The sequence below is a fragment of the Caloenas nicobarica genome, chromosome Z, assembly GCF_036013445.1.
Source record: "Caloenas nicobarica isolate bCalNic1 chromosome Z, bCalNic1.hap1, whole genome shotgun sequence".
Taxonomy (NCBI): Eukaryota; Metazoa; Chordata; class Aves; order Columbiformes; family Columbidae; genus Caloenas; species Caloenas nicobarica.
The window spans coordinates 49623315-49691847 of record NC_088284.1 but is presented as its reverse complement, the minus strand read 5'-3'; the positions used below and the strand labels follow the sequence as shown (position 1 = coordinate 49691847).

Sequence of the window (68533 nt, the reverse complement as noted above, 5' to 3'; positions counted from 1 at the left end):
ACTTAAACCTCTTCTGAACCCAGGTGAAAGGTAAACCAGGCTCCTTCCTGAAATAAATTTCTGTGGCAGCTGAATCAATTGTGTTGCACGCAGCTTGTGGAGAGGCTGGGGAGGGAAATCGTCTGGGCAGCTGCAAGGTTTTGGTTCTAAATGCATACATTTGACATTGCCAGAAGCAGCCTATATGGAGGTACACATATGTACGTGTTTGTATGTGTTTTTAGGTGTGTCTGAGAGAGAAGCACAGTGAAAAGGTGAAGAAACACCACAAAAGTGTTCAGAGAAAGAGAAACTAGTGAGTAAAATCTGAAAGTTTCGGGCATGATAGCAGCCAGAAAACACACTTGAGACTCTGAACAAAGAAACTGCTTTCTGTTTTTTGGATTTCTAGTGCCCTGAAATAAATTGTACATTTCATAGCTTCTTTTCAAATAAATAATGTTACAACCATACCTAATTCATCATCCAGTTCTCCTCCTTGTGGGATGAATTTGCAAAGTCTTGAACATCAAGAGCCTATGTCATGCATTCAGACATCAATGAACGTTTTGAGTGTATCTATTGATACAACAGTGAAAATTCAAAGACTGGATCAATTTAGTTGAGAAAGTTGATTACAAATCTTCTGGGAAAAGGCTTTCATGTGCAATTTCTCATAAATATTACAGCTGTTTATAATGACTTTACACGCAACTTTTTTCAAGGCTTTGCATTTTGAAACTTCCTATCTTTTAACAGAGAAAATAAAATTACATAAAGCAACGATATAATTTTTGTGTGTATGTGTGTGTGTTCTCCTTTCTGATCTTGTCCTTCACTCCTGAAAAAACTTCATTATGTTTTGAGGGTCTTGTAAGGTTAGTTGTTTCTTTTTATTCTTATAGTTGCTTTGTTCTATCTTACTTCATACAGTTCAAGCCTTCTGTTGTCCTCAGAGATGTAGATACCATATTCCAACATTGTGTTTGGTTTTGTAGGCACTGGAGATATTTTTAAAAGAGAGGGAAACATTTCAATAGGCATAATTTTCAGGGCATGCTGTTAATTGCCATCAGATTGCTAAAGTATTTTTTTTAACTACATAATGCTACCACTACAAATTAATGATTACATAGCATTTTCCATCAATGTGTTATCACTTAGAGACTTCATGATGCTCCTACAAGTTTGATTCCTGTGTCCCTATTTTAAAAGAAGATTGCTGTAGAGATTCATGCCAATTGTCCAGACATCCACTAGGTTTTCTGTTCTTACTTTTCAGATTCTTAACTACAGATGGCTAGAGTCTGATGTTTTAGAAGTGCTGAGAATCTGCACTTCAAAGAAAGGCAATGGATATTTAAGGACATTTACTACATCCCCATACACAAAGGACCAAGAATCTCTCATTTATTACTTTGGAGTCGAGTGACTTCACTTTATGTTATGGCTACAACCCTGATTTTGAGTTCAGTGTGTTCCCAACTACCTTTTCTCTGAGCAATTTGGCAGAAGGAAAATGCTTCAGTCTTTTTCCAGTTACAATTTTGTCAGATCTTATGTAACTATTGGTTCTTGTTCATGTGCAAGAACAGTTATGTTCTGTGCCTCCGTAAAATGTTGCATGCTAATCAGATAATCAAGTGGAAAATAATTTCAGTAAGTGAACCTCCAAGACAAATATTAAGATATAAAACTACCTTCAGAGTTAATCGGTCTTCATTTCTTAAGTTTCTGTTTTCCTTTCTCTGAGAGCCTTTGTGTGCTGGACTGATTACCCAGTAAAAAAGTATTTCATATTCAACAGTGTGATTGCAGGCAACATATTGTGAAGGTGAAATACACAAATCAATCAAGAGGAGAATTAACCCATATTGACAGTATATAAGTAGATTGTATGAGATCAGTGCCAATGATTTAAACACAATGGCATTTTCCAGCCTGCATGCCAAAGAAATACTTTGGAAGACTTGTACACAGTTTGTGTTTACAGTCTACAAAAGGTTAATGTTTCCTGATGCCTGTGAGTGCTGTGGGAAGGCTGGCTGAAGCTGTGCTCCAAAAGGCAGTCCCTACATGGGTAAAACAAAATGTTCTCATGGTCCGAAGTGAACTTTCTCCCTATGTTGGTGTGCTTCTAGGCGGAGAGCTCAATTAAGAGTCTGCTGCAAACCAACAGTGTGCTTTGTACGTGCACCAGTAATCTCACAGAGGCGTGTGTTAGCATCTTGAGCCAAACATGATGTCAGGGTCATAATCTGAAACCCTCACCTCAGCTTTAGTGAATGCTGAGATAATAGCAGCACATGATTTTACATGAAATGTGCTGTTGCCCTAGTGAATGAATAAGCTCTCAAGGCAATGTGATCTGCAGACAGTGTGAAGTTGAAGCACAATATTTTCATTCACTGCCTGCAAGGGAACTTGCCATTTATTATACATTGTAAACAGTTTTTCCTTAAACTGCCTAAAATATCTGTTGGAAACATTGGCGAAGATCTCCTGGACCTCAAGACTTGTTAATACTGTTAATGCTGTTAATGCTTGTTAATACATAAGGAGATAAAAATGAGTCATAGTGAACTGACTTTTCACAGGGAAATAAATAATGATTAATTTAACTTCCTAATTTAAAACTGATGTCAAATGCCACTGTTTTGTAAAATGTCCATCAGTCCATGTGATTGTGTTGAATTACCATTCTTTTTATAGGCTATGTGTACCATGATGTCAGAAAAAAAAGCAAAGCAAAGCAAAACAAAACAGATTTGTTCCTCTAGGACAATGTGATTGGTGTGTTTTAAGGTGTAGAAGACAGTTAGTGTAAAGAATATAAAGAATAAATACTATAGAATACCCAAATTTTGTATACACATATATGTATGCAATATGTATATGTACATATGATTACAAAGTGAACTAAAAAAGAAAAACAAAACTCTGTTGAACTAGAGTACCAAAATATTTGTGAAAATAGAGTGAAGAACTACACTGGTGACTAAAGGTAATAGCAATTTTCTGGGGTGAGGATTCACATGGGGTTCAAACTCCTTGAATACTTAAAATCTTCCCCTTGTTCACATGAACATTGATACTCAGCCATTTTCACAGATTTTCACATAAGAACTGGCTCAAGATTTCCAGCAATTTAAGCAAAATGAATCATGAAATGGTATCAGGGGGACAGCTAAGAGCGGCTTTAGGAGCTAAGGGTGCTCAGACAGGCAGTGAAAAGCTAAGAGGTGCATTTTGGGTCATTTATGATATTTCTAGTCTGGATTGGACCCACAGCTTGATTTTATATGAAATCTTAACAGATTGTGAGCCCTTGGAAAGGTTTCATGAGATCTGAAAAGGTTTTGAGCTTTTGGATGCTTACCTGCTTCGAATAGTCCAAAATCCAGAGTTTTCAGAGTGTATGATGCTCCATATCATACCTGTCAGAGTATGCTGTGCTGCTTGCTGAAGAGATATCTCTTGAGTGTTTCGTTAAAAAAAAAAGAAGAGTTAAGCTATAAGTAGTTATAATGCCTTTAAAAAAAACAAGCAATTTTGTCCCCAATTAAAATTTCATAGCCATATATATAGGGTCATACTGAACATGGGACAGATATCAGATTAGCAATTCAGTGGAGCCGTTTAGTTGATTTTTGTTTGTAACACAGCCTTCAAGCTCTCAAAGGTACTACCAATGCATGTTGCTCTTATGACATTTTCAACACAAGTTTTTTTGTTAAAGGATCTGTGTGTGCACTCTTCAAAATGTCCCTATAACAAGCTTCTCCTTGCATACATTGTTACATGAAATTTATGACAACAGAACCCACAAACTTTTCCACGGACTGAAACCTACGGTGCAGCAGGTATTCAGAAACTTCAGATCATATCAGGTAAGATGAGCAGAAAGTAGTATGAAAACCACAGTTCTTAGTGTACTTACCTTTTTTTTCCCCACTTCCTGCATACTGCAGATTGCTTTCCTTGAGTGCCTTAAATTCAAAAAAAAAAGAAAAACAAACTATAACTTACTGTCATTAAAAATGATGGGGATCTTCCTGCAGGTCAGAAACTATGATTTATCAGCCAAAATAGAAGGCACTCAAGGCTGATTTGAGGAAAAATGGATAAGTTACATTGTTCTTAAAGGAAACTCACAAGGGATCAAATAAACTTGTAGAAAGTAACAGGAAAAGAAAACTTCCTCTTTTATTGATGGTGACAGCTGCTCCAGTCTCCTGCAGGTAGCCTATTCGCTTTACTGTAATATCTGTGAACCTTGGCATGACGCATGAACTTCTCATATTTTATGCTATACAAACACAGAATAAAATGAAGGCTGCTGTGCCATAGACTTTGCAAACATTGAAAGGATTTACTGGGGTATGGAGAGAAGTGCGCTGTAGTTCAACTAGGAGTGTTACCTGGTGCAAGATGAGAGTTTGTGCATCACCTGAAAGGAGGTTGTAGCATAGAGGGTGTTGGTCTCTTCTCCCAAGTAGCAAGTGATAAGACAAGAGGAAACAGCCTCAAGTTGTGCCATGGGACGTTTAGATTGGACAACAGGAAAATATTCTTCACAGGAAGGGTGGTCAGGCATTGGAACAGGCTGCCCAGGGAAGCAGTGGAGTCACCACCCCTGGAAGGGTTTAAAAGGTGTATAGACGAGGTTCTTAGGGACATGGTTTAGTCCTAGAGTTAGGTCAGGTTATGGTTGGCATCGATGATGCTGAGAGTGTCTTCCACTTGCAATGATTCTATGATTCTATCATGGGATGTTCTCGGTTCTGCTCAGCTGGGGGCAGCTAAACTGCTGCAACTTATCTATTCAGATGGGAAATCAATGGTCATTTCTCAAACGAACTAAATCCAATAGGCATATAAAAAATATTTAGTACCCTAACTTTAAAAAACCATTACATAATAGAGCATGCAATACTATAGTAAAAAAGAGTGTGACCAGAAGATGTATTGTACACAACTGATCGGAGTCAGCTATTTTAACTGCTCCAAATGACCAGAGATGTAGCCACAGAGGCATAGTGAGAAAGGAATGTTGTACTTTGTGCTTGTCCTGGAAAGGGGCAATTGCCAGTGGGGTTGCTAGGACTGTTTTGACATCCCCTAAAATCTTAAAGGGCATTGTTGATTTTTATTCTTAAAGATTAAGCTTCTGATCATTTTGAAAGTATGGAAAGTCTTCTGTACATTGCTAACTGGTGAGATTCAGTGATAAGAAGTCCACCAGTGCTGGAATGTTATGTAGGAAATTGCTATTATTCATCCACTGTCCCCTGGATTGATTTAATAATGAGATGTTATGGGGGAAACAAAACCAAATGAACAGACAAAAACCAAAACCAAGCCAAAACCAACCAAACCAAACAAAAACCCCACACTAACAAGTAGTCCCCCTCATCAGTTCAGAGGAAATATTGCAATTATTTGGAACAGTGGAGTAGCATGTATACATGTAAAGATGGCCTTGCTTAATGTGTGGAAAAAAGCTCTTTTGAATGTAATTAAGCTTACAGAAAAAAAAAAAAAGTATTGTTGTTATCCAGGTTACTTCTTTTATCCTCCGCCAGGATACAGCACTTCGCATCTCACTGACATGGCTTTGAACTTGTTCATCATCTACATTTTAAACCAAAATCACTGAATGCTGTATTTTAAAAGGAGTGTTTCCTGTTCTTTTACAAAGCAACTTACAAAATCTAGCACTGTAATAATGCCCAGCCAAGTCTTTTTTAATATAATTAGTGTTTGGCTACATAATTATTTGTATTTAATTAGGATTCTTTGTATTTAATTAGGATTCCATTTGGTCAAACACTGAAGCATGGTAGCTATAGAAAAAAATAAATAAATTATGTATCTATTAGAAAACTACATATGGCAAGACTAAGAATAGACCTTGAATATTAATGAAAAATAAGTAATAGACTAGAAACCACACATACATACTACGTTAAATTAATTAGAAGAGACTTTTCATGTTTGTTAATTTGAATTTTCATTTGCATGTATTTCTGGAACGTGTTTTAATTTCCAAGGCAATAGTCATGCAGAAATGAGGTGACAAATATGGGCGTGTGGGTGTTCATGTGCTAGAGAGGAGGACAAAGGCTGGAGATCCCCTGGTGAGGGTAAGTGTGGATGGCTGGACATGCCTGCCCATGGAGGCATAGAGTCACTTGGGTCAGAAGTGACCTTGGGAGATCACAAAAGTCATCAAATGCCCTCCTTGCAGCACAGGATTCTGCAAACAGCAGTTTTGCATTAAGCTTTTTCGGTGCACTTATAGACTTGCAAAGCCTTAGCTTACCCCCTTTAGCCTTCTCATCCCCAGACTGCAAAGCCCCAGCCTTTTGAGTCTCTCCTTGCAGAGGAGATACTCTTCCTCTTTACATTGGCCAACAGCTTGCTACTTTGGCAAAACAACATTTTATATAGGGGACAAATGATGCTCTCTGTCTTTCCTCGGTACTGTTTCTAGTGATGCCTAATATTTTATCATCTGTTTTGATTGCCAGTGCATGCGGAGCTGGTCATTTCAGGGTACTGCCAACAGTGACCTCGTCACCTCCTTTCTGTGCCCTGATGGCTAGGTTAGGGTTCAACATGAGTTTGGGGTCAACACGACTTAGGTTATTTTTGCCTAGATGCTTTACTCTTATTCAGACCGAAGCTCATTTGACCTTGCTTTTGTACAGATTTGTGAAGTCTTTACAGACTGCCTTTCCAGTGGGACAGCATTTCACTATTCCAAAGAGTTTAGCAGCCTTTTTATTGCCTTTTCTAGGTCTTCACTGACGGTGTTGAATAACCTGGTCCTTGGTGGGATCCTGCTCCTGACATGTCTTCTCTGTGGCAGCAGGTTATCATTAAGCCCTTCCCTTTGCTGTTTGCCCTCTAGCTAGCCCAAAAGACCACTTCCTCCAAGCACCTGGAAACTGTCCCTCGATAACCCTTTTTTCTGTCTCTACAGAAATCTATTTTACCATTTGAGTAACTTGGACCTCTACAAACACATACTGTTCTGCTTTCACCCACCTTTCAACAGGCATGTGTGCTCTTCTTTGTATTTTCATTGCTATGATTTCCCTGGCTGCGCGAGTCACCCGAACATGGGGTAAAGCCAGGGCAGAGCTGTGTAGCCTGGATGTTGCTGGAATGTGTGGACTCTTATCTCTCCTTGGCAATTTATTGGCAGTGTGTCTTCGAATGCTCACAGTATTTGACTGTGCCAGCTAGTAAGTCTGACAGCATCTCAGGATTTAACAGTGCTGGAGGTGAAAGGGCTATGGTTATTATACTTTTAATAATTAGGTCCTCACAAAAATAAGTGGAGCAAACTCATATTCCATTTAATGTACAAAATTGTCTAGTTTCACCTAAGACTCTTTTTGGTTTGCTCTTTCGTTACCTGCTTTTAAGAATGAAGAAGCTGGACAGTTGAATCTTGATTCTTCTTTGTCCTGTAAAACTGTATGTAATATAAAGTAACCTTACCAAACAGTTGCCTTACAACCCACTTCTCCTCCCATGTTTCATAAGATGTTTTCTCTGTAAGGGAGATAGCACAGGACTGCAGAGAGAAAGAAACTTCGGTGATCAGCCAGTGTGGAGTCTGAGCAGAATTTAGGTATTTTGCATTGTAAGTGTATCTCTGAGGACCCCTGCACACTTTCCTGTGATACATCTGATAGGTTCTCCTCTGTAAATGAATGTCATGTATATATGCATGCTATTGGCACACCACTTGCAAGTCTGATGACTGATGGATACTGAATCAAATCATACTATTAAAGGAAAGGATTGTAAACGTCTGTTCTGGTGTGACCATCTGAGGTTGCTGGGATGCCTACTTCTTCTGTTTGACTAACATCTCAACCTTTAAAATGGCAGTGGGTTGCTCCAGGGCCCATCAAACACCTTTCCTCAGTAGTGGTTCCAGAAGACCTTGCAGCACTTGGGAAGGGTCAGGCGTGGCGAGATTAGGAGCAAGTCCTCCAAGGGCTCATTCAAGAGAAGTATGTTAGTTTATGTGCCTTATCTTACTCACTCACTGGCAAAACAATTACAGAATCTATGGCAGTGAGGGCTTTCCTTAGATGAAAGATGAACACTTGGATGGAGAACACAGAAATGCTCCAGTTGTAGATGACGTTGGAATAGATGGTCCTATACTGTTTCTCTGTTCATTGTATGTCTCTTTCCATGCCAGCTTCTAGAAATGGCTTAGTATTGTTTTGAAATTATTTTCAAAGATTATTTTATAGCAGAGTGTTGGTGAATGAAACATCCAGACGCCTTATCTTATTTTTGGCTTCCTTCCATTTCTGAGTGTGTTGCTGTTTTTACATTCTGTGTAAAATCTGCTCGCTTCTTTGGGTGAGTGTTGTACAAGACAGTGCTGAAACAGCAAAATAAAATTTGTCTGCTCTGAGTGAACAACTTTTTTCTGCATTTGTATTTTAATGGAATATTTTTCTTTGTTCATAAACAATAGACTCCATATTTATTTTCTCACTTTATTATGTAAATGACAAGACAAGTTCTTATATCGGTACTAATATATATATTTAATCAGCCATTTTTTAGTAATAGAAATGTTAACTAGCCTACCTACCTTTTTTGGTCTTCTTTTAGTTCCTAATGTTACGGTGTCTGAGTTCCCATTCACAACCTAATGGTTTCAAAGAATGTCCCTCTTTATTTGTTTCATTATCATCCATCAACTGCTAAAGAGATTGGTCCCTTCTAGTCTGCATTGCTGGTATTTCAATGGAAGATGATAAAAATTCTGGTCTTCAGCAGGTGAAAATTATATTTCAGGAATGGAAAGGCATGTATTTCTGCATAATTAACGACTTTTAAAATTACAGTAGGTAGAAAGAACAGTGCAGACAAACTTCAGTTCTGAATTTGCTTTTCAAGGTGTATGCTTTGGGTTAGACATTGACCAAAAAGAAGGGGATGTTCTTGACCATAGCACAAATCCTGCAACACTCAACACTTACGCACTGAAAGAAGGTACAAGAGTGCATTTACTTTGTCTGCAAACAAAAAAGTTGCGAAGAGTAAAATTTTCAGTCCCAGTGTGTGTTCTTCATGCAGATCCTATAGCTGCAGTGTATGTGAGTAGATCTTAAGCCTTACAGCTACAGTCTGGACTTGGCCGTTGCTATCAGACGGTTGAAGGGCTGTTAACCCATGATCCTTCTCCAACTCTTTTGTGTAGTAAATTTTGTGACAAGTGCTGAAGCTGTGAGTTGTATGGAGTTGTGGTAGTGAAGCAGGGAAGCGGAGGTCTGCAAGGCACATGGTTTAGTGGAGGTTCCAGGCATTAGTGTGGCCCATAGAATGGCTGCCAAAAACCTCTTTCTGGACTATTGAGGCAGAAGCTCATCCAGGCTCCAGCACAAAAGGATTAGCTAGCAGGCACTTTGGCCATCCTTCGCCCTAGACTGTGAGTATGTGGTAAGTCTCTAAGGACATTTGAGGTGTTTGAATACAAACACAAGCAGAAGAGGTGTGGGAAAGGAGGTGTAGGAGTACTTGAGATGATTTGCAAACAGCATAGTTTCTTTCATCAGTAGTAATTCTTTGAGAGATCAAATAGGGTATGATAGTTCAGTCATAATTTAGAAACTGAACTTGTAACTCCCAACTTGGGACGTTTAGAGTTGACAGCTTCCATTGCTCTGTTCAATCTCTCGTACTGCGTAAATTTTTCTCATGTCTGCCTTCTTCAGTTTAAGTGCTATCTCATATTATAGCAAAAGATTTATGCAGGCAAGGTACATTTGAGTTAATGCATTCTTATTTATCTTATTAGACATATCAGGTTAGTCTGGCATGGTGAAACTTTGGGAAATAATGTTTATCTTTTTCACAATTTTCCATGCATCTTCACTTATTTAACTTTATTCTCATGTCAAGATGTAGTATGTTGGTGAAGATGAGGTAATGGGCATATAGATTTTCAGGTTGCTTACCTCCTTTTCTGAGATATAGGTACCATATTTCATATTTTCAGGACATCTCACTGATAACACAAATATTTTTATAAATGCTTGCAATTTTATTTAAGTTAATTTTCCATTGAAGACTTCTAAACAAAGTTTCCTTCTTTGCAGTGACTATGAAAAATGCTCAAGCCTTTTATAGAGACCCATTTTGGAACAGATTTAAGATAGACATCTCTTTAATTATGGGCTTTATGTATAATTTCTACTGCTGTTTCAGTATATAAAGTCTGTTCATACATTACATACATACTGATTGTGTATGCATCCCTGCTTTTCATACTGGAGTCACAGCAATTTATCATTTTCTAAAATTGATTAGGCTTATTGCATGCTTTCCTTTCCTTTTAGCTTTAAGATAAATATGCCTGCTACCTTCACAGAAATTTATTGAAAGTGATGGAGACACTTAAGATGTTGGTGTACATTCACTAGACATAAGTAGAAAACATTCACCATAAAAAAGAGGCAATTAGATCATAAGTCGTATGTCAACCTATGCTGAATATACTTTGCCCAGCAGTTAGTTTTGCTGCCGATATAAATCTGCTCATTCTGCACAGTAACATTAGTGCATTCTTGACCCTATGAATTTTCCAGAAGTCCTTTAAAAACAGACATTCAAGTTAAAAATATTTTGAAGATTCTTTAGAAATAAAGATTATCCCATAAGAGTTTCTTACAAAGGTCAGTTTCTTATTGAATACTGCTCCACTTTGATGTGGAGTGCACTCTAATCATCTGTCTTTGCCCTACTTTCAAGTTGTGTCCGCTGAATAATAATAATAAAAAGATCAACACACATTGCAATGAATGGGAAGGGGAGGAAAAAGAAATGGGTTTGGTATTAGAACTAGTCACTTCCTCAGTCAGACCTCATCAGTGTTTCAGATGAGTCTGAATCAGAATAGTCATGTATTTCGGCTGTTGAAATCTGCAGGTCAATTTAGCCTGTCTGGTACATACAAATTATGAAAGGGGAAAATAAAAGAGCTGACTGATGGAAGAAGGCAGAGTGTGTGTTTGCATATGTGACAATCTTTAGCTATTTCAGGGAATAGTGCATTTCTGTATTTCTCACTGAATTTAAATCCCAGTTGTACTACAGAACTAAGACAAGATTATGGCTTGCCTTACCTCTCAGAGAATTAGGTGACCTCCTCTAGCTCCTGTATGCCCGTTTCACGTGGTACCACTACCACCATTGTTAGCATATCTTGCTCAGTCACTTGTGAGCTGCTATGGGTCACCTGTTGCTGTTGTAAGACCAGCAGGCCCAGAGCACACATCTGTAGGGCAAAAATGATTGAGTGCTTCTTAACTGTCCAGCTGTTTTCCCATTAAGTTAGAACAAGGTTTGATTTCCTCTTTGTCCATGATCCATGTTAACCATGCCATGGGTTGGCTATGCTGTAATTACCAAGGAGCACAGGATGTGTAGCTGCTGCAAGTATTTCTGTTAATCAGAAGGACACTCTTGTTCGAGCTGTAAGGTGACTCTGACAGTGTGTTTTTACACCTATTGCACGCAAAGCACCCCGTTACTGTCCATGGAAGATCTGCACATGGGTGAGCTCTCTCAGCTGTGTGTCTGGAAACATCTGAAAAGAGAATGTTGCGCTTTGCAGCTTTGGACATACAAGCCTTGCCGCATAGTCTTCCTTGTGACAACAAACAATAAAAAAAGTGCCATGTGGGATTATCTGTAAATGCAATTGCTTGATTTACTTACTTTTTTTTTTTTTTTTTTTTTTTTTTTTTTTTTGTAGTGGGATGCATAACTTGAGTTTCAAGGCCGCTTGGAGCCAGGGAGAAGTCTGCCCCTGTGTTTGGAATCATTCCTCTACTGCATTTTGGACCACACTTAGTGTATTAAAGACCTACAGCACATCTGGGCTGTCAAGGAGGGAGTGAGAGGAGAAACAAGAAGATAAGTACAGGCTAAACGACAGGAGAGCCTTCTGCACAGGCCGGCAAACAGCCTGAGGGGGATCAGGATGGGTGTCTGCAGCATGACAATGGTGACTGGAGACAGGTCTGCAAATAAGAGATTAACTCTGGAACCCAGATAACCTTATTGTCTCTGATACCAAAGATTAGATATTTCAGCCACTTCCTGCTATATACTGTCCAGCCTAGACAAAAGAAAGTATAATTCATGACATGAATAATCTTGACTTTTTTTCCTCCCAAAGCTATTTAAGCCAAAGCTGCATATAACAAGCAGCTCTTATTTGAGAAAAAAAGCACACCAATTAAAAAAGCCCATTCACCATATGACAAAATAGAATCCACTGCATCAACTTGAAATGTCAACGCATCACTGGCTACTGATTTTGGTACTATTATTGTTGTGATTGTTACGTGTGTTATGTTCCTTTGCGTGCACTGTAACTGCAAGAAAAAAGTTGGTGTCTCTATGTACCATCTAAAAGAATATGTTCATTTCTTTTTAGGCAAAATGTTGATAAACCAAACAGTGTAAAAGAAACACAGAAATAGTAAGCCCTAGTGTTTCGTGTTCACGTTGGTTGTATGCAGCTTTCTGCAGTCAGGATACTGTGGCTTACCTACTGTCAGAGGGATCAGGATTCCCACAATTTAATAATTGTCTGAAATTTTAATTCCTTTTTCAAACAAAAGGATGGAATTCTTGGAGTGTTTCAATCCAGAGACTGTGACCTAGTAATTTCAAATCATTCAAAGTGGCTTGTTGTGAAGCGGTAAAAGAATGATCCACCTTTTCACTGTTGCTGTTACTGGGCAATTTCCACCCTGCAAAAAGGAAATGAGTTACCAGGGCTGGAAGTCATTCAGTAGGGCAGAATGTATAAACACAAGATCAATTTAAGTTATATAGTATATGTTTTTCTCCTTTTCTATGTCTGTACCCTACTTCTCTGCTGTTCGGTAAGGGAAGTGGGGCAAGACATTCCCAGGACCCAACACTGCCCTACTTTGTTTTTTTCCTGTTACAGGTTGTTTCTCCAAAACATGCTTAAAACCAAACAAATGAACAACCATAGCAAAAAGCAGTCCAAACAAAAATCAATACTCATGTCTCTCATGTCTTCCTGTTAATGGTTAAGTTGAAATTCAGTACCAACTTAAAAAGTTAGCAGGGCAAGAACATGCTTCAAAAAGAGTTAAAGGCAACTATAGTGAAGGCAGAGCAGTGCTTGAATATGCAGCAGACCTGAATATATAACTGCATATAAAAGGACAGAGACCATCTTTCTCATGAGAATATCTGTTCCTATGTGCCAATATCAGTATTTCATGGGGCTATGAAACATACAGAAAGTATTGATTTCAGAAGGTGTTTTAAGATACCTTGATAGTGTCCTTCAAGAAAAAATTACTTGACATAATATTTCTGAAAGAATGATATATCATAGACTTTAATTAACAGATTGAAAGAAAATACAGACAGGAACTGTTCATCTATACTCACACACACGGAATCAGCCAAGCTTTGGCCTGAGCTGGAACTCGGACTGCCTGCAGAATGGCTGGGAAGCAAAGTGTTTCAATGGTCTGGTGAGGTGTGCTACAGAAAGGTCTGCCTTCGAGACTGTGCTTAGCTTTAGCAGTTCTACTGCACTTTCACGTTGAAAAGGCCAATCCCTGCTTAGAACGTGTATCTCTCTGTCTCTCAGCAGGTGTGCCTGTGGGAAAGTTGCTTTGAAGGTCGTGTGGTACCACTAGTATAGTGTGATTCTATATTTATTCTCCATTTACAAACTTAAAAACTGCATCTATTCAATTTTCTGGGTTTGAATGAATCTAATGAACGTTTATAGAGCACTTTGACTAAAACAAGAGGAAAGAGTTGAAAAATAAACAACCCTGCCTAACACAGATATACATAAGGACACAAAATACTGGATCAGATTTAGTTGAACAAGATGAGGAATACTTGAGTTTGTGTTGTATTTACATTTTGATTCACAGTAACTGTATCATTTTTCTTGCCTTATATACCCAAAGCTATTACACTTTTTTGGTATTTACCAAACCAAAGATGTAACACATGGGAAGATAAATGCATGATTAGTTCAGGAGGTGTTTGTCAGAACAACTCCCCTACTGTTTAAATTAGAAACCTCCTGTTTGGTGCCAGAGGTAGCGCTCAGCATCACTTCCTGAGGTGGAAAGCTAATTCTTGTGCCCTCAGAAAGGGCACTGATTTCCCCTGGGATGCCATGTGTGTTCATGGCAAGATTACTTGACAGAGAGACCAATGCAGCAAAACATACTTTATTGCAAAATGTCCTGCTTGGTGATTAATTGTTAGGGTCTATCTTTATTCAAAACACAAAACTTTGACTTTGGCCAGTTTTGGCAGATACAGGAGGAATTCGCCCTGAGTAGCCACAGAGGAAGCACAGTTGTTGCTATTCCTCATCAGTGATATTGGTATTCCAACAAACACATTCAACAGAAAAAAAATATATTGTTGGGAGATGAATAGTGCTGCACTACTTTCTGGTGAATCCAGGATCCTGATTATGAAGCAGACAATACATCAGGGAGGCAAAATGAAGGAGGACATGTTCAGCTTTTTGCCGCACCAAGGGGTTGCTCTCCTTCTGAAGTGCAGTGCAGCCCAGTGTACTGAGGACGTCAGCTCTGTTACTTCACTTTCTCATCTTCCTCTAGAACGTTAGGCCTCTCTGTATGGATTAAATTTCGTGAATTTATAAAATCTGCTATAACATGAAATGGGAAATGGCTTCAGATGGAAAGTGCATTACTGCCTTGAGCCCATTGAAGATATTCATATTATCTGCTGAAGCAGGTATTTTAACCAACATCCTCAAATGCCTTTTAATGTCTAATTTCCCATCACTTTGAGGATGTAATCAAGATAATATGTGTGATTCTGGATATTTCAGGCTTAGATCTACTTGGTGAAACTGCAAACAGAAAATAACTGTGTTAATAACTGTGTTAATTTGGCTTTAATACATAGGCTGTTAGAGAACAGTGTGTGTCTGAGAATGTTTTTCCAAGTTAACGTTTCTGCCTTTAACCATTATTTAACAAACCTCATAAAAAATAATAGGAGAGATTCCTATATAGAGTTAAACTGAAAATTGTCTAGACAAAATTAGTCTTCTAATTAGCTTTAATTGTAAGTAAGAGGGTTTTTTTTTAGAATGTGGAATATCTCTTATGATGTATTAGGAACAGCCTGAAAGGATATTATAGAAAAACTAGAGGCAGTGTAACACCTCAGGTATGAAACAATAACATCCTGCTAAGTGTCCTAGAAACACACATTGCCAATTTTGCCCTTTTGTAAAAAAAGGCTTTAAGAAAGCGTAGTGGTGAAAATGTGACAACACCTGACAGTACTCGGGAAAACAAAGTAGAAAGGTCACAGGCACTTGGCTTTTAATTATGTGTATATGTTATTCTTGCAAATGTTTAGTAGATTGTGTTTATCCATAAAGCTGGAAATGAAAAGGGGGGAGGATGAACATAACAGTGTGTGCATAGCAACAAAACAGGATAAAACATATGCTCTGTATCTCAGTCAAATACCTAAGAACATTGAACCAAATCTGTAAAATATTATGGGGAAGGAAGCAGGATAGCTGGCTGTTAATGCAGCAGAGGTGTCTCTTAAATATCAATTTTCATTGTGCTGACAGATAGCTATTGTTGCTTAGATTTAGTTTATTTTAGATAAATGTAAAGAACACAGAACAAATGTCTTTGAGAATAAGTGGGGTAAACTGGAGCATGTTTTCTCTCCCTCTTTCTGTAAGTCTTGGGTTGCAACAGATCACCTTTCTGCTGCAATAGGGCACTCAGATGAGAAGCTGCTATACAAGAAGTTGACAAAGAAGAAAAGAAAACACCTTTTCTTTGTGATACTGCAGTTGTTACCAAACTGATGGAAATATAACAAATACTTCCATTCCAGACTTGACTACTGACAAAAGCACCCAAGAGAAGGGCCCCAGGGAGGTCTGTGCCATCCCAAAGTCCACCCCAGTAACCTTGATGTGGCCACGAGGTCCAGGAGGTCAGCCAGACACCCCTGGAGCAGGGTCAACTCTGCCACTGGTGACTCAAGTTTTCCATTTACCTGTTATGGGTAAATGCTTACAAAATGCTGATGAGAACTGACGTTAAAGAACAGGAAACTTTTGTTTTAGGACTCTTGATTCTAAACATGTGGCAAAGACAAGATCCCTATAATAAGTTTCAAAGAAAATTTTATTGTTATTTGTTCATTCTTTGTATCAGTTGAGTTCTTTATATAGCTTACTTGCAAATGAAATACTCACTGAGCAGCAACCAAGTCCACAACAACTGGATGATAACGGCTGGGTAAATCATGTATCTCCAGAAGTGTTGGTGGAATCATTCCACTCTCATAACTGAAAGGGCAGCCTGTTTGTAGGCAAGGAGAGAAAGGGAAACATAACAGATCTAAAAATCTTGCTCTTAGAGCTTGACTTCCTGTTGGGTACAAAAAGTGCTGGGTGGGATGCCAAGATGTCAGGGGGGAGAGGCACACAGTGGCTGGCCCTGGGACAAGGCTTCCTAGCAATGCGGGCACAGCTGATTTTGGTTCCTGGGGAGCTGCACAGAGTAATTCCTGCCGTCAGCAGAGCAGCAAAGTTATCTTTGCACTGTCAGAAAGGAGGAGGCTGGCAGGGTCAGCAGGGGCTGGAGCAACTATGCTTAAGGGTAAGACAGTTGCTTGCTAATCATCCCAGGAAGATTTCTCCTCCAGCCCACATAGTTGCCCTTCCCATCCCCGCTGGAAATTGCTCTCCTCCTGCTTCTGCTTACCACCTTATTCCTCCCACAGGGGTACTGTGACCTTCTTACTCCCTGGGCCTCTTGGGGGCCGCTGTGAGTGCTAGCTGGGAGGAGGCTACCTCCAGATGTGCAACAGAAAAGGAAAGAGGCAGTGCTGGGCTGGCATGGGATGTGGCGCTCATGCTACAGCAGAAGAGAAAGAAAAAGTAGGGCAATAGCTGGGCTTCATGTGTGCTTTGTCATTCTGTGCCCCTGCACCCTTCCTTGGCCATGGGGCAGAGCCCTTGAAGTTGTGGGGGCAATCAAGGCTGGGTTCCCCAGTGCCACACGCACACTCACATTGCTCAGGCAGCTGCTCCCCACTCCTGCCCAGGCAGGCAAAACAGGCAGCTTTCTGCCTGAGGCGTTTCATCTGGCCCTCCTGAGGGGCTTTCTATAAGAAGTAGCAAACTTGGAGGGAAAGGGTAGTTAGGAAATGGAAGGCCCTTCAAAACTCCAGGATTAGTGTGGAAAACAGCATGGTCTGAAATACGCAGGAGATAAATAACATCTTGGGAGGACAGGAACTGCAGAAGTTGAGGAGTGAGAGGAACTTGCTCCAGGGTAATTCTCAAGCGGTACAAAAGGCAGGAAGATCTATAGAAAGAAAAATCTTACATAAATGGTCACTATAATGATCATTATGATTTTTTTCTTTCATGAAAGACAGCTGGTTTCTGAATGTACATAATGCTTCTTGGAGAAAGTGAATGCTTAGGACTTCTTTGTAGTGAACACAAAAGGGATTTTTTTGCCCCTAAATTTAATTTTTTGCAGGTTGCTGGACACAGACAGACCATGTCCTTCTCTCAATTTTTTCAGGCTAGCACAACCCAGACTATGCTGCTGAGTGTCACAATAAGTCTAAGGCTGTTTGACAGATGAGAGGTCTGAAATGAACAAGGAGGTCTCGGGTAGTGTGCCTGATGACTTTCCCCAACGCTTGACCATGGCACCTCTCTCGCCAGAGCTGGGTGCTTAGCTCTGTGTCTCACCCTGCCAGACCTCCCTCCTGTCTCTGCTGCGTGAGAAGGCTCCTTCTCTGGGGCACGACCCTAGGGACAGTGCTTACGCCCTGCCAAAATGCTAAGCTGGGGGCAAGAAGAAGTGCTAGCAGAGGGAGAACTTATTTTAACTGTCTGTTAGACTGATAATCATTTTGACAAGCTTTATCCAGGACTAGAGAACAAGCCTTTTCCAAATCTTCGCTTGAAAGATATAATGATATTATTTTAAAATGTTATGTCACCAGACGACAGGTCTCATGTTATAAATAATCATTTTATAAAATGTAAATAACCCAAGAGGCCATTTAAGCAGAAATACTGTGTGTTTGGAGAGGATAGTTGCTTACCAATAAAGTATTTTTTTCAGATATAAACTCTGAAACAAAAAAAATGTATGAGGATTAGAGTACTGTGTATTTGCTGCTCATATTCCTGTACTGTAGTCTGTCAATATAAAAACAAATTAAGACCTAATAGCTTTGAAACACTGTAAACCCAGTAAGATATGTGATGGAATTGTAATGCATGAAGAACACTTTTAGACAATAATACTTGTCCTTGCTGCATCCTTACCACACAGTTGACTTATAGACAATAAAATTCGAATGTGTTGGAACCAAACCTAAATACAGTTGCTCCACACAATTTTTTTCTCATTGTCATATCTCTCTCTCTTTTTAAACCTTTAAACACCAATCAAGAGAAACTGGCATATGTTACATATACTTGACATTATTGTCTGTTAGTATTCTCATCCTTAAAAAAATTCTCACTGTAACTGAGGTTGATAATATTTAAGTATAGTGCTTTTCTCTCTCCTAGATTGTGTACATAATCTAAATTCTGCCACTTGGCTGCCACTTCTACCTTTCTCTTCTGTAGATTCCTCTAACTCTCTCTAAAAGTGTGAAATGGTGACTTCTTTTTTAATAACACTGTATTAGCATCACTGCTGTTTGAATTTATTAACAGAGAAAATTTAATCCTAGAATTCTGCATACTCTAAGCAGAATTTCATAACATACAAAAAACTATTGTGAGTAGAGCAAATTTTAAAAATTATTTATTTAAAATAGGAACAGGGAAAAAGATGTTCTGTGGCCACTCCATAGCCTAAGGAATTAGAAGAATCCTTGTGCCATTTTCCAAGCTGGTGAATTGTTCAGTGTTTTCCATGATCATGAGATAAAACTCTCCTTGTCATAGCTGTGTAGTAGAAGACTGCTGCTGAGGCACTCTCCTCTAGTAGACCACTGTGACCAGGCAGATGATCTGTGCAATCTCATTTTCCTTCCCCTGAGGGAATTGCATCTCCTGCCATCTACACTTGAGGTAAATTGACACTGGCAGTTCCAATTAGACCTTAGCAGATTTCCTGGGGCAGGAGTGCTTAATTAAGACTACACGGAGGCAGTCTGCAGGGGACAATGTATGCAATCTAGAAAAAAACAATTGAAAAAAACTATTGCAAACTAGTTGTGTTCCTCTTTTTAATTCCCTCTCTTCTTCTCCTACAGGCACAATATGTGTAGCAGATGCCATTTCTCTCAGAATTTATGCCCATTAACACCATTTACATGGACACAGAACTTGACTATGTACACTTCGTGAAAAACACAGTTTCCGTGCATTTTGCTGCACAAATCCTATTATTGCACTTAGGGCTTTGTATTCTTAAGGCTTGTGACAGCTAAATTTCTATGGAGATCATAGATTTATTGAAAATCATGAGACTCTTTGGTTCGTGTAAGTCTTTGATCAACATTTAAGCTTACACGGGGAAATGGTAAGTGAAGAAAATGAAGCCATGTACACAATGTGAGGGTGATCTTTCCCCTCTGCTCAGCACTGGTAAGGCCACCACTGGAGCACTGTGCCCAGTTCTGGGCTCCCCACTACAAGAGATGATATGGGATGGCTGGAGAGAATGCAGCCAAGGGTTGCATTAATGTGACAAGAGGACCGCAGTGTCTCTCTTAGGAGGAAAGGTGGAGAGACCTCAGCCTGTTTAGCTTGGAGAAGAGAAAACTCCGGGTAGATCTCCTCAAGGTGTACAGATATGTGAAGGAAGGGTGCATAGACAATGGAGTCAGGCTACTTCCAGTAGTGCCAAGTGACAGGGCCAGTGACAATGGGAAACATGGGAGAGAGGTTCCTCCTCAACATCAGGAAAGATTTGCTTACTCTGAAACGTACTGGGAAGTGGCATAGGTTAACCAGGACTTTCCCCTTGTGAATCCGTGCTGGCTATGACCAGTGACTGCATTGTCTCTCAAGTGGTTTTCAGTAACTCCCAGACTAACCTTCTCTGTAATTTTACCAGGCACTGAAGTGAGACTGACAGGCCTGTAATAACCAGGGTCTTCTTTCTTACCCTTCTTGAAAATTGGGACAGCATTTGCCATCTTCCAGTCAACTGGGACCCCTCCAGGCTCCCAAGACTGTTGAAAAATAATGGAGGTCCCATAATGACATTGGCCAGCTTTTTCAGTACCCTGAGATGAATAGCATCAGGCCCTATGGACATAGGTGCATCCAGCTGGAGTAGTGAATCTGGAACAAGCTCTGAGTCAGCTGGGAGTCTAGAAACCCCTCAGTCACAGTCTTCCAACTCAAGGGCTCTAGGGGTCTAAGGGTCTGTCATCGGTGTTAAAGACAGAGGCAAGTAAGGCATTAAATGTCTCTGCTTTGTCCACTTCCCTACTTCTGAGGTGACTGACCTCATCAAGTAACAGACAAATGTTACCTCTGACCGTCCTTTTTCTGTTAGCCCATTTTTGTTGTCCTTCACAGTGCTTGCCAGCTTGAACACTAATGCAGCTTTGGGCACAGGAGTTTTCTCCCTAAATGATGAACAGCATCTTTGCAGTCCTCCTGTGTTGCCTGTCCTTGCTTCGAATGTCCATACACTTGTCTTTTGCCCCCTGAGTTCTTGAAGAAGATCCCTGCTCAGCCAAGCTGGCCTTCTGTCCTGCTTGCTTGACTTCGAACACTTTGGAATTGCCTGCTCCTGTGCTCTGAAGAGATGGCTCTTAAAAAGTGACCAGCATTCATAGACCCCAATACCTTGTAAAGCCAATTCCCAGGGTACCTTACAAGCTAGCTCCTTCAGCAGCCCAAAGTCTGCTCTCCCCATAATTAGGGTCAAAGTTTTGCTAGCAGTTTCTATCCTGCCGCCAATGATTTGAAACTCAAATACTCTGTGGTCTGTGAGACCAAGACAGCCACAAACCACCACTTCACCCACACATCCAGCTCTTTTTACAAGCAACAAACCTAGGAGGGCAACTTTCCTAGTTGGATCCCTTAATGCCTGCACCAAGAAGTTATCTTCAACATACTGCAGGAATTTTCCGAACCTGTTTGAGTCCAGGAATTTGCAGATGATATTTCCTGTTGATGCCTCGGAAGTTAAATATATATTTGTATATATTTCATCAGGATTATCATCCTGGCTTGCTGGTCAATAGTAGACTCCCCAAACAACATGTACTTTACTTGCTTTCCCCTTCATTCTTACCTGGAGGTTCTCAATCGTGTTGTCACCAAGTGTAAGTAATGTAAAATCCAACCCCTTACATAAAGAAACAACCTGCCTGCCTTGCCTGCCCTGCCTACCACTCCTGATGAGGCTGTAACTACCCATCAGGGTACACCAGTCACAGGACTTATCCAGCTACGTATTGCTTATCAGAAAGATATAATTGCTCTGGGATTGGACCAAAGCAGGCCTGGGAGAACAAATGAATATGTGCAAGCAGTGCACCTTGATAGCCTAGAGGGCAAACAGCATCCTGGGGTGCATCAAACACAACATGGCCAGCTAGTCAAGAGAGGTGATTATCCTGCTGCATTTTGTGTTAACACAGCTTCACCTCCTTCCTCTCCTCTCCTCTCCTCTCCTCTCCTCTCCTCTCCTCTCCTCTCCTCTCCTCTCCTCTCCTCTCCTCTCCTCTCCTCTCCTCTCCTGTCCTCTCCTGTCCTCTCCTGTCCTCTCCTCATCTCTTTTGCTGTTGTAGCATCCCATTGGCAATGGATGTAGATGTGCAGGCACTGACCCAGAAGTGAAAGCGGAAGCAAGGAGGGGCAAGGCACAGTTCTCCTCGGACTCTTGCTGGGTGGCTCCGCATGGGAGCTCAGCTGGGCCCTCCAAGTGTTGGAGTGCAGAACAAGCTGTTCCCATGCCTTGGTCTGGTCTAGAGACAGCCCAGCTCGTCTCGCTCTCGGAGCCGGGTGGGTACCAAAGGAGCTCTGCCGAAGGCATCTCAGAGCCCTGTTGGACACTGAGCTGTGCAGGACCACGTCCTGCAGCATGGTCCAAAGGCGTAACAATTCAGAGGGGAGCAAAGAGGTCTCTTTTCAAGACCAGGCTGGAGAAAGCAAGCCCTGAGCCACAGGCTCTGCCCTCCTGGCCAGTGCCGCTTGGAGCAAGAGGATGCACAAGCAGCCTCCTGGCATCCTTTCCAACCTGCCTTTCCCTATAAGCCCATCAATTTCCTTCTTTCATTCCATGTTGCTTCCTGCCCCGTCCAGATGGACCCATCCCCTTTCCCTGCCTCTGGATCTTCCCAGAGACATCGCGGGATGAGCCTCACGTGTTTCCTCAAGCCTCTGAACACCATGTGCCCAGAAAGTCTGGGCATGCCTCACCGCTCTTGCCCTGCATCCTGCAAGAACTCCTCCAGCACCGGAGGCAGTGACCCTCTTCAGCCTGCAAGGCCCCCACACACAGTTTCTGGTGCAGAAAAGGACACGGGGGACCTGGTGAACCGTGATCTGAACATCCGCCCAGCACCGTGCCCTTGTGGCAAAGCTGGTGGGTGAGTGGTGTGCTGGGCTGCAGCAGGATTCTTGCCATCTAAGCTTGCAAGTACCTGGAGCTGAATCTGGTGAGGGGTGCCAATGGCAACCAGCAGGGCTTCCCTAAATCCTGAAGTGGCAAAGAGAAGACTAGAGAAAATGTGGACACATTGCTTGATGATGCAGGAGACCTGGTGATGCAGCACCTGGAAAAGGCCGAGGTACTAATGCCACCTTTGTGTGGGCCTTTACGAGTAAAACCAGCTGTGAGATATCCCAGGTCCCAGGGAGAAAGTGTGGAGCAAGGAAGATGTACCCTTGGTGGAAGAGGATTGGCTCAGAGTCTACTTGAGCAAACTGGACATAAAGAAGTCCAGCGGCTCAGAGGGGATGCGCCCACAGGTGCTGAGGGAGATGGCTGATATCACGGTGAGGCCACTCTCAATAATCTTTAAATAATCGTGGCAATGGGGAGAGATGCCCGAAAGGCCGGTTGGCCCAATCCACAACATCAAGGCAGCCTAGGGGGCCACTGCATTGAGAGCAGCCTTGCGGAGAAGGACTTGGGATAGCGGTGGATGACAAAGTGCGTCCTGGGGTGCATCAAACGCAACACGACCAAAGTGCAAAGAGGTGATTATCCTGCTGTATTTTTGTTAATGCAGCTTCACCTGGAGTGCTGCGTGCAGTTCTGGGCAACACAATTTACGCAAGATGTTCAGGTACTAGAACGTGTCCAGGGGAGGGCAACAAAGCTGGCGGAAGGACTGGAAGGCATGTCCTGTGAGAAGCGGCTGAGCACATTGGGTTCTGATGTCAGCGAGTCCCTGAGCGATGGGCAGTGGTGTTACCGCGGGATGGACTGAGACATCTCCAGCCACGCACTGTGATGTCAGCTAGCGATGGATTGTGACCGGGGGTCCCTCACTGCCTGTATCCAGGCGCCCAGTCCCACCCGGCCAGTTCGTGCCCGTAGTCCAGCCGAGCGAGTTTGCGAGGTTTGGAGGGACGAGCGAGGCCTTGGTGCTGGTGCTGTGCTTGGGGAGTTGTTCCTTGCAGCTCTCCGTGCCCGACCCCAGAGCCATCCAAAGATTTTCCCCAGCCCTGCCAGGTTCAGGCAGCCGGGGCAGCCAGGAGACAGCTCGCAGCAGCAGAGGTGAGCTGGGCAGGGACAGCTCAGCCTGGGGAGCGGGGACGCTTTCCTTCTGGAGGCACCTGGGCATTTCTTCCAGCCCTCCCTGTGCCAGCCAACGACCGTGGCCTCTTTTCCTTTTCTAGTGACAGCGGCTGCTGCAGCACCGGTGCGAGGGAGCGGCTCCACATCCCCAGCTCCCCCCAGCCCACTGCAGCGCATGGAGAGCATGGCCACAGAGCTGGACAACCGCTGTCCCATCTGCCTGGACAGCTGGGAGGAGGCCAGCTACGTGATGCCGTGCCTCCACCAGTTCTGTTACCCGTGCATCCTGCGGTGGGCTGAGAGCAAGCCCGAGTGTCCTCTCTGCAAGAGGAGGATCCTCTCCGTCTTGCACTCAGTGCGGGCAGACGATGACTACGCGGAACACGTCATCACACCATCCGTGCCACCATCAGTCCTCGTCCGCCAGGCGGACGGTGCTCCCAGCCACCCAGACACCCCTGACCTCCCTCACCCTGGAGCACCCCAACCACAGGCTGTAGAAGAGGTGCCCAGGGCTACTGTGGGCGGCCTCCAGCCTGAGGAATGGGCGCTGCTTTTCCGACACCATCCAAGCCTCCTTGACATCCTGCTGCGCTGGCTGCAACCAAGGCTGAGGAACATCTTGAGGAACAACTGGATGGAGGCGGCCATGGCAGAGGACACTGTCATGACCATCCTGACCAGCTATGGGGTGGACGAAGAGCTGCTGGTCAGCATGCTGGAGAACTTCCTCCAGGACAGCACGACGACATTCGTGCAACGGTTCATCCGTGTCGCCGTGCAACGGTGCAGCAGGGAGGCCCGCCGTCTGCTGAGCCAGCAGGAGGGTCTCCCCAACCTGCCCGTGCCCCCTCCACCTCTGAGATACGGCACGGAGGAGCTCCCCGGCACCTCGTCTGCTGCTGTTGCTGGGGGTTCCGGCAGCTGCCCCTCTGCTCCCATTGCCAGCCCTGCGGAGCAAGAACAGCCCCAGGAGGAGGCAGGGGAGGCTGTGCCCAGGCCCTCCACTTCCAGCGGGGGCAGGGAACACTCCCATGGGAGGCCACGGAGACCTCCAAAGAGGAGGGCTGGCAGCTCCGAGGCCTCTCCAGCCAACAAGAGGCCAGCACGGCCTCGGTGATGCTGGAGGGTGCCTCGACTGATGGCCAAACCAGGACTGGGCTGTCAGCTGGGGCATGCGCCAGCCCTCAAGGGCTCCCAGCCTCCCATATTCAAATATCCAAGTAAAGTTAATCCGTGAAAACTACAGAAAATGTCCCAGTGTTACTAAGAGGGGCAACTGGCATTGCCCTTTTGGTTGTTTTGTTGTTGTTGTTGTTGTTGATGTTGTTGCTGTTGTTTTGTCTGGTTTGCTACCATTTGCTTCTGTTTTGTTTTGCCGGGAGGGGTGGGATGTGAACGCTGAGGGCTCCTTCTACACGTGCCGGGCACTATTTTGCTGCTCGCCCTGAAAATCCTGCAGGCCCCGCTCCAGGCCTGCATCTCTGCAGCTGGTCCTGGGGCAGATGTTTCCAGCTGGGGGGTCTCCAGGGCCAGCCTGTGCCCCACTGCTCGTCACCCCAGGCCTGTCCATCTCCTCACCGCAGCCTCTGCGCCCACATCCCGGGGCTCTGCTCTCCTACCAGCCTGCACTGACGGTGCAGCCTCGTTACGGCAGCGCCCAAATCCCTCCTCCTGCGCAGAGTCACAACTTGGTGCTGCTCTCTGCATCACCCTGGGGTCGTACCCTGCCAAGGCAGGAGCTCCGCCACGTTCAACAAGGGGAAGCGCAAAGTCCTGGCCCCGGGAGGGACCACCCCAGGCACCAGCACATGCGGCGAGCTCCCGGCTGGAAAGCAGCCAGGGAAAGGGGACCATGCTGCTGCCCTCGAGCACAGGCTTTCTTCCCGCTCTTCCAGATCCAGCCTTGATGCTGGTGTTTCTTCTCCTCCACCTGGAAAGGATCCATCTGTGGCACATGCTCATCAGAGGCATCCCAAGCAGCTGAGGACTTTGGGTTTGTCTAGTTTGGAGAAAAGGAGGCTGAGGGGCGACCTCACTGCTCTCTACAGCTTCCTGGGGAGGGGACGTGGAGAGGCCGGTGCTGAGCTCTTCTCCCTGGGATACAGCAGCAGGACATGTGGCATGGTTCAATCTGTGTCAGGGGAGGTTCAGACTAGCTATTAAGAACCATTTCATCACCAAGAGGGTGGTCAAACACTCAAATAGTTTCCCGAGAGATGTGGTTGCTACCCCATGCTTGTCAGTGCCTTAAAAGGTGGCATTTGGACTGTGCCCTTCATCATGTGCTTTAACTTGGGCCAGCCGGGAATTGGTCAGGCAGTTGGACTTGATAATTGGTGTAGGGTCCTCACAACTCATATTCTCTCCTCTCCTCTCCTGTCCTGTCCTGTCCTGTCCTGTCCTGTCCTGTCCTGTCCTGTCCTGTCCTGTCCTCTCCTCTCCTCTCCTCTCCTCTCCTCTCCTCTCCTCTCCTCTCCTCATCTCTTTTGCTGTTGTAGCATCCCATTGGCAATGGATGTAGATGTGCAGGCACTGACCCAGAAGTGAAAGCGGAAGCAAGGAGGGGCAAGGCACAGTTCTCCTCGGACTCTTGCTGGGTGGCTCCGCATGGGAGCTCAGCTGGGCCCTCCAAGTGTTGGAGTGCAGAACAAGCTGTTCCCATGCCTTGGTCTGGTCTAGAGACAGCCCAGCTTGTCTCGCTCTCAGAGCCGGGTGGGTACCAAAGGAGCTCTGCCGAAGGCGTCTCAGAGCACTGTTGGACACTGAGCTGTGCAGGACCACATCCTGCAGCATGGTCCAAAGGCGTAACAATTCAGAGGGGAGCAAAGAGGTCTCTTTTCAAGACCAGGCTGGAGAAAGCAAGCCCTGAGCCACAGGCTCTGCCCTCCTGGCCAGTGCCGCTTGGAGCAAGAGGATGCACAAGCAGCCTCCTGGCATCCTTTCCAACCTGCCTTTCCCTATAAGCCCATCAATTTCCTTCTTTCATTCCATGTTGCTTCCTGCCCCGTCCAGATGGACCCATCCCCTTTCCCTGCCTCTGGATCTTCCCAGAGACATCGCGGGATGAGCCTCACGTGTTTCCTCAAGCCTCTGAACACCATGTGCCCAGAAAGTCTGGGCATGCCTCACCGCTCTTGCCCTGCATCCTGCAAGAACTCCTCCAGCACCGGAGGCAGTGACCCTCTTCAGCCTGCAAGGCCCCCACACACAGTTTCTGGTGCAGAAAAGGACACGGGGGACCTGGTGAACCGTGATCTGAACATCCGCCCAGCACCGTGCCCTTGTGGCAAAGCTGGTGGGTGAGTGGTGTGCTGGGCTGCAGCAGGATTCTTGCCATCTAAGCTTGCAAGTACCTGGAGCTGAATCTGGTGAGGGGTGCCAATGGCAACCAGCAGGGCTTCCCTAAATCCTGAAGTGGCAAAGAGAAGACTAGAGAAAATGTGGACACATTGCTTGATGATGCAGGAGACCTGGTGATGCAGCACCTGGAAAAGGCCGAGGTACTAATGCCACCTTTGTGTGGGCCTTTACGAGTAAAACCAGCTGTGAGATATCCCAGGTCCCAGGGAGAAAGTGTGGAGCAAGGAAGATGTACCCTTGGTGGAAGAGGATTGGCTCAGAGTCTACTTGAGCAAACTGGACATAAAGAAGTCCAGCGGCTCAGAGGGGATGCGCCCACAGGTGCTGAGGGAGATGGCTGATATCACGGTGAGGCCACTCTCAATAATCTTTAAATAATCGTGGCAATGGGGAGAGATGCCCGAAAGGCCGGTTGGCCCAATCCACAACATCAAGGCAGCCTAGGGGGCCACTGCATTGAGAGCAGCCTTGCGGAGAAGGACTTGGGATAGCGGTGGATGACAAAGTGCGTCCTGGGGTGCATCAAACGCAACACGACCAAAGTGCAAAGAGGTGATTATCCTGCTGTATTTTTGTTAATGCAGCTTCACCTGGAGTGCTGCGTGCAGTTCTGGGCAACACAATTTACGCAAGATGTTCAGGTACTAGAACGTGTCCAGGGGAGGGCAACAAAGCTGGCGGAAGGACTGGAAGGCATGTCCTGTGAGAAGCGGCTGAGCACATTGGGTTCTGATGTCAGCGAGTCCCTGAGCGATGGGCAGTGGTGTTACCGCGGGATGGACTGAGACATCTCCAGCCACGCACTGTGATGTCAGCTAGCGATGGATTGTGACCGGGGGTCCCTCACTGCCTGTATCCAGGCGCCCAGTCCCACCCGGCCAGTTCGTGCCCGTAGTCCAGCCGAGCGAGTTTGCGAGGTTTGGAGGGACGAGCGAGGCCTTGGTGCTGGTGCTGTGCTTGGGGAGTTGTTCCTTGCAGCTCTCCGTGCCCGACCCCAGAGCCATCCAAAGATTTTCCCCAGCCCTGCCAGGTTCAGGCAGCCGGGGCAGCCAGGAGACAGCTCGCAGCAGCAGAGGTGAGCTGGGCAGGGACAGCTCAGCCTGGGGAGCGGGGACGCTTTCCTTCTGGAGGCACCTGGGCATTTCTTCCAGCCCTCCCTGTGCCAGCCAACGACCGTGGCCTCTTTTCCTTTTCTAGTGACAGCGGCTGCTGCAGCACCGGTGCGAGGGAGCGGCTCCACATCCCCAGCTCCCCCCAGCCCACTGCAGCGCATGGAGAGCATGGCCACAGAGCTGGACAACCGCTGTCCCATCTGCCTGGACAGCTGGGAGGAGGCCAGCTACGTGATGCCGTGCCTCCACCAGTTCTGTTACCCGTGCATCCTGCGGTGGGCTGAGAGCAAGCCCGAGTGTCCTCTCTGCAAGAGGAGGATCCTCTCCGTCTTGCACTCAGTGCGGGCAGACGATGACTACGCGGAACACGTCATCACACCATCCGTGCCACCATCAGTCCTCGTCCGCCAGGCGGACGGTGCTCCCAGCCACCCAGACACCCCTGACCTCCCTCACCCTGGAGCACCCCAACCACAGGCTGTAGAAGAGGTGCCCAGGGCTACTGTGGGCGGCCTCCAGCCTGAGGAATGGGCGCTGCTTTTCCGACACCATCCAAGCCTCCTTGACATCCTGCTGCGCTGGCTGCAACCAAGGCTGAGGAACATCTTGAGGAACAACTGGATGGAGGCGGCCATGGCAGAGGACACTGTCATGACCATCCTGACCAGCTATGGGGTGGACGAAGAGCTGCTGGTCAGCATGCTGGAGAACTTCCTCCAGGACAGCACGACGACATTCGTGCAACGGTTCATCCGTGTCGCCGTGCAACGGTGCAGCAGGGAGGCCCGCCGTCTGCTGAGCCAGCAGGAGGGTCTCCCCAACCTGCCCGTGCCCCCTCCACCTCTGAGATACGGCACGGAGGAGCTCCCCGGCACCTCGTCTGCTGCTGTTGCTGGGGGTTCCGGCAGCTGCCCCTCTGCTCCCATTGCCAGCCCTGCGGAGCAAGAACAGCCCCAGGAGGAGGCAGGGGAGGCTGTGCCCAGGCCCTCCACTTCCAGCGGGGGCAGGGAACACTCCCATGGGAGGCCACGGAGACCTCCAAAGAGGAGGGCTGGCAGCTCCGAGGCCTCTCCAGCCAACAAGAGGCCAGCACGGCCTCGGTGATGCTGGAGGGTGCCTCGACTGATGGCCAAACCAGGACTGGGCTGTCAGCTGGGGCATGCGCCAGCCCTCAAGGGCTCCCAGCCTCCCATATTCAAATATCCAAGTAAAGTTAATCCGTGAAAACTACAGAAAATGTCCCAGTGTTACTAAGAGGGGCAACTGGCATTGCCCTTTTGGTTGTTTTGTTGTTGTTGTTGTTGTTGATGTTGTTGCTGTTGTTTTGTCTGGTTTGCTACCATTTGCTTCTGTTTTGTTTTGCCGGGAGGGGTGGGATGTGAACGCTGAGGGCTCCTTCTACACGTGCCGGGCACTATTTTGCTGCTCGCCCTGAAAATCCTGCAGGCCCCGCTCCAGGCCTGCATCTCTGCAGCTGGTCCTGGGGCAGATGTTTCCAGCTGGGGGGTCTCCAGGGCCAGCCTGTGCCCCACTGCTCGTCACCCCAGGCCTGTCCATCTCCTCACCGCAGCCTCTGCGCCCACATCCCGGGGCTCTGCTCTCCTACCAGCCTGCACTGACGGTGCAGCCTCGTTACGGCAGCGCCCAAATCCCTCCTCCTGCGCAGAGTCACAACTTGGTGCTGCTCTCTGCATCACCCTGGGGTCGTACCCTGCCAAGGCAGGAGCTCCGCCACGTTCAACAAGGGGAAGCGCAAAGTCCTGGCCCCGGGAGGGACCACCCCAGGCACCAGCACATGCGGCGAGCTCCCGGCTGGAAAGCAGCCAGGGAAAGGGGACCATGCTGCTGCCCTCGAGCACAGGCTTTCTTCCCGCTCTTCCAGATCCAGCCTTGATGCTGGTGTTTCTTCTCCTCCACCTGGAAAGGATCCATCTGTGGCACATGCTCATCAGAGGCATCCCAAGCAGCTGAGGACTTTGGGTTTGTCTAGTTTGGAGAAAAGGAGGCTGAGGGGCGACCTCACTGCTCTCTACAGCTTCCTGGGGAGGGGACGTGGAGAGGCCGGTGCTGAGCTCTTCTCCCTGGGATACAGCAGCAGGACATGTGGCATGGTTCAAAGCTGTGTCAGGGGAGGTTCAGACTAGCTATTAAGAACCATTTCATCACCAAGAGGGTGGTCAAACACTCAAATAGTTTCCCGAGAGATGTGGTTGCTACCCCATGCTTGTCAGTGCCTTAAAAGGTGGCATTTGGACTGTGCCCTTCATCATGTGCTTTGACTTGGGCCAGCCGGGAATTGGTCAGGCAGTTGGACTTGATAATTGGTGTAGGGTCCTGACAACTCATATTCTCTCCTCTCCTCTCCTCTCCTCTCCTCTCCTCTCCTCTCCTCTCCTCTCCTCTCCTGTTCTCTCCTGTCCTGTCCTGTCCTGTCCTGTTCTGTCCTGTCCTGTCCTGTCCTGTCCTCTCCTCTCCTCTCCTCTCCTCTCCTCTCCTCTCCTCTCCTCTCCTCTCCTCTCCTCATCTCTTTTGCTGTTGTAGCATCCCATTGGCAATGGATGTAGATGTGCAGGCACTGACCCAGAAGTGAAAGCGGAAGCAAGGAGGGGCAAGGCACAGTTCTCCTCGGACTCTTGCTGGGTGGCTCCGCATGGGAGCTCAGCTGGGCCCTCCAAGTGTTGGAGTGCAGAACAAGCTGTTCCCATGCCTTGGTCTGGTCTAGAGACAGCCCAGCTCGTCTCGCTCTCGGAGCCGGGTGGGTACCAAAGGAGCTCTGCCGAAGGCATCTCAGAGCCCTGTTGGACACTGAGCTGTGCAGGACCACGTCCTGCAGCATGGTCCAAAGGCGTAACAATTCAGAGGGGAGCAAAGAGGTCTCTTTTCAAGACCAGGCTGGAGAAAGCAAGCCCTGAGCCACAGGCTCTGCCCTCCTGGCCAGTGCCGCTTGGAGCAAGAGGATGCACAAGCAGCCTCCTGGCATCCTTTCCAACCTGCCTTTCCCTATAAGCCCATCAATTTCCTTCTTTCATTCCATGTTGCTTCCTGCCCCGTCCAGATGGACCCATCCCCTTTCCCTGCCTCTGGATCTTCCCAGAGACATCGCGGGATGAGCCTCACGTGTTTCCTCAAGCCTCTGAACACCATGTGCCCAGAAAGTCTGGGCATGCCTCACCGCTCTTGCCCTGCATCCTGCAAGAACTCCTCCAGCACCGGAGGCAGTGACCCTCTTCAGCCTGCAAGGCCCCCACACACAGTTTCTGGTGCAGAAAAGGACACGGGGGACCTGGTGAACCGTGATCTGAACATCCGCCCAGCACCGTGCCCTTGTGGCAAAGCTGGTGGGTGAGTGGTGTGCTGGGCTGCAGCAGGATTCTTGCCATCTAAGCTTGCAAGTACCTGGAGCTGAATCTGGTGAGGGGTGCCAATGGCAACCAGCAGGGCTTCCCTAAATCCTGAAGTGGCAAAGAGAAGACTAGAGAAAATGTGGACACATTGCTTGATGATGCAGGAGACCTGGTGATGCAGCACCTGGAAAAGGCCGAGGTACTAATGCCACCTTTGTGTGGGCCTTTACGAGTAAAACCAGCTGTGAGATATCCCAGGTCCCAGGGAGAAAGTGTGGAGCAAGGAAGATGTACCCTTGGTGGAAGAGGATTGGCTCAGAGTCTACTTGAGCAAACTGGACATAAAGAAGTCCAGCGGCTCAGAGGGGATGCGCCCACAGGTGCTGAGGGAGATGGCTGATATCACGGTGAGGCCACTCTCAATAATCTTTAAATAATCGTGGCAATGGGGAGAGATGCCCGAAAGGCCGGTTGGCCCAATCCACAACATCAAGGCAGCCTAGGGGGCCACTGCATTGAGAGCAGCCTTGCGGAGAAGGACTTGGGATAGCGGTGGATGACAAAGTGCGTCCTGGGGTGCATCAAACGCAACACGACCAAAGTGCAAAGAGGTGATTATCCTGCTGTATTTTTGTTAATGCAGCTTCACCTGGAGTGCTGCGTGCAGTTCTGGGCAACACAATTTACGCAAGATGTTCAGGTACTAGAACGTGTCCAGGGGAGGGCAACAAAGCTGGCGGAAGGACTGGAAGGCATGTCCTGTGAGAAGCGGCTGAGCACATTGGGTTCTGATGTCAGCGAGTCCCTGAGCGATGGGCAGTGGTGTTACCGCGGGATGGACTGAGACATCTCCAGCCACGCACTGTGATGTCAGCTAGCGATGGATTGTGACCGGGGGTCCCTCACTGCCTGTATCCAGGCGCCCAGTCCCACCCGGCCAGTTCGTGCCCGTAGTCCAGCCGAGCGAGTTTGCGAGGTTTGGAGGGACGAGCGAGGCCTTGGTGCTGGTGCTGTGCTTGGGGAGTTGTTCCTTGCAGCTCTCCGTGCCCGACCCCAGAGCCATCCAAAGATTTTCCCCAGCCCTGCCAGGTTCAGGCAGCCGGGGCAGCCAGGAGACAGCTCGCAGCAGCAGAGGTGAGCTGGGCAGGGACAGCTCAACCTGGGGAGCGGGGACGCTTTCCTTCTGGAGGCACCTGGGCATTTCTTCCAGCCCTCCCTGTGCCAGCCAACGACCGTGGCCTCTTTTCCTTTTCTAGTGACAGCGGCTGCTGCAGCACCGGTGCGAGGGAGCGGCTCCACATCCCCAGCTCCCCCCAGCCCACTGCAGCGCATGGAGAGCATGGCCACAGAGCTGGACAACCGCTGTCCCATCTGCCTGGACAGCTGGGAGGAGGCCAGCTACGTGATGCCGTGCCTCCACCAGTTCTGTTACCCGTGCATCCTGCGGTGGGCTGAGAGCAAGCCCGAGTGTCCTCTCTGCAAGAGGAGGATCCTCTCCGTCTTGCACTCAGTGCGGGCAGACGATGACTACGCGGAACACGTCATCACACCATCCGTGCCACCATCAGTCCTCGTCCGCCAGGCGGATGGTGCTCCCAGCCACCCAGACACCCCTGACCTCCCTCACCCTGGAGCACCCCAACCACAGGCTGTAGAAGAGGTGCCCAGGGCTACTGTGGGCGGCCTCCAGCCTGAGGAATGGGCGCTGCTTTTCCGACACCATCCAAGACTCCTTGACATCCTGCTGCGCTGGCTGCAACCAAGGCTGAGGAACATCTTGAGGAACAACTGGATGGAGGCGGCCATGGCAGAGGACACTGTCATGACCATCCTGACCAGCTATGGGGTGGACGAAGAGCTGCTGGTCAGCATGCTGGAGAACTTCCTCCAGGACAGCACGACGACATTCGTGCAACGGTTCATCCGTGTCGCCGTGCAACGGTGCAGCAGGGAGGCCCGCCGTCTGCTGAGCCAGCAGGAGGGTCTCCCCAACCTGCCCGTGCCCCCTCCACCTCTGAGATACGGCACGGAGGAGCTCCCCGGCACCTCGTCTGCTGCTGTTGCTGGGGGTTCCGGCAGCTGCCCCTCTGCTCCCATTGCCAGCCCTGCGGAGCAAGAACAGCCCCAGGAGGAGGCAGGGGAGGCTGTGCCCAGGCCCTCCACTTCCAGCGGGGGCAGGGAACGCTCCCATGGGAGGACACGGAGACCTCCAAAGAGGAGGGCTGGCAGCTCCGAGGCCTCTCCAGCCAACAAGAGGCCAGCACGGCCTCGGTGATGCTGGAGGGTGCCTCGACTGATGGCCAAACCAGGACTGGGCTGTCAGCTGGGGCATGCGCCAGCCCTCAAGGGCTCCCAGCCTCCCATATTCAAATATCCAAGTAAAGTTAATCCGTGAAAACTACAGAAAATGTCTCAGTGTTTCTAGGAGGGCAACTGGCATTGCCCTTTTGGTTGTTTTGTTGTTGTTGTTGTTGTTGTTGATGTTGTTGCTGTTGTTTTGTCTGGTTTGCTATCATTTGGTTCTGTTTTGGTTTGCTATCATTTGCTTCTGTTTTGTTTTGCCGGGAGGGGTGGGATGTGAACGCTGAGGGCTCCTTCTACACGTGCCGGGCACTATTTTGCTGCTCGCCCTGAAAATCCTGCAGGCCCCGCTCCAGGCCTGCATCTCTGCAGCTGGTCCTGGGGCAGATGTTTCCAGCTGGGGGGTCTCCAGGGCCAGCCTGTGCCCCACTGCTCGTCACCCCAGGCCTGTCCATCTCCTCACCGCAGCCTCTGCGCCCACATCCCGGGGCTCTGCTCTCCTACCAGCCTGCACTGACGGTGCAGCCTCGTTACGGCAGCGCCCAAATCCCTCCTCCTGCGCAGAGTCACAACTTGGTGCTGCTCTCTGCATCACCCTGGGGTCGTACCCTGCCAAGGCAGGAGCTCCGCCACGTTCAACAAGGGGAAGCGCAAAGTCCTGGCCCCGGGAGGGACCACCCCAGGCACCAGCACATGCGGCGAGCTCCCGGCTGGAAAGCAGCCAGGGAAAGGGGACCATGCTGCTGCCCTCGAGCATAGGCTTTCTTCCCGCTCTTCCAGATCCAGCCTTGATGCTGGTGTTTCTTCTCCTCCACCTGGAAAGGATCCATCTGTGGCACATGCTCATCAGAGGCATCCCAAGCAGCTGAGGACTTTGGGTTTGTCTAGTTTGGAGAAAAGGAGGCTGAGGGGCGACCTCACTGCTCTCTACAGCTTCCTGGGGAGGGGACGTGGAGAGGCCGGTGCTGAGCTCTTCTCCCTGGGATACAGCAGCAGGACATGTGGCATGGTTCAAAGCTGTGTCAGGGGAGGTTCAGACTAGCTATTAAGAACCATTTCATCACCAAGAGGGTGGTCAAACACTCAAATAGTTTCCCGAGAGATGTGGTTGCTACCCCATGCTTGTCAGTGCCTTAAAAGGTGGCATTTGGACTGTGCCCTTCATCATGTGCTTTAACTTGGGCCAGCCGGGAATTGGTCAGGCAGTTGGACTTGATAATTGGTGTAGGGTCCTGACAACTCATATTCTCTCCTCTCCTCTCCTCTCCTCTCCTCTCCTCTCCTCTCCTGTTCTCTCCTGTCCTGTCCTGTCCTGTCCTGTTCTGTCCTGTCCTGTCCTGTCCTGTCCTCTCCTCTCCTCTCCTCTCCTCTCCTCTCCTCTCTTCTCCTCTCCTCTCCTCTCCTCTCCTCTCCTCATCTCTTTTGCTGTTGTAGCATCCCATTGGCAATGGATGTAGATGTGCAGGCACTGACCCAGAAGTGAAAGCGGAAGCAAGGAGGGGCAAGGCACAGTTCTCCTCGGACTCTTGCTGGGTGGCTCCGCATGGGAGCTCAGCTGGGCCCTCCAAGTGTTGGAGTGCAGAACAAGCTGTTCCCATGCCTTGGTCTGGTCTAGAGACAGCCCAGCTCGTCTCGCTCTCGGAGCCGGGTGGGTACCAAAGGAGCTCTGCCGAAGGCATCTCAGAGCCCTGTTGGACACTGAGCTGTGCAGGACCACGTCCTGCAGCATGGTCCAAAGGCGTAACAATTCAGAGGGGAGCAAAGAGGTCTCTTTTCAAGACCAGGCTGGAGAAAGCAAGCCCTGAGCCACAGGCTCTGCCCTCCTGGCCAGTGCCGCTTGGAGCAAGAGGATGCACAAGCAGCCTCCTGGCATCCTTTCCAACCTGCCTTTCCCTATAAGCCCATCAATTTCCTTCTTTCATTCCATGTTGCTTCCTGCCCCGTCCAGATGGACCCATCCCCTTTCCCTGCCTCTGGATCTTCCCAGAGACATCGCGGGATGAGCCTCACGTGTTTCCTCAAGCCTCTGAACACCATGTGCCCAGAAAGTCTGGGCATGCCTCACCGCTCTTGCCCTGCATCCTGCAAGAACTCCTCCAGCACCGGAGGCAGTGACCCTCTTCAGCCTGCAAGGCCCCCACACACAGTTTCTGGTGCAGAAAAGGACACGGGGGACCTGGTGAACCGTGATCTGAACATCCGCCCAGCACCGTGCCCTTGTGGCAAAGCTGGTGGGTGAGTGGTGTGCTGGGCTGCAGCAGGATTCTTGCCATCTAAGCTTGCAAGTACCTGGAGCTGAATCTGGTGAGGGGTGCCAATGGCAACCAGCAGGGCTTCCCTAAATCCTGAAGTGGCAAAGAGAAGACTAGAGAAAATGTGGACACATTGCTTGATGATGCAGGAGACCTGGTGATGCAGCACCTGGAAAAGGCCGAGGTACTAATGCCACCTTTGTGTGGGCCTTTACGAGTAAAACCAGCTGTGAGATATCCCAGGTCCCAGGGAGAAAGTGTGGAGCAAGGAAGATGTACCCTTGGTGGAAGAGGATTGGCTCAGAGTCTACTTGAGCAAACTGGACATAAAGAAGTCCAGCGGCTCAGAGGGGATGCGCCCACAGGTGCTGAGGGAGATGGCTGATATCACGGTGAGGCCACTCTCAATAATCTTTAAATAATCGTGGCAATGGGGAGAGATGCCCGAAAGGCCGGTTGGCCCAATCCACAACATCAAGGCAGCCTAGGGGGCCACTGCATTGAGAGCAGCCTTGCGGAGAAGGACTTGGGATAGCGGTGGATGACAAAGTGCGTCCTGGGGTGCATCAAACGCAACACGACCAAAGTGCAAAGAGGTGATTATCCTGCTGTATTTTTGTTAATGCAGCTTCACCTGGAGTGCTGCGTGCAGTTCTGGGCAACACAATTTACGCAAGATGTTCAGGTACTAGAACGTGTCCAGGGGAGGGCAACAAAGCTGGCGGAAGGACTGGAAGGCATGTCCTGTGAGAAGCGGCTGAGCACATTGGGTTCTGATGTCAGCGAGTCCCTGAGCGATGGGCAGTGGTGTTACCGCGGGATGGACTGAGACATCTCCAGCCACGCACTGTGATGTCAGCTAGCGATGGATTGTGACCGGGGGTCCCTCACTGCCTGTATCCAGGCGCCCAGTCCCACCCGGCCAGTTCGTGCCCGTAGTCCAGCCGAGCGAGTTTGCGAGGTTTGGAGGGACGAGCGAGGCCTTGGTGCTGGTGCTGTGCTTGGGGAGTTGTTCCTTGCAGCTCTCCGTGCCCGACCCCAGAGCCATCCAAAGATTTTCCCCAGCCCTGCCAGGTTCAGGCAGCCGGGGCAGCCAGGAGACAGCTCGCAGCAGCAGAGGTGAGCTGGGCAGGGACAGCTCAGCCTGGGGAGCGGGGACGCTTTCCTTCTGGAGGCACCTGGGCATTTCTTCCAGCCCTCCCTGTGCCAGCCAACGACCGTGGCCTCTTTTCCTTTTCTAGTGACAGCGGCTGCTGCAGCACCGGTGCGAGGGAGCGGCTCCACATCCCCAGCTCCCCCCAGCCCACTGCAGCGCATGGAGAGCATGGCCACAGAGCTGGACAACCGCTGTCCCATCTGCCTGGACAGCTGGGAGGAGGCCAGCTACGTGATGCCGTGCCTCCACCAGTTCTGTTACCCGTGCATCCTGCGGTGGGCTGAGAGCAAGCCCGAGTGTCCTCTCTGCAAGAGGAGGATCCTCTCCGTCTTGCACTCAGTGCGGGCAGACGATGACTACGCGGAACACGTCATCACACCATCCGTGCCACCATCAGTCCTCGTCCGCCAGGCGGATGGTGCTCCCAGCCACCCAGACACCCCTGACCTCCCTCACCCTGGAGCACCCCAACCACAGGCTGTAGAAGAGGTGCCCAGGGCTACTGTGGGCGGCCTCCAGCCTGAGGAATGGGCGCTGCTTTTCCGACACCATCCAAGACTCCTTGACATCCTGCTGCGCTGGCTGCAACCAAGGCTGAGGAACATCTTGAGGAACAACTGGATGGAGGCGGCCATGGCAGAGGACACTGTCATGACCATCCTGACCAGCTATGGGGTGGACGAAGAGCTGCTGGTCAGCATGCTGGAGAACTTCCTCCAGGACAGCACGACGACATTCGTGCAACGGTTCATCCGTGTCGCCGTGCAACGGTGCAGCAGGGAGGCCCGCCGTCTGCTGAGCCAGCAGGAGGGTCTCCCCAACCTGCCCGTGCCCCCTCCACCTCTGAGATACGGCACGGAGGAGCTCCCCGGCACCTCGTCTGCTGCTGTTGCTGGGGGTTCCGGCAGCTGCCCCTCTGCTCCCATTGCCAGCCCTGCGGAGCAAGAACAGCCCCAGGAGGAGGCAGGGGAGGCTGTGCCCAGGCCCTCCACTTCCAGCGGGGGCAGGGAACGCTCCCATGGGAGGCCACGGAGACCTCCAAAGAGGAGGGCTGGCAGCTCCGAGGCCTCTCCAGCCAACAAGAGGCCAGCACGGCCTCGGTGATGCTGGAGGGTGCCTCGACTGATGGCCAAACCAGGACTGGGCTGTCAGCTGGGGCATGCGCCAGCCCTCAAGGGCTCCCAGCCTCCCGTATTCAAATATCCAAGTAAAGTTAATCCGTGAAAACTACAGAAAATGTCTCAGTGTTTCTAGGAGGGCAACTGGCATTGCCCTTTTGGTTGTTGTGGTGATGTTGTTGCTGTTGTTTTGTCTGGTTTGCTATCATTTGGTTCTGTCCTGTTTTGCCGGGAGGGGTGGGATGTGAACGCTGAGGGGTCCTTCTACACGTGCCGGGCACTATTTTGCTGCTCGCCCTGAAAATCCTGCAGGCCCCGCTCCAGGCCGGCATCTCTGCAGCTGGTCCTGGGGCAGATGTTTCCAGCTGGGGGGTCTCCAGGGCCAGCCTGTGCCCCACTGCTCGTCACCCCAGGCCTGTCCATCTCCTCACCGCAGCCTCTGCGCCCACATCCCGGGGCTCTGCTCTCCTACCAGCCTGCACTGACGGTGCAGCCTCGTTACGGCAGCGCCCAAATCCCTCCTCCTGCGCAGAGTCACAACTTGGTGCTGCTCTCTGCATCACCCTGGGGTCGTACCCTGCCAAGGCAGGAGCTCCGCCACGTTCAACAAGGGGAAGCGCAAAGTCCTGGCCCCGGGAGGGACCACCCCAGGCACCAGCACATGCGGCGAGCTCCCGGCTGGAAAGCAGCCAGGGAAAGGGGACCATGCTGCTGCCCTCGAGCATAGGCTTTCTTCCCGCTCTTCCAGATCCAGCCTTGATGCTGGTGTTTCTTCTCCTCCACCTGGAAAGGATCCATCTGTGGCACATGCTCATCAGAGGCATCCCAAGCAGCTGAGGACTTTGGGTTTGTCTAGTTTGGAGAAAAGGAGGCTGAGGGGCGACCTCACTGCTCTCTACAGCTTCCTGGGGAGGGGACGTGGAGAGGCCGGTGCTGAGCTCTTCTCCCTGGGATACAGCAGCAGGACATGTGGCATGGTTCAAAGCTGTGTCAGGGGAGGTTCAGACTAGCTATTAAGAACCATTTCATCACCAAGAGGGTGGTCAAACACTCAAATAGTTTCCCGAGAGATGTGGTTGCTACCCCATGCTTGTCAGTGCCTTAAAAGGTGGCATTTGGACTGTGCCCTTCATCATGTGCTTTAACTTGGGCCAGCCGGGAATTGGTCAGGCAGTTGGACTTGATAATTGGTGTAGGGTCCTCACAACTCATATTCTCTCCTCTCCTCTCCTCTCCTCTCCTCTCCTCTCCTCTCCTCTCCTCTCCTCTCCTCTCCTCTCCTCTCCTCTCCTCTCCTCTCCTCTCCTCTCCTCTCCTCTCCTCTCCTCTCCTCATCTCTTTTGCTGTTGTAGCATCCCATTGGCAATGGATGTAGATGTGCAGGCACTGACCCAGAAGTGAAAGCGGAAGCAAGGAGGGGCAAGGCACAGTTCTCCTCGGACTCTTGCTGGGTGGCTCCGCATGGGAGCTCAGCTGGGCCCTCCAAGTGTTGGAGTGCAGAACAAGCTGTTCCCATGCCTTGGTCTGGTCTAGAGACAGCCCAGCTCGTCTCGCTCTCGGAGCCGGGTGGGTACCAAAGGAGCTCTGCCGAAGGCATCTCAGAGCCCTGTTGGACACTGAGCTGTGCAGGACCACGTCCTGCAGCATGGTCCAAAGGCGTAACAATTCAGAGGGGAGCAAAGAGGTCTCTTTTCAAGACCAGGCTGGAGAAAGCAAGCCCTGAGCCACAGGCTCTGCCCTCCTGGCCAGTGCCGCTTGGAGCAAGAGGATGCACAAGCAGCCTCCTGGCATCCTTTCCAACCTGCCTTTCCCTATAAGCCCATCAATTTCCTTCTTTCATTCCATGTTGCTTCCTGCCCCGTCCAGATGGACCCATCCCCTTTCCCTGCCTCTGGATCTTCCCAGAGACATCGCGGGATGAGCCTCACGTGTTTCCTCAAGCCTCTGAACACCATGTGCCCAGAAAGTCTGGGCATGCCTCACCGCTCTTGCCCTGCATCCTGCAAGAACTCCTCCAGCACCGGAGGCAGTGACCCTCTTCAGCCTGCAAGGCCCCCACACACAGTTTCTGGTGCAGAAAAGGACACGGGGGACCTGGTGAACCGTGATCTGAACATCCGCCCAGCACCGTGCCCTTGTGGCAAAGCTGGTGGGTGAGTGGTGTGCTGGGCTGCAGCAGGATTCTTGCCATCTAAGCTTGCAAGTACCTGGAGTTGGATCTGGTGAGGGGTGCCAATGGCAACCAGCAGGGCTTCCCTAAATCCTGAAGTGGCAAAGAGAAGACTAGAGAAAATGTGGACACATTGCTTGATGATGCAGGAGACCTGGTGATGCAGCACCTGGAAAAGGCCGAGGTACTAATGCCACCTTTGTGTGGGCCTTTACGAGTAAAACCAGCTGTGAGATATCCCAGGTCCCAGGGAGAAAGTGTGGAGCAAGGAAGATGTACCCTTGGTGGAAGAGGATTGGCTCAGAGTCTACTTGAGCAAACTGGACATAAAGAAGTCCAGCGGCTCAGAGGGGATGCGCCCACAGGTGCTGAGGGAGATGGCTGATATCACGGTGAGGCCACTCTCAATAATCTTTAAATAATCGTGGCAATGGGGAGAGATGCCCGAAAGGCCGGTTGGCCCAATCCACAACATCAAGGCAGCCTAGGGGGCCACTGCATTGAGAGCAGCCTTGCGGAGAAGGACTTGGGATAGCGGTGGATGACAAAGTGCGTCCTGGGGTGCATCAAACGCAACACGACCAAAGTGCAAAGAGGTGATTATCCTGCTGTATTTTTGTTAATGCAGCTTCACCTGGAGTGCTGCGTGCAGTTCTGGGCAACACAATTTACGCAAGATGTTCAGGTACTAGAACGTGTCCAGGGGAGGGCAACAAAGCTGGCGGAAGGACTGGAAGGCATGTCCTGTGAGAAGCGGCTGAGCACATTGGGTTCTGATGTCAGCGAGTCCCTGAGCGATGGGCAGTGGTGTTACCGCGGGATGGACTGAGACATCTCCAGCCACGCACTGTGATGTCAGCTAGCGATGGATTGTGACCGGGGGTCCCTCACTGCCTGTATCCAGGCGCCCAGTCCCACCCGGCCAGTTCGTGCCCGTAGTCCAGCCGAGCGAGTTTGCGAGGTTTGGAGGGACGAGCGAGGCCTTGGTGCTGGTGCTGTGCTTGGGGAGTTGTTCCTTGCAGCTCTCCGTGCCCGACCCCAGAGCCATCCAAAGATTTTCCCCAGCCCTGCCAGGTTCAGGCAGCCGGGGCAGCCAGGAGACAGCTCGCAGCAGCAGAGGTGAGCTGGGCAGGGACAGCTCAGCCTGGGGAGCGGGGACGCTTTCCTTCTGGAGGCACCTGGGCATTTCTTCCAGCCCTCCCTGTGCCAGCCAACGACCGTGGCCTCTTTTCCTTTTCTAGTGACAGCGGCTGCTGCAGCACCGGTGCGAGGGAGCGGCTCCACATCCCCAGCTCCCCCCAGCCCACTGCAGCGCATGGAGAGCATGGCCACAGAGCTGGACAACCGCTGTCCCATCTGCCTGGACAGCTGGGAGGAGGCCAGCTACGTGATGCCGTGCCTCCACCAGTTCTGTTACCCGTGCATCCTGCGGTGGGCTGAGAGCAAGCCCGAGTGTCCTCTCTGCAAGAGGAGGATCCTCTCCGTCTTGCACTCAGTGCGGGCAGACGATGACTACGCGGAACACGTCATCACACCATCCGTGCCACCATCAGTCCTCGTCCGCCAGGCGGACGGTGCTCCCAGCCACCCAGACACCCCTGACCTCCCTCACCCTGGAGCACCCCAACCACAGGCTGTAGAAGAGGTGCCCAGGGCTACTGTGGGCGGCCTCCAGCCTGAGGAATGGGCGCTGCTTTTCCGACACCATCCAAGCCTCCTTGACGTCCTGCTGCGCTGGCTGCAACCAAGGCTGAGGAACATCTTGAGGAACAACTGGATGGAGGCGGCCATGGCAGAGGACACTGTCATGACCATCCTGACCAGCTATGGGGTGGACGAAGAGCTGCTGCTCAGCATGCTGGAGAACTTCCTCCAGGACAGCACGACGACATTCGTGCAACGGTTCATCCGTGTCGCCGTGCAACGGTGCAGCAGGGAGGCCCGCCGTCTGCTGAGCCAGCAGGAGGGTCTCCCCAACCTGCCCGTGCCCCCTCCACCTCTGAGATACGGCACGGAGGAGCTCCCCGGCACCTCGTCTGCTGCTGTTGCTGGGGGTTCCGGCAGCTGCCCCTCTGCTCCCATTGCCAGCCCTGCGGAGCAAGAACAGCCCCAGGAGGAGGCAGGGGAGGCTGTGCCCAGGCCCTCCACTTCCAGCGGGGGCAGGGAACGCTCCCATGGGAGGCCACGGAGACCTCCAAAGAGGAGGGCTGGCAGCTCCGAGGCCTCTCCAGCCAACAAGAGGCCAGCACGGCCTCGGTGATGCTGGAGGGTGCCTCGACTGATGGCCAAACCAGGACTGGGCTGTCAGCTGGGGCATGCGCCAGCCCTCAAGGGCTCCCAGCCTCCCATATTCAAATATCCAAGTAAAGTTAATCCGTGAAAACTACAGAAAATGTCCCAGTGTTACTAAGAGGGGCAACTGGCATTGCCCTTTTGGTTGTTTTGTTGTTGTTGTTGTTGTTGTTGATGTTGTTGCTGTTGTTTTGTCTGGTTTGCTATCATTTGGTTCTGTTTTGGTTTGCTATCATTTGCTTCTGTTTTGTTTTGCCGGGAGGGGTGGGATGTGAACGCTGAGGGCTCCTTCTACACGTGCCGGGCACTATTTTGCTGCTCGCCCTGAAAATCCTGCAGGCCCCGCTCCAGGCCTGCATCTCTGCAGCTGGTCCTGGGGCAGATGTTTCCAGCTGGGGGGTCTCCAGGGCCAGCCTGTGCCCCACTGCTCGTCACCCCAGGCCTGTCCATCTCCTCACCGCAGCCTCTGCGCCCACATCCCGGGGCTCTGCTCTCCTACCAGCCTGCACTGACGGTGCAGCCTCGTTACGGCAGCGCCCAAATCCCTCCTCCTGCGCAGAGTCACAACTTGGTGCTGCTCTCTGCATCACCCTGGGGTCGTACCCTGCCAAGGCAGGAGCTCCGCCACGTTCAACAAGGGGAAGCGCAAAGTCCTGGCCCCGGGAGGGACCACCCCAGGCACCAGCACATGCGGCGAGCTCCCGGCTGGAAAGCAGCCAGGGAAAGGGGACCATGCTGCTGCCCTCGAGCATAGGCTTTCTTCCCGCTCTTCCAGATCCAGCCTTGATGCTGGTGTTTCTTCTCCTCCACCTGGAAAGGATCCATCTGTGGCACATGCTCATCAGAGGCATCCCAAGCAGCTGAGGACTTTGGGTTTGTCTAGTTTGGAGAAAAGGAGGCTGAGGGGCGACCTCACTGCTCTCTACAGCTTCCTGGGGAGGGGACGTGGAGAGGCCGGTGCTGAGCTCTTCTCCCTGGGATACAGCAGCAGGACATGTGGCATGGTTCAAAGCTGTGTCAGGGGAGGTTCAGACTAGCTATTAAGAACCATTTCATCACCAAGAGGGTGGTCAAACACTCAAATAGTTTCCCGAGAGATGTGGTTGCTACCCCATGCTTGTCAGTGCCTTAAAAGGTGGCATTTGGACTGTGCCCTTCATCATGTGCTTTAACTTGGGCCAGCCGGGAATTGGTCAGGCAGTTGGACTTGATAATTGGTGTAGGGTCCTGACAACTCATATTCTCTCCTCTCCTCTCCTCTCCTCTCCTCTCCTCTCCTCTCCTGTTCTCTCCTGTCCTGTCCTGTCCTGTCCTGTTCTGTCCTGTCCTGTCCTGTCCTGTCCTCTCCTCTCCTCTCCTCTCCTCTCCTCTCCTCTCCTCTCTTCTCCTCTCCTCTCCTCTCCTCTCCTCTCCTCATCTCTTTTGCTGTTGTAGCATCCCATTGGCAATGGATGTAGATGTGCAGGCACTGACCCAGAAGTGAAAGCGGAAGCAAGGAGGGGCAAGGCACAGTTCTCCTCGGACTCTTGCTGGGTGGCTCCGCATGGGAGCTCAGCTGGGCCCTCCAAGTGTTGGAGTGCAGAACAAGCTGTTCCCATGCCTTGGTCTGGTCTAGAGACAGCCCAGCTCGTCTCGCTCTCGGAGCCGGGTGGGTACCAAAGGAGCTCTGCCGAAGGCATCTCAGAGCCCTGTTGGACACTGAGCTGTGCAGGACCACGTCCTGCAGCATGGTCCAAAGGCGTAACAATTCAGAGGGGAGCAAAGAGGTCTCTTTTCAAGACCAGGCTGGAGAAAGCAAGCCCTGAGCCACAGGCTCTGCCCTCCTGGCCAGTGCCGCTTGGAGCAAGAGGATGCACAAGCAGCCTCCTGGCATCCTTTCCAACCTGCCTTTCCCTATAAGCCCATCAATTTCCTTCTTTCATTCCATGTTGCTTCCTGCCCCGTCCAGATGGACCCATCCCCTTTCCCTGCCTCTGGATCTTCCCAGAGACATCGCGGGATGAGCCTCACGTGTTTCCTCAAGCCTCTGAACACCATGTGCCCAGAAAGTCTGGGCATGCCTCACCGCTCTTGCCCTGCATCCTGCAAGAACTCCTCCAGCACCGGAGGCAGTGACCCTCTTCAGCCTGCAAGGCCCCCACACACAGTTTCTGGTGCAGAAAAGGACACGGGGGACCTGGTGAACCGTGATCTGAACATCCGCCCAGCACCGTGCCCTTGTGGCAAAGCTGGTGGGTGAGTGGTGTGCTGGGCTGCAGCAGGATTCTTGCCATCTAAGCTTGCAAGTACCTGGAGCTGAATCTGGTGAGGGGTGCCAATGGCAACCAGCAGGGCTTCCCTAAATCCTGAAGTGGCAAAGAGAAGACTAGAGAAAATGTGGACACATTGCTTGATGATGCAGGAGACCTGGTGATGCAGCACCTGGAAAAGGCCGAGGTACTAATGCCACCTTTGTGTGGGCCTTTACGAGTAAAACCAGCTGTGAGATATCCCAGGTCCCAGGGAGAAAGTGTGGAGCAAGGAAGATGTACCCTTGGTGGAAGAGGATTGGCTCAGAGTCTACTTGAGCAAACTGGACATAAAGAAGTCCAGCGGCTCAGAGGGGATGCGCCCACAGGTGCTGAGGGAGATGGCTGATATCACGGTGAGGCCACTCTCAATAATCTTTAAATAATCGTGGCAATGGGGAGAGATGCCCGAAAGGCCGGTTGGCCCAATCCACAACATCAAGGCAGCCTAGGGGGCCACTGCATTGAGAGCAGCCTTGCGGAGAAGGACTTGGGATAGCGGTGGATGACAAAGTGCGTCCTGGGGTGCATCAAACGCAACACGACCAAAGTGCAAAGAGGTGATTATCCTGCTGTATTTTTGTTAATGCAGCTTCACCTGGAGTGCTGCGTGCAGTTCTGGGCAACACAATTTACGCAAGATGTTCAGGTACTAGAACGTGTCCAGGGGAGGGCAACAAAGCTGGCGGAAGGACTGGAAGGCATGTCCTGTGAGAAGCGGCTGAGCACATTGGGTTCTGATGTCAGCGAGTCCCTGAGCGATGGGCAGTGGTGTTACCGCGGGATGGACTGAGACATCTCCAGCCACGCACTGTGATGTCAGCTAGCGATGGATTGTGACCGGGGGTCCCTCACTGCCTGTATCCAGGCGCCCAGTCCCACCCAGCCAGTTCGTGCCCGTAGTCCAGCCGAGCGAGTTTGCGAGGTTTGGAGGGACGAGCGAGGCCTTGGTGCTGGTGCTGTGCTTGGGGAGTTGTTCCTTGCAGCTCTCCGTGCCCGACCCCAGAGCCATCCAAAGATTTTCCCCAGCCCTGCCAGGTTCAGGCAGCCGGGGCAGCCAGGAGACAGCTCGCAGCAGCAGAGGTGAGCTGGGCAGGGACAGCTCAGCCTGGGGAGCGGGGACGCTTTCCTTCTGGAGGCACCTGGGCATTTCTTCCAGCCCTCCCTGTGCCAGCCAACGACCGTGGCCTCTTTTCCTTTTCTAGTGACAGCGGCTGCTGCAGCACCGGTGCGAGGGAGCGGCTCCACATCCCCAGCTCCCCCCAGCCCACTGCAGCGCATGGAGAGCATGGCCACAGAGCTGGACAACCGCTGTCCCATCTGCCTGGACAGCTGGGAGGAGGCCAGCTACGTGATGCCGTGCCTCCACCAGTTCTGTTACCCGTGCATCCTGCGGTGGGCTGAGAGCAAGCCCGAGTGTCCTCTCTGCAAGAGGAGGATCCTCTCCGTCTTGCACTCAGTGCGGGCAGACGATGACTACGCGGAACATGTCATCACACCATCCGTGCCACCATCAGTCCTCGTCCGCCAGGCGGACGGTGCTCCCAGCCACCCAGACACCCCTGACCTCCCTCACCCTGGAGCACCCCAACCACAGGCTGTAGAAGAGGTGCCCAGGGCTACTGTGGGCGGCCTCCAGCCTGAGGAATGGGCGCTGCTTTTCCGACACCATCCAAGCCTCCTTGACATCCTGCTGCGCTGGCTGCAACCAAGGCTGAGGAACATCTTGAGGAACAACTGGATGGAGGCGGCCATGGCAGAGGACACTGTCATGACCATCCTGACCAGCTATGGGGTGGACGAAGAGCTGCTGCTCAGCATGCTGGAGAACTTCCTCCAGGACAGCACGACGACATTCGTGCAACGGTTCATCCGTGTCGCCGTGCAACGGTGCAGCAGGGAGGCCCGCCGTCTGCTGAGCCAGCAGGAGGGTCTCCCCAACCTGCCCGTGCCCCCTCCACCTCTGAGATACGGCACGGAGGAGCTCCCCGGCACCTCGTCTGCTGCTGTTGCTGGGGGTTCCGGCAGCTGCCCCTCTGCTCCCATTGCCAGCCCTGCGGAGCAAGAACAGCCCCAGGAGGAGGCAGGGGAGGCTGTGCCCAGGCCCTCCACTTCCAGCGGGGGCAGGGAACGCTCCCATGGGAGGCCACGGAGACCTCCAAAGAGGAGGGCTGGCAGCTCCGAGGCCTCTCCAGCCAACAAGAGGCCAGCACGGCCTCGGTGATGCTGGAGGGTGCCTCGACTGATGGCCAAACCAGGACTGGGCTGTCAGCTGGGGCATGCGCCAGCCCTCAAGGGCTCCCAGCCTCCCATATTCAAATATCCAAGTAAAGTTAATCCGTGAAAACTACAGAAAATGTCCCAGTGTTACTAAGAGGGGCAACTGGCATTGCCCTTTTGGTTGTTTTGTTGTTGTTGTTGATGTTGTTGCTGTTGTTTTGTCTGGTTTGCTATCATTTGGTTCTGTTTTGTTTTGCCGGGAGGGGTGGGATGTGAACGCTGAGGGGTCCTTCTACACGTGCCGGGCACTATTTTGCTGCTCGCCCTGAAAATCCTGCAGGCCCTGCTCCAGGCCGGCATCTCTGCAGCTGGTCCTGGGGCAGATGTTTCCAGCTGGGGGGTCTCCAGGGCCAGCCTGTGCCCCACTGCTCGTCACCCCAGGCCTGTCCATCTCCTCACCGCAGCCTCTGCGCCCACATCCCGGGGCTCTGCTCTCCTACCAGCCTGCACTGACGGTGCAGCCTCGTTACGGCAGCGCCCAAATCCCTCCTCCTGCGCAGAGTCACAACTTGGTGCTGCTCTCTGCATCACCCTGGGGTCGTACCCTGCCAAGGCAGGAGCTCCGCCACGTTCAACAAGGGGAAGCGCAAAGTCCTGGCCCCGGGAGGGACCACCCCAGGCACCAGCACATGCGGCGAGCTCCCGGCTGGAAAGCAGCCAGGGAAAGGGGACCATGCTGCTGCCCTCAAGCACAGGCTTTCTTCCCGCTCTTCCAGATCCAGCCTTGATGCTGGTGTTTCTTCTCCTCCACCTGGAAAGGATCCATCTGTGGCACATGCTCATCAGAGGCATCCCAAGCAGCTGAGGACTTTGGGTTTGTCTAGTTTGGAGAAAAGGAGGCTGAGGGGCGACCTCACTGTTCTCTACAGCTTCCTGGGGAGGGGACGTGGAGAGGCCGGTGCTGAGCTCTTCTCCCTGGGATACAGCAGCAGGACATGTGGCATGGTTCAAAGCTGTGTCAGGGGAGGTTCAGACTAGCTATTAAGAACCATTTCATCACCAAGAGGGTGGTCAAACACTCAAAGAGTTTCCCGAGAGATGTGGTTGCTACCCCATGCTTTTCAGTGCCTTAAAAGGTGGCATTTGGACTGTGCCCTTCATCATGTGCTTTGACTTGGGCCAGCCGGGAATTGGTCAGGCAGTTGGACTTGATAATTGGTGTAGGGTCCTCACAACTCATATTCTCTCCTCTCCTCTCCTCTCCTCTCCTCTCCTCTCCTCTCCTCTCCTCTCCTCTCCTCTCCTCTCCTCTCCTCTCCTCTCCTCTCCTCTCCTCTCCTCATCTCTTTTGCTGTTGTAGCATCCCATTGGCAATGGATGTAGATGTGCAGGCACTGACCCAGAAGTGAAAGCGGAAGCAAGGAGGGGCAAGGCACAGTTCTCCTCGGACTCTTGCTGGGTGGCTCCGCATGGGAGCTCAGCTGGGCCCTCCAAGTGTTGGAGTGCAGAACAAGCTGTTCCCATGTCTTGGTCTGGTCTAGAGACAGCCCAGCTCGTCTCGCTCTCGGAGCCGGGTGGGTACCAAAGGAGCTCTGCCGAAGGCATCTCAGAGCCCTGTTGGACACTGAGCTGTGCAGGACCACGTCCTGCAGCATGGTCCAAAGGCGTAACAATTCAGAGGGGAGCAAAGAGGTCTCTTTTCAAGACCAGGCTGGAGAAAGCAAGCCCTGAGCCACAGGCTCTGCCCTCCTGGCCAGTGCCGCTTGGAGCAAGAGGATGCACAAGCAGCCTCCTGGCATCCTTTCCAACCTGCCTTTCCCTATAAGCCCATCAATTTCCTTCTTTCATTCCATGTTGCTTCCTGCCCCGTCCAGATGGACCCATCCCCTTTCCCTGCCTCTGGATCTTCCCAGAGACATCGCGGGATGAGCCTCACGTGTTTCCTCAAGCCTCTGAACACCATGTGCCCAGAAAGTCTGGGCATGCCTCACCGCTCTTGCCCTGCATCCTGCAAGAACTCCTCCAGCACCGGAGGCAGTGACCCTCTTCAGCCTGCAAGGCCCCCACACACAGTTTCTGGTGCAGAAAAGGACATGGGGGACCTGGTGAACCGTGATCTGAACATCCGCCCAGCACCGTGCCCTTGTGGCAAAGCTGGTGGGTGAGTGGTGTGCTGGGCTGCAGCAGGATTCTTGCCATCTAAGCTTGCATGTACCTGGAGCTGAATCTGGTGAGGGGTGCCAATGGCAACCAGCAGGGCTTCCCTAAATCCTGAAGTGGCAAAGAGAAGACTAGAGAAAATGTGGACACATTGCTTGATGATGCAGGAGACCTGGTGATGCAGCACCTGGAAAAGGCCGAGGTACTAATGCCACCTTTGTGTGGGCCTTTACGAGTAAAACCAGCTGTGAGATATCCCAGGTCCCAGGGAGAAAGTGTGGAGCAAGGAAGATGTACCCTTGGTGGAAGAGGATTGGCTCAGAGTCTACTTGAGCAAACTGGACATAAAGAAGTCCAGCGGCTCAGAGGGGATGCGCCCACAGGTGCTGAGGGAGATGGCTGATATCACGGTGAGGCCACTCTCAATAATCTTTAAATAATCGTGGCAATGGGGAGAGATGCCCGAAAGGCCGGTTGGCCCAATCCACAACATCAAGGCAGCCTAGGGGGCCACTGCATTGAGAGCAGCCTTGCGGAGAAGGACTTGGGATAGCGGTGGATGACAAAGTGCGTCCTGGGGTGCATCAAACGCAACACGACCAAAGTGCAAAGAGGTGATTATCCTGCTGTATTTTTGTTAATGCAGCTTCACCTGGAGTGCTGCGTGCAGTTCTGGGCAACACAATTTACGCAAGATGTTCAGGTACTAGAACGTGTCCAGGGGAGGGCAACAAAGCTGGCGGAAGGACTGGAAGGCATGTCCTGTGAGAAGCGGCTGAGCACATTGGGTTCTGATGTCAGCGAGTCCCTGAGCGATGGGCAGTGGTGTTACCGCGGGATGGACTGAGACATCTCCAGCCACGCACTGTGATGTCAGCTAGCGATGGATTGTGACCGGGGGTCCCTCACTGCCTGTATCCAGGCGCCCAGTCCCACCCGGCCAGTTCGTGCCCGTAGTCCAGCCGAGCGAGTTTGCGAGGTTTGGAGGGACGAGCGAGGCCTTGGTGCTGGTGCTGTGCTTGGGGAGTTGTTCCTTGCAGCTCTCCGTGCCCGACCCCAGAGCCATCCAAAGATTTTCCCCAGCCCTGCCAGGTTCAGGCAGCCGGGGCAGCCAGGAGACAGCTCGCAGCAGCAGAGGTGAGCTGGGCAGGGACAGCTCAGCCTGGGGAGCGGGGACGCTTTCCTTCTGGAGGCACCTGGGCATTTCTTCCAGCCCTCCCTGTGCCAGCCAACGACCGTGGCCTCTTTTCCTTTTCTAGTGACAGCGGCTGCTGCAGCACCGGTGCGAGGGAGCGGCTCCACATCCCCAGCTCCCCCCAGCCCACTGCAGCGCATGGAGAGCATGGCCACAGAGCTGGACAACCGCTGTCCCATCTGCCTGGACAGCTGGGAGGAGGCCAGCTACGTGATGCCGTGCCTCCACCAGTTCTGTTACCCGTGCATCCTGCGGTGGGCTGAGAGCAAGCCCGAGTGTCCTCTCTGCAAGAGGAGGATCCTCTCCGTCTTGCACTCAGTGCGGGCAGACGATGACTACGCGGAACACGTCATCACACCATCCGTGCCACCATCAGTCCTCGTCCGCCAGGCGGACGGTGCTCCCAGCCACCCAGACACCCCTGACCTCCCTCACCCTGGAGCACCCCAACCACAGGCTGTAGAAGAGGTGCCCAGGGCTACTGTGGGCGGCCTCCAGCCTGAGGAATGGGCGCTGCTTTTCCGACACCATCCAAGCCTCCTTGACATCCTGCTGCGCTGGCTGCAACCAAGGCTGAGGAACATCTTGAGGAACAACTGGATGGAGGCGGCCATGGCAGAGGACACTGTCATGACCATCCTGACCAGCTATGGGGTGGACGAAGAGCTGCTGCTCAGCATGCTGGAGAACTTCCTCCAGGACAGCACGACGACATTCGTGCAACGGTTCATCCGTGTCGCCGTGCAACGGTGCAGCAGGGAGGCCCGCCGTCTGCTGAGCCAGCAGGAGGGTCTCCCCAACCTGCCCGTGCCCCCTCCACCTCTGAGATACGGCACGGAGGAGCTCCCCGGCACCTCGTCTGCTGCTGTTGCTGGGGGTTCCGGCAGCTGCCCCTCTGCTCCCATTGCCAGCCCTGCGGAGCAAGAACAGCCCCAGGAGGAGGCAGGGGAGGCTGTGCCCAGGCCCTCCACTTCCAGCGGGGGCAGGGAACGCTCCCATGGGAGGCCACGGAGACCTCCAAAGAGGAGGGCTGGCAGCTCCGAGGCCTCTCCAGCCAACAAGAGGCCAGCACGGCCTCGGTGATGCTGGAGGGTGCCTCGACTGATGGCCAAACCAGGACTGGGCTGTCAGCTGGGGCATGCGCCAGCCCTCAAGGGCTCCCAGCCTCCCATATTCAAATATCCAAGTAAAGTTAATCCGTGAAAACTACAGAAAATGTCTCAGTGTTTCTAGGAGGGCAACTGGCATTGCCCTTTTGGTTGTTGTGGTGATGTTGTTGCTGTTGTTTTGTCTGGTTTGCTATCATTTGGTTCTGTTTTGTTTTGCCGGGAGGGGTGGGATGTGAACGCTGAGGGGTCCTTCTACACGTGCCGGGCACTATTTTGCTGCTCGCCCTGAAAATCCTGCAGGCCCCGCTCCAGGCCGGCATCTCTGCAGCTGGTCCTGGGGCAGATGCTTCCAGCTGGGGGGTCTCCAGGGCCAGCCTGTGCCCCACTGCTCGTCACCCCAGGCCTGTTCATCTCCTCACCGCAGCCTCTGCGCCCACATCCCGGGGCTCTGCTCTCCTACCAGCCTGCACTGACGGTGCAGCCTCGTTACGGCAGCGCCCAAATCCCTCCTCCTGCGCAGAGTCACAACTTGGTGCTGCTCTCTGCATCACCCTGGGGTCGTACCCTGCCAAGGCAGGAGCTCCGCCACGTTCAACAAGGGGAAGCGCAAAGTCCTGGCCCCGGGAGGGACCACCCCAGGCACCAGCACATGCGGCGAGCTCCCGGCTGGAAAGCAGCCAGGGAAAGGGGACCATGCTGCTGCCCTCGAGCACAGGCTTTCTTCCCGCTCTTCCAGATCCAGCCTTGATGCTGGTGTTTCTTCTCCTCCACCTGGAAAGGATCCATCTGTGGCACATGCTCATCAGAGGCATCCCAAGCAGCTGAGGACTTTGGGTTTGTCTAGTTTGGAGAAAAGGAGGCTGAGGGGCGACCTCACTGCTCTCTACAGCTTCCTGGGGAGGGGACGTGGAGAGGCCGGTGCTGAGCTCTTCTCCCTGGGATACAGCAGCAGGACATGTGGCATGGTTCAAAGCTGTGTCAGGGGAGGTTCAGACTAGCTATTAAGAACCATTTCATCACCAAGAGGGTGGTCAAACACTCAAATAGTTTCCCGAGAGATGTGGTTGCTACCCCATGCTTGTCAGTGCCTTAAAAGGTGGCATTTGGACTGTGCCCTTCATCATGTGCTTTAACTTGGGCCAGCCGGGAATTGGTCAGGCAGTTGGACTTGATAATTGGTGTAGGGTCCTCACAACTCATATTCTCTCCTCTCCTCTCCTCTCCTCTCCTCTCCTCTCCTCTCCTCTCCTCTCCTCTCCTCTCCTCTCCTCTCCTCTCCTCTCCTCTCCTCTCCTCATCTCTTTTGCTGTTGTAGCATCCCATTGGCAATGGATGTAGATGTGCAGGCACTGACCCAGAAGTGAAAGCGGAAGCAAGGAGGGGCAAGGCACAGCTCTCCTCGGACTCTTGCTGGGTGGCTCCGCATGGGAGCTCAGCTGGGCCCTCCAAGTGTTGGAGTGCAGAACAAGCTGTTCCCATGCCTTGGTCTGGTCTAGAGACAGCCCAGCTTGTCTCGCTCTCAGAGCCGGGTGGGTACCAAAGGAGCTCTGCCGAAGGCATCTCAGAGCCCTGTTGGACACTGAGCTGTGCAGGACCACGTCCTGCAGCATGGTCCAAAGGCGTAACAATTCAGAGGGGAGCAAAGAGGTCTCTTTTCAAGACCAGGCTGGAGAAAGCAAGCCCTGAGCCACAGGCTCTGCCCTCCTGGCCAGTGCCGCTTGGAGCAAGAGGATGCACAAGCAGCCTCCTGGCATCCTTTCCAACCTGCCTTTCCCTATAAGCCCATCAATTTCCTTCTTTCATTCCATGTTGCTTCCTGCCCCGTCCAGATGGACCCATCCCCTTTCCCTGCCTCTGGATCTTCCCAGAGACATCGCGGGATAAGCCTCACGTGTTTCCTCAAGCCTCTGAACACCATGTGCCCAGAAAGTCTGGGCATGCCTCACCGCTCTTGCCCTGCATCCTGCAAGAACTCCTCCAGCACCGGAGGCAGTGACCCTCTTCAGCCTGCAAGGCCCCCACACACAGTTTCTGGTGCAGAAAAGGACATGGGGGACCTGGTGAACTGTGATCTGAACATCCGCCCAGCACTGTGCCCTTGTGGCAAAGCTGGTGGGTGAGTGGTGTGCTGGGCTGCAGCAGGATTCTTGCCATCTAAGCTTGCACGTACCTGGAGCTGAATCTGGTGAGGGGTGCCAATGGCAACCAGCAGGGCTTCCCTAAATCCTGAAGTGGCAAAGAGAAGACTAGAGAAAATGTGGACACATTGCTTGATGATGCAGGAGACCTGGTGATGCAGCACCTGGAAAAGGCCGAGGTACTAATGCCACCTTTGTGTGGGCCTTTACGAGTAAAACCAGCTGTGAGATATCCCAGGTCCCAGGGAGAAAGTGTGGAGCAAGGAAGATGTACCCTTGGTGGAAGAGGATTGGCTCAGAGTCTACTTGAGCAAACTGGACATAAAGAAGTCCAGCGGCTCAGAGGGGATGCGCCCACAGGTGCTGAGGGAGATGGCTGATATCACGGTGAGGCCACTCTCAATAATCTTTAAATAATCGTGGCAATGGGGAGAGATGCCCAAAAGGCCAGTTGGCCCAATCCACAACATCAAGGCAGCCTAGGGGGCCACTGCATTGAGAGCAGCCTTGCGGAGAAGGACTTGGGATAGCGGTGGATGACAAAGTGCATCCTGGGGTGCATCAAACGCAACACGACCAAAGTGCAAAGAGGTGATTATCCTGCTGTATTTTTGTTAATGCAGCTTCACCTGGAGTGCTGCGTGCAGTTCTGGGCAACACAATTTACGCAAGATGTTCAGGTACTAGAACGTGTCCAGGGGAGGGCAACAAAGCTGGCGGAAGGACTGGAAGGCATGTCCTGTGAGAAGCGGCTGAGCACATTGGGTTCTGATGTCAGCGAGTCCCTGAGCGATGGGCAGTGGTGTTACCGCGGGATGGACTGAGACATCTCCAGCCACGCGCTGTGATGTCAGCTAGCGATGGATTGTGACCGGGGGTCCCTCACTGCCTGTATCCAGGCGCCCAGTCCCACCCGGCCAGTTCGTGCCCGTAGTCCAGCCGAGCGAGTTTGCGAGGTTTGGAGGGACGAGCGAGGCCTTGGTGCTGGTGCTGTGCTTGGGGAGTTGTTCCTTGCAGCTCTCCGTGCCCGACCCCAGAGCCATCCAAAGATTTTCCCCAGCCCTGCCAGGTTCAGGCAGCCGGGGCAGCCAGGAGACAGCTCGCAGCAGCAGAGGTGAGCTGGGCAGGGACAGCTCAGCCTGGGGAGCGGGGACGCTTTCCTTCTGGAGGCACCTGGGCATTTCTTCCAGCCCTCCCTGTGCCAGCCAACGACCATGGCCTCTTTTCCTTTTCTAGTGACAGCGGCTGCTGCAGCACCGGTGCGAGGGAGCGGCTCCACATCCCCAGCTCCCCCCAGCCCACTGCAGCGCATGGAGAGCATGGCCACAGAGCTGGACAACCGCTGTCCCATCTGCCTGGACAGCTGGGAGGAGGCCAGCTACGTGATGCTGTGCCTCCACCAGTTCTGTTACCCGTGCATCCTGCGGTGGGCTGAGAGCAAGCCCGAGTGTCCTCTCTGCAAGAGGAGGATCCTCTCCGTCTTGCACTCAGTGCGGGCAGACGATGACTACGCGGAACACGTCATCACACCATCCGTGCCACCATCAGTCCTCGTCCGCCAGGCGGACGGTGCTCCCAGCCACCCAGACACCCCTGACCTCCCTCACCCTGGAGCACCCCAACCACAGGCTGTAGAAGAGGTGCCCAGGGCTACTGTGGGCGGCCTCCAGCCTGAGGAATGGGCGCTGCTTTTCCGACACCATCCAAGCCTCCTTGACATCCTGCTGCGCTGGCTGCAACCAAGGCTGAGGAACATCCTGAGGAACAACTGGATGGAGGCGGCCATGGCAGAGGACACTGTCATGACCATCCTGACCAGCTATGGGGTGGACGAAGAGCAGCTGGTCAGCATGCTGGAGAACTTCCTCCAGGACAGCACGACGACATTCGTGCAACGGTTCATCCGTGTCGCCGTGCAACGGTGCAGCAGGGAGGCCCGCCGTCTGCTGAGCCAGCAGGAGGGTCTCCCCAACCTGCCTGTGCCCCCTCCACCTCTGAGATACGGCACGGAGGAGCTCCCCAGCACCTCGTCTGCTGCTGTTGCTGGGGGTTCCGGCAGCTGCCCCTCTGCTCCCATTGCCAGCCCTGCGGAGCAAGAACAGCCCCAGGAGGAGGCAGGGGAGGCTGTGCCCAGGCCCTCCACTTCCAGCCGGGGCAGGGAACGCTCCCATGGGAGGCCACGGAGACCTCCAAAGAGGAGGGCTGGCAGCTCCGAGGCCTCTCCAGCCAACAAGAGGCCAGCATGGCCTCGGTGATGCTGGAGGGTGCCTCGACTGATGGCCAAACCAGGACTGGGCTGTCAGCTGGGGCATGCGCCAGCCCTCAAGGGCTCCCAGCCTCCCATATTCAAATATCCAAGTAAAGTTAATCCGTGAAAACTACAGAAAATGTCCCAGTGTTACTAAGAGGGGCAACTGGCATTGCCCTTTTGGTTGTTTTGTTGTTGTTGTTGTTGTTGATGTTGTTGCTGTTGTTTTGTCTGGTTTGCTATCATTTGGTTCTGTTTTGTTTTGCCGGGAGGGGTGGGATGTGAACGCTGAGGGGTCCTTCTACACGTGCCGGGCACTATTTTGCTGCTCGCCCTGAAAATCCTGCAGGCCCCGCTCCAGGCCGGCATCTCTGCAGCTGGTCCTGGGGCAGATGTTTCCAGCTGGGGGGTCTCCAGGGCCAGCCTGTGCCCCACTGCTCGTCACCCCAGGCCTGTCCATCTCCTCACCGCAGCCTCTGCGCCCACATCCCGGGGCTCTGCTCTCCTACCAGCCTGCACTGACGGTGCGGCCTCGTTACGGCAGCGCCCAAATCCCTCCTCCTGCGCAGAGTCACAACTTGGTGCTGCTCTCTGCATCACCCTGGGGTCGTACCCTGCCAAGGCAGGAGCTCCGCCACGTTCAACAAGGGGAAGCGCAAAGTCCTGGCCCCGGGAGGGACCACCCCAGGCACCAGCACATGCGGCGAGCTCCCGGCTGGAAAGCAGCCAGGGAAAGGGGACCATGCTGCTGCCCTCGAGCACAGGCTTTCTTCCCGCTCTTCCAGATCCAGCCTTGATGCTGGTGTTTCTTCTCCTCCACCTGGAAAGGATCCATCTGTGGCACATGCTCATCAGAGGCATCCCAAGCAGCTGAGGACTTTGGGTTTGTCTAGTTTGGAGAAAAGGAGGCTGAGGGGCGACCTCACTGCTCTCTACAGCTTCCTGGGGAGGGGACGTGGAGAGGCCGGTGCTGAGCTCTTCTCCCTGGGATACAGCAGCAGGACATGTGGCATGGTTCAAAGCTGTGTCAGGGGAGGTTCAGACTAGCTATTAAGAACCATTTCATCACCAAGAGGGTGGTCAAACACTCAAATAGTTTCCCGAGAGATGTGGTTGCTACCCCATGCTTTTCAGTGCCTTAAAAGGTGGCATTTGGACTGTGCCCTTCATCATGTGCTTTGACTTGGGCCAGCCGGGAATTGGTCAGGCAGTTGGACTTGGTAATTGGTGTAGGGTCCTGACAACTCATATTCTCTCCTCTCCTCTCCTCTCCTCTCCTCTCCTCTCCTCTCCTCTCCTCTCCTCTCCTCTCCTCTCCTCTCCTCTCCTCTCCTCTCCTCTCCTCTCCTCTCCTCTCCTCATCTCTTTTGCTGTTGTAGCATCCCATTGGCAATGGATGTAGATGTGCAGGCACTGACCCAGAAGTGAAAGCGGAAGCAAGGAGGGGCAAGGCACAGTTCTCCTCGGACTCTTGCTGGGTGGCTCCGCATGGGAGCTCAGCTGGGCCCTCCAAGTGTTGGAGTGCAGAACAAGCTGTTCCCATGCCTTGGTCTGGTCTAGAGACAGCCCAGCTTGTCTCGCTCTCAGAGCCGGGTGGGTACCAAAGGAGCTCTGCCGAAGGCATCTCAGAGCCCTGTTGGACACTGAGCTGTGCAGGACCACGTCCTGCAGCATGGTCCAAAGGCGTAACAATTCAGAGGGGAGCAAAGAGGTCTCTTTTCAAGACCAGGCTGGAGAAAGCAAGCCCTGAGCCACAGGCTCTGCCCTCCTGGCCAGTGCCGCTTGGAGCAAGAGGATGCACAAGCAGCCTCCTGGCATCCTTTCCAACCTGCCGTTCCCTATAAGCCCATCAATTTCCTTCTTTCATTCCATGTTGCTTCCTGCCCCGTCCAGATGGACCCATCCCCTTTCCCTGCCTCTGGATCTTCCCAGAGACATCGCGGGATGAGCCTCGCGTGTTTCCTCAAGCCTCTGAACACCATGTGCCCAGAAAGTCTGGGCATGCCTCACCGCTCTTGCCCTGCATCCTGCAAGAACTCCTCCAGCACCGGAGGCAGTGACCCTCTTCAGCCTGCAAGGCCCCCACACACAGTTTCCGGTGCAGAAAAGGACATGGGGGACCTGGTGAACCGTGATCTGAACATCCGCCCAGCACTGTGCCCTTGTGGCAAAGCTGGTGGGTGAGTGGTGTGCTGGGCTGCAGCGGGATTCTTGCCATCTAAGCTTGCAAGTACCTGGAGCTGAATCTGGTGAGGGGTGCCAATGGCAACCAGCAGGGCTTCCCTAAATCCTGAAGTGGCAAAGAGAAGACTAGAGAAAATGTGGACACATTGCTTGATGATGCAGGAAACCTGGTGATGCAGCACATGGAAAAGGCCGAGGTACTAATGCCACCTTTGTGTGGGCCTTTACGAGTAAAACCAGCTGTGAGACATCCCAGGTCCCAGGGAGAAAGTGTGGAGCAAGGAAGATGTACCCTTGGTGGAAGAGGATTGGCTCAGAGTCTACTTGAGCAAACTGGACATAAAGAAGTCCAGCGGCTCAGAGGGGATGCGCCCACAGGTGCTGAGGGAGATGGCTGATATCACGGTGAGGCCACTCTCAATAATCTTTAAATAATCGTGGCAATGGGGAGAGATGCCCGAAAGGCCAGTTGGCCCAATCCACAACATCAAGGCAGCCTAGGGGGCCACTGCATTGAGAGCAGCCTTGCGGAGAAGGACTTGGGATAGCGGTGGATGACAAAGTGCGTCCTGGGGTGCATCAAACGCAACACGACCAAAGTGCAAAGAGGTGATTATCCTGCTGTATTTTTGTTAATGCAGCTTCACCTGGAGTGCTGCGTGCAGTTCTGGGCAACACAATTTACGCAAGACGTTCAGGTACTAGAACGTGTCCAGGGGAGGGCAACAAAGCTGGCGGAAGGACTGGAAGGCATGTCCTGTGAGAAGCGGCTGAGCACATTGGGTTCTGATGTCAGCGAGTCCCTGAGCGATGGGCAGTGGTGTTACCGCGGGATGGACTGAGACATCTCCAGCCACGCGCTGTGATGTCAGCTAGCGATGGATTGTGACCGGGGGTCCCTCACTGCCTGTATCCAGGCGCCCAGTCCCACCCAGCCAGTTCGTGCCCGTAGTCCAGCCGAGCGAGTTTGCGAGGTTTGGAGGGACGAGCGAGGCCTTGGTGCTGGTGCTGTGCTTGGGGAGTTGTTCCTTGCAGCTCTCCGTGCCCGACCCCAGAGCCATCCAAAGATTTTCCCCAGCCCTGCCAGGTTCAGGCAGCCGGGGCAGCCAGGAGACAGCTCGCAGCAGCAGAGGTGAGCTGGGCAGGGACAGCTCAGCCTGGGGAGCGGGGACGCTTTCCTTCTGGAGGCACCTGGGCATTTCTTCCAGCCCTCCCTGTGCCAGCCAACGACCGTGGCCTCTTTTCCTTTTCTAGTGACAGCGGCTGCTGCAGCACCGGTGCGAGGGAGCGGCTCCACATCCCCAGCTCCCCCCAGCCCACTGCAGCGCATGGAGAGCATGGCCACAGAGCTGGACAACCGCTGTCCCATCTGCCTGGACAGCTGGGAGGAGGCCAGCTACGTGATGCCGTGCCTCCACCAGTTCTGTTACCCGTGCATCCTGCGGTGGGCTGAGAGCAAGCCCGAGTGTCCTCTCTGCAAGAGGAGGATCCTCTCCGTCTTGCACTCAGTGCGGGCAGACGATGACTACGCGGAACACGTCATCACACCATCCGTGCCACCATCAGTCCTCGTCCGCCAGGCGGACGGTGCTCCCAGCCACCCAGACACCCCTGACCTCCCTCACCCTGGAGCACCCCAACCACAGGCTGTAGAAGAGGTGCTCAGGGCTACTGTGGGCGGCCTCCAGCCTGAGGAATGGGCGCTGCTTTTCCGACACCATCCAAGCCTCCTTGACGTCCTGCTGCGCTGGCTGCAACCAAGGCTGAGGAACATCTTGAGGAACAACTGGATGGAGGCGGCCATGGCAGAGGACACTGTCATGACCATCCTGACCAGCTATGGGGTGGACGAAGAGCTGCTGGTCAGCATGCTGGAGAACTTCCTCCAGGACAGCACGACGACATTCGTGCAACGGTTCATCCGTGTCGCCGTGCAACGGTGCAGCAGGGAGGCCCGCCGTCTGCTGAGCCAGCAGGAGGGTCTCCCCAACCTGCCTGTGCCCCCTCCACCTCTGAGATACGGCACGGAGGAGCTCCCCGGCACCTCGTCTGCTGCTGTTGCTGGGGGTTCCGGCAGCTGCCCCTCTGCTCCCATTGCCAGCCCTGCGGAGCAAGAACAGCCCCAGGAGGAGGCAGGGGAGGCTGTGCCCAGGCCCTCCACTTCCAGCCGGGGCAGGGAACACTCCCATGGGAGGCCACGGAGACCTCCAAAGAGGAGGGCTGGCAGCTCCGAGGCCTCTCCAGCCAACAAGAGGCCAGCACGGCCTCGGTGATGCTGGAGGGTGCCTCGACTGATGGCCAAACCAGGACTGGGCTGTCAGCTGGGGCATGCGCCAGCCCTCAAGGGCTCCCAGCCTCCCGTATTCAAATATCCAAGTAAAGTTAATCCGTGAAAACTACAGAAAATGTCCCAGTGTTACTAAGAGGGGCAACTGGCATTGCCCTTTTGGTTGTTTTGTTGTTGTTGTTGTTGTTGATGTTGTTGCTGTTGTTTTGTCTGGTTTGCTATCATTTGGTTCTGTTTTGTTTTGCCGGGAGGGGTGGGATGTGAACGCTGAGGGGTCCTTCTACACGTGCCGGGCACTATTTTGCTGCTCGCCCTGAAAATCCTGCAGGCCCCGCTCCAGGCCTGCATCTCTGCAGCTGGTCCTGGGGCAGATGTTTCCAGCTGGGGGGTCTCCAGGGCCAGCCTGTGCCCCACTGCTCGTCACCCCAGGCCTGTCCATCTCCTCACCGCAGCCTCTGCGCCCACATCCCGGGGCTCTGCTCTCCTACCAGCCTGCACTGACGGTGCAGCCTCGTTACGGCAGCGCCCAAATCCCTCCTCCTGCGCAGAGTCACAACTTGGTGCTGCTCTCTGCATCACCCTGGGGTCGTACCCTGCCAAGGCAGGAGCTCCGCCACGTTCAACAAGGGGAAGCGCAAAGTCCTGGCCCTGGGAGGGACCACCCCAGGCACCAGCACATGCGGCGAGCTCCCGGCTGGAAAGCAGCCAGGGAAAGGGGACCATGCTGCTGCCCTCGAGCACAGGCTTTCTTCCCGCTCTTCCAGATCCAGCCTTGATGCTGGTGTTTCTTCTCCTCCACCTGGAAAGGATCCATCTGTGGCACATGCTCATCAGAGGCATCCCAAGCAGCTGAGGACTTTGGGTTTGTCTAGTTTGGAGAAAAGGAGGCTGAGGGGCGACCTCACTGCTCTCTACAGCTTCCTGGGGAGGGGACGTGGAGAGGCCGGTGCTGAGCTCTTCTCCCTGGCATACAGCAGCAGGACATGTGGCATGGTTCAAAGCTGTGTCAGGGGAGGTTCAGACTAGCTATTAAGAACCATTTCATCACCAAGAGGGTGGTCAAACACTCAAAGAGTTTCCCGAGAGATGTGGTTGCTATCCCATGCTTGTCAGTGCCTTAAAAGGTGGCATTTGGACTGTGCCCTTCATCATGTGCTTTGACTTGGGCCAGCCGGGAATTGGTCAGGCAGTTGGACTTGGTAATTGGTGTAGGGTCCTGACAACTCATATTCTCTCCTCTCCTCTCCTCTCCTCTCCTCTCCTCTCCTCTCCTCTCCTCTCCTCTCCTCTCCTCTCCTCTCCTCTCCTCTCCTCTCCTCTCCTCATCTCTTTTGCTGTTGTAGCATCCCATTGGCAATGGATGTAGATGTGCAGGCACTGACCCAGAAGTGAAAGCGGAAGCAAGGAGGGGCAAGGCACAGTTCTCCTCGGACTCTTGCTGGGTGGCTCCGCATGGGAGCTCAGCTGGGCCCTCCAAGTGTTGGAGTGCAGAACAAGCTGTTCCCATGCCTTGGTCTGGTCTAGAGACAGCCCAGCTTGTCTCGCTCTCAGAGCCGGGTGGGTACCAAAGGAGCTCTGCCGAAGGCATCTCAGAGCCCTGTTGGACACTGAGCTGTGCAGGACCACGTCCTGCAGCATGGTCCAAAGGCGTAACAATTCAGAGGGGAGCAAAGAGGTCTCTTTTCAAGACCAGGCTGGAGAAAGCAAGCCCTGAGCCACAGGCTCTGCCCTCCTGGCCAGTGCCGCTTGGAGCAAGAGGATGCACAAGCAGCCTCCTGGCATCCTTTCCAACCTGCCGTTCCCTATAAGCCCATCAATTTCCTTCTTTCATTCCATGTTGCTTCCTGCCCCGTCCAGATGGACCCATCCCCTTTCCCTGCCTCTGGATCTTCCCAGAGACATCGCGGGATGAGCCTCGCGTGTTTCCTCAAGCCTCTGAACACCATGTGCCCAGAAAGTCTGGGCATGCCTCACCGCTCTTGCCCTGCATCCTGCAAGAACTCCTCCAGCACCGGAGGCAGTGACCCTCTTCAGCCTGCAAGGCCCCCACACACAGTTTCCGGTGCAGAAAAGGACATGGGGGACCTGGTGAACCGTGATCTGAACATCCGCCCAGCACTGTGCCCTTGTGGCAAAGCTGGTGGGTGAGTGGTGTGCTGGGCTGCAGCGGGATTCTTGCCATCTAAGCTTGCAAGTACCTGGAGCTGAATCTGGTGAGGGGTGCCAATGGCAACCAGCAGGGCTTCCCTAAATCCTGAAGTGGCAAAGAGAAGACTAGAGAAAATGTGGACACATTGCTTGATGATGCAGGAAACCTGGTGATGCAGCACATGGAAAAGGCCGAGGTACTAATGCCACCTTTGTGTGGGCCTTTACGAGTAAAACCAGCTGTGAGACATCCCAGGTCCCAGGGAGAAAGTGTGGAGCAAGGAAGATGTACCCTTGGTGGAAGAGGATTGGCTCAGAGTCTACTTGAGCAAACTGGACATAAAGAAGTCCAGCGGCTCAGAGGGGATGCGCCCACAGGTGCTGAGGGAGATGGCTGATATCACGGTGAGGCCACTCTCAATAATCTTTAAATAATCGTGGCAATGGGGAGAGATGCCCGAAAGGCCAGTTGGCCCAATCCACAACATCAAGGCAGCCTAGGGGGCCACTGCATTGAGAGCAGCCTTGCGGAGAAGGACTTGGGATAGCGGTGGATGACAAAGTGCGTCCTGGGGTGCATCAAACGCAACACGACCAAAGTGCAAAGAGGTGATTATCCTGCTGTATTTTTGTTAATGCAGCTTCACCTGGAGTGCTGCGTGCAGTTCTGGGCAACACAATTTACGCAAGATGTTCAGGTACTAGAACGTGTCCAGGGGAGGGCAACAAAGCTGGCGGAAGGACTGGAAGGCATGTCCTGTGAGAAGCGGCTGAGCACATTGGGTTCTGATGTCAGCGAGTCCCTGAGCGATGGGCAGTGGTGTTACCGCGGGATGGACTGAGACATCTCCAGCCACGCGCTGTGATGTCAGCTAGCGATGGATTGTGACCGGGGGTCCCTCACTGCCTGTATCCAGGCGCCCAGTCCCACCCGGCCAGTTCGTGCCCGTAGTCCAGCCGAGCGAGTTTGCGAGGTTTGGAGGGACGAGCGAGGCCTTGGTGCTGGTGCTGTGCTTGGGGAGTTGTTCCTTGCAGCTCTCCGTGCCCGACCCCAGAGCCATCCAAAGATTTTCCCCAGCCCTGCCAGGTTCAGGCAGCCGGGGCAGCCAGGAGACAGCTCGCAGCAGCAGAGGTGAGCTGGGCAGGGACAGCTCAGCCTGGGGAGCGGGGACGCTTTCCTTCTGGAGGCACCTGGGCATTTCTTCCAGCCCTCCCTGTGCCAGCCAACGACCGTGGCCTCTTTTCCTTTTCTAGTGACAGCGGCTGCTGCAGCACCGGTGCGAGGGAGCGGCTCCACATCCCCAGCTCCCCCCAGCCCACTGCAGCGCATGGAGAGCATGGCCACAGAGCTGGACAACCGCTGTCCCATCTGCCTGGACAGCTGGGAGGAGGCCAGCTACGTGATGCCGTGCCTCCACCAGTTCTGTTACCCGTGCATCCTGCGGTGGGCTGAGAGCAAGCCCGAGTGTCCTCTCTGCAAGAGGAGGATCCTCTCCGTCTTGCACTCAGTGCGGGCAGACGATGACTACGCGGAACACGTCATCACACCATCCGTGCCACCATCAGTCCTCGTCCGCCAGGCGGACGGTGCTCCCAGCCACCCAGACACCCCTGACCTCCCTCACCCTGGAGCACCCCAACCACAGGCTGTAGAAGAGGTGCTCAGGGCTACTGTGGGCGGCCTCCAGCCTGAGGAATGGGCGCTGCTTTTCCGACACCATCCAAGCCTCCTTGACGTCCTGCTGCGCTGGCTGCAACCAAGGCTGAGGAACATCTTGAGGAACAACTGGATGGAGGCGGCCATGGCAGAGGACACTGTCATGACCATCCTGACCAGCTATGGGGTGGACGAAGAGCTGCTGGTCAGCATGCTGGAGAACTTCCTCCAGGACAGCACGACGACATTCGTGCAACGGTTCATCCGTGTCGCCGTGCAACGGTGCAGCAGGGAGGCCCGCCGTCTGCTGAGCCAGCAGGAGGGTCTCCCCAACCTGCCTGTGCCCCCTCCACCTCTGAGATACGGCACGGAGGAGCTCCCCGGCACCTCGTCTGCTGCTGTTGCTGGGGGTTCCGGCAGCTGCCCCTCTGCTCCCATTGCCAGCCCTGCGGAGCAAGAACAGCCCCAGGAGGAGGCAGGGGAGGCTGTGCCCAGGCCCTCCACTTCCAGCCGGGGCAGGGAACGCTCCCATGGGAGGCCACGGAGACCTCCAAAGAGGAGGGCTGGCAGCTCCGAGGCCTCTCCAGCCAACAAGAGGCCAGCACGGCCTCGGTGATGCTGGAGGGTGCCTCGACTGATGGCCAAACCAGGACTGGGCTGTCAGCTGGGGCATGCGCCAGCCCTCAAGGGCTCCCAGCCTCCCGTATTCAAATATCCAAGTAAAGTTAATCCGTGAAAACTACAGAAAATGTCCCAGTGTTACTAAGAGGGGCAACTGGCATTGCCCTTTTGGTTGTTTTGTTGTTGTTGTTGTTGTTGATGTTGTTGCTGTTGGTTTGTCTGGTTTGCTATCATTTGGTTCTGTTTTGTTTTGCCGGGAGGGGTGGGATGTGAACGCTGAGGGGTCCTTCTACACGTGCCGGGCACTATTTCGCTGCTCGCCCTGAAAATCCTGCAGGCCCCGCTCCAGGCCTGCATCTCTGCAGCTGGTCCTGGGGCAGATGTTTCCAGCTGGGGGGTCTCCAGGGCCAGCCTGTGCCCCACTGCTCGTCACCCCAGGCCTGTCCATCTCCTCACCGCAGCCTCTGTGCCCACATCCCGGGGCTCTGCTCTCCTACCAGCCTGCACTGACGGTGCAGCCTCGTTACGGCAGCGCCCAAATCCCTCCTCCTGCGCAGAGTCACAACTTGGTGCTGCTCTCTGCATCACCCTGGGGTCGTACCCTGCCAAGGCAGGAGCTCCGCCACGTTCAACAAGGGGAAGCGCAAAGTCCTGGCCCCGGGAGGGACCACCCCAGGCTCCTTATGTCGAGTTCTGGTAGTTCTTCTAGCATTGCCTCATAATTTACATCTTCAAAAGCCTTGAAGAAATAATGTCTCCCTGCTTTTTGAAGTTGTGGCAATTTGTGCACAACCTTGTGTCTGGAAGTCAGGTTTGGTTTTTGTCAAAATAAGAATGCTTTGTCTGAGCAATGTCAGCCTTATAATGAGAAATACAGCTGCATTGAGTGGGCAGAGTACACTGTTTCTTATGGCTTGCTTTTTCAAGAAACACCTGTTTGTATATTTTATTGGATTCGTGGACCTTCACTGAATAGTGGTGCAATTTCAAGCTATTATGGATGATCTCTTTGAATTTTTCTGTCTTTCTCTCATCCCCTCAGTTCAAGAAGGACAGGGAACTGCTGGAGAGAGTTCAACACACAACCAGAAAGATGAGAAAGGGTGTGGAGCATCTCCCTTATGAGGAAAGGCTGAGGGAGATGGGTCTCTTTAGTTTGGAGAAGAGGAGACTGACCGGTGACCCTGTTAGTGTTTATAAATTTGTTAAAGGGTGAGTGTCACGAGGATGGAGCCAGGCTCTTCTCGGTGACAACCAATGATAGGACAAGGGGCAATGGGTACAAACTGGAACACAGGAGATTCCACTTAAATACGAGAAGAAACTTCTTCACAGTGAGAGTGACAGAACACTGGAACAGGCTGCCCATGGAGGTTGTGGATTCTCCTTCTCTGGAGACATTCAAAACCCGCCTGGATGCCTTCCTGTGTAACCTCATCTGGGTGTTCCTGCTTTGGCAGGGGGATTGGACTAGATGATCTTCTGAGGTCCCTTCCAATCCCTAACATTCTGTGATTCTGTGATCCCCTTGATTAAGTTGTACTATCCTGGAGTTTTATGCCCTTCAGATAGACAGTATGTGCTTTCAGCTTTCAAAAGACTGGTCCACCTCTCATATTGTAAGCTTACGGGTGCAGCATTTTCCTCTTATACAGAATTCTGAAAGTATTTCTTTCTTACTTGAACAAATTGCCCTCAGAACAATTGGAGAACTTGGACTGATTGCAGCAACATAATAGTACAAAATGTTGTCATGTTAGCAGTAGCAGTGCAGGTCACTCACAACAAGTGCTTGTTCTGGCTCTGTTGCAATTTACTTTTCTTATCACATTGCCCTCTTACGCTGCAGCTTATCAAAAAGTCTTTGATAATCACAAGGTTTTATTTTATGATATTGTAAGTCAGGTTATGATTACTAACAGGCACCCAAATACATAAGCGAGCATTTCCAAGAAGAACTTGGTAGGAGGTGGCTTGAAGCAAAAAAATCCAGAAGCTGGGTTCCAGTAAGCCTTGATATTAAAGGGTGACATTGACTGTAATGGTATTTAACAACCATGATTAAAGCCCGCATGCAGAACATTCTTTTACCAGGCAGCATCTTGCAAGTAGAGGATACCTTTACAAATGGGCATTTGTACTATTTTTATGCCAGGGATATTGCATAGGAACAGGCGGTTGGAAGAAATTCTTCCTGGCCATCAAGTTCAGTCCTTCTGTCATATGCAACTGTGTGATATATACTCTCTCCTGGACTAATATGGCTTTACGTGTAAAATTATCACTGTTTTTACCTCTGTTGCACCTCAGGCTGTGATTGCTATTGCAGTTAGTCAGCCTCTTTGAGTTCCCAACCTCAATTTTATTGCTGGGTAATTTGTATTCCAGTTTTCTTTCCCCCTGCTAGTTTTTTCCTTCAGTTTTAATACTTCTTTCTGTTCTCAATGTTTATTTTTGCCATGTCTGTATAGCACAGTAATAATGCACTGTGGCCTCTTTACTGCCCCCCCAAGTGGCTCTTGCCTACAATGATCCCAGACTGAGCTCATCTTCCCACTACACAAAATAATTCACTTTAATAATGTTTTAGGGCACCGTAATGAGTATGCGATCTTCGTTAAACCAAAGCCAATAAAGAGATTTGGTAACTGGGGACTTTAGAGACCAGTAACTTTGGGACTGAAATCTATCATCTCTCAGTTTCCTCCTTTTCTGGTAGGAAGTAAATTGTGCTGAAGATGCCTGCTGCATTGCAGCTGTCCTGGGACATTGCAGGGAAGCTTGGACACATCTGGGGATGATACAGCCTTCTTTTTCATCATGCAGTCAGCACTGTAAAAACATGACTAAGGGAGTGTCATATGTTTCTCCTGCTTTATGGGCTAGCACACCCAGTAAACATCTAGCCTCAAATTGAGGGGGAAGGGCTTATAAAACTGAGGACGTATCTCCACACCCTCACAGTAAAGACTTCCTTCCTAATATCTAATCTAAATCTACCCTGACAATTACATATAACATACTAACATACGTACAACATACTAATAAAGTGAGACCAGCTTATGTCACATTACCTGATTATGTTGGCATTGTCATGCTCTCATGGATGAAGGTACATTTGGCTATGTTTCCTCCAGCACAATGAACTTTAGACTCTGTGTTAAGAATCTGTTGCATCAGAAATGCTCTTCTTTACCTATGTTTGAAATATGAAGGAAAGATCAAGCATGAAATCTGGACTTCTTTTTTTGACAGAAATGCTTCAAATTTATTCCTAATCTATTCCTAAATTTGGTACCATTTCAGAGATTTAATCTAAAATATCACTTCTATTGCTTTCTTGAAGATCTATTT

General features: G+C 52.0%; 9 protein-coding genes across 9 annotated transcripts; all 9 read left to right on the top strand.

Annotated features, from left to right (window-relative positions):
• Window positions 1-23541: 23541 nt before the first annotated feature.
• Window positions 23542-24936, top strand: LOC136002090 (polycomb group RING finger protein 2-like). Its single transcript, XM_065656923.1, has 2 exons — window positions 23542-23611; window positions 23918-24936. The coding sequence occupies exons 1-2, from the start codon at window positions 23542-23544 to the stop codon at window positions 24934-24936; spliced, it is 1089 nt and encodes a 362-aa protein (XP_065512995.1).
• Window positions 24937-28000: 3064 nt separating this feature from the next.
• On the top strand, window positions 28001-29395 carry LOC136002089 (polycomb group RING finger protein 2-like). The gene is made up of 2 exons (XM_065656922.1): window positions 28001-28070; window positions 28377-29395. Exons 1-2 carry the CDS (start codon window positions 28001-28003, stop codon window positions 29393-29395), a joined length of 1089 nt encoding a protein of 362 aa, XP_065512994.1.
• Window positions 29396-32974: 3579 nt separating this feature from the next.
• LOC136002088 (polycomb group RING finger protein 2-like) lies at window positions 32975-33910 on the top strand. The gene has a single exon (XM_065656921.1). It carries the CDS (start codon window positions 32975-32977, stop codon window positions 33908-33910), a length of 936 nt encoding a protein of 311 aa, XP_065512993.1.
• Window positions 33911-37512: 3602 nt separating this feature from the next.
• LOC136002086 (polycomb group RING finger protein 2-like) lies at window positions 37513-38448 on the top strand. Its single transcript, XM_065656920.1, has one exon. The coding sequence runs from the start codon at window positions 37513-37515 to the stop codon at window positions 38446-38448; it is 936 nt and encodes a 311-aa protein (XP_065512992.1).
• Window positions 38449-41956: 3508 nt separating this feature from the next.
• LOC136002085 (polycomb group RING finger protein 2-like) lies at window positions 41957-42892 on the top strand. The gene has a single exon (XM_065656919.1). It carries the CDS (start codon window positions 41957-41959, stop codon window positions 42890-42892), a length of 936 nt encoding a protein of 311 aa, XP_065512991.1.
• A 3608-nt stretch (window positions 42893-46500) lies between these two features.
• On the top strand, window positions 46501-47436 carry LOC136002084 (polycomb group RING finger protein 2-like). The gene has a single exon (XM_065656918.1). The coding sequence runs from the start codon at window positions 46501-46503 to the stop codon at window positions 47434-47436; it is 936 nt and encodes a 311-aa protein (XP_065512990.1).
• Window positions 47437-50934: 3498 nt separating this feature from the next.
• Window positions 50935-51870, top strand: LOC136002083 (polycomb group RING finger protein 2-like). The gene has a single exon (XM_065656917.1). It carries the CDS (start codon window positions 50935-50937, stop codon window positions 51868-51870), a length of 936 nt encoding a protein of 311 aa, XP_065512989.1.
• A 7933-nt stretch (window positions 51871-59803) lies between these two features.
• On the top strand, window positions 59804-60739 carry LOC136002082 (polycomb group RING finger protein 2-like). The gene has a single exon (XM_065656916.1). The coding sequence runs from the start codon at window positions 59804-59806 to the stop codon at window positions 60737-60739; it is 936 nt and encodes a 311-aa protein (XP_065512988.1).
• Window positions 60740-64238: 3499 nt separating this feature from the next.
• Window positions 64239-65174, top strand: LOC136002081 (polycomb group RING finger protein 2-like). Its single transcript, XM_065656915.1, has one exon. The coding sequence runs from the start codon at window positions 64239-64241 to the stop codon at window positions 65172-65174; it is 936 nt and encodes a 311-aa protein (XP_065512987.1).
• The last annotated feature ends 3359 nt before the right edge of the window (window positions 65175-68533 follow it).

Bases quoted from the DNA above. Each gene is read 5' to 3' on its own strand.
- LOC136002084 (XM_065656918.1), top strand. From the start codon at position 46,501: ATGGCCACAGAGCTGGACAACCGCTGTCCCATCTGCCTGGACAGCTGG.
- LOC136002090 (XM_065656923.1), top strand. From the start codon at position 23,542: ATGGATTGTGACCGGGGGTCCCTCACTGCCTGTATCCAGGCGCCCAGT. The intron at 23,612-23,917 runs GTAGTCCAGCCG...TTCCTTTTCTAG, and splicing joins CACCCGGCCAGTTCGTGCCC to TGACAGCGGCTGCTGCAGCA.
- LOC136002083 (XM_065656917.1), top strand. From the start codon at position 50,935: ATGGCCACAGAGCTGGACAACCGCTGTCCCATCTGCCTGGACAGCTGG.
- LOC136002081 (XM_065656915.1), top strand. From the start codon at position 64,239: ATGGCCACAGAGCTGGACAACCGCTGTCCCATCTGCCTGGACAGCTGG.
- LOC136002086 (XM_065656920.1), top strand. From the start codon at position 37,513: ATGGCCACAGAGCTGGACAACCGCTGTCCCATCTGCCTGGACAGCTGG.
- LOC136002085 (XM_065656919.1), top strand. From the start codon at position 41,957: ATGGCCACAGAGCTGGACAACCGCTGTCCCATCTGCCTGGACAGCTGG.
- LOC136002088 (XM_065656921.1), top strand. From the start codon at position 32,975: ATGGCCACAGAGCTGGACAACCGCTGTCCCATCTGCCTGGACAGCTGG.
- LOC136002089 (XM_065656922.1), top strand. From the start codon at position 28,001: ATGGATTGTGACCGGGGGTCCCTCACTGCCTGTATCCAGGCGCCCAGT. The intron at 28,071-28,376 runs GTAGTCCAGCCG...TTCCTTTTCTAG, and splicing joins CACCCGGCCAGTTCGTGCCC to TGACAGCGGCTGCTGCAGCA.
- LOC136002082 (XM_065656916.1), top strand. From the start codon at position 59,804: ATGGCCACAGAGCTGGACAACCGCTGTCCCATCTGCCTGGACAGCTGG.